Below are 71257 nucleotides of genomic sequence, written 5' to 3' on the forward strand. Positions count from 1 at the left end.
CTCAGCCCCGGAAGACGACGAACTCCGCTTCGCCCGACCCCAGGGCTCGGACTCGGGCTCAGTCCCGGAAGACGACGAACTCCGCTCCGCCCGACCCCAGGGCTCGGACTCGGGCTCAGCCTCGGAAGACGACAGTCTCCGCCTTGTCCGACCCGGGGGCTCGGACTCGACCTCGACCTTGGAAGACAGACTCGACCTCGACCTCGGAGGAGCCTCCACCTCGCCCAACCTAGGGCACGGACCGACCACGTCAACAGGAAGCGCCATCATTGCCCTACCCCGAGCTGACTCAGGCTACGGGGAACAAGACCGGCGTCCCATCTGGCTCGCTCCACTATACGAGTAATGATGGCGCCCCGCATGCCCTGTGACGACGGCGGCTCTCAGCCCCCTTACGAAAGCAAGAGGACGTCAGCAAGGACTCGACAGCCCCGACAGCTGTCCTTCCGCCAGGCTCCAGCGCTCCTCCGACGGCCACGACACCACGCGAACTGGGTGCCAAAACCTCTCCGGCTGCCACGATGGCATGTACTTAGGGCGCTAGCTCTCCCCCGCTAGACACGTTAGCACACTGCTACACCCCCCATTGTACACCTGGATCCTCTCCTTACGCCTATAAAAGGGAGGTTCAGGGCCCTCTTACAGAAGGTTGGTCGCGCGGGGAAGGACGGGACGGCGCTCGCGCAAGGCCGCTCGCTCCCTCCCGCGTGGACGCTTGTAACCCCCTACTGCAAGCGCACCCGACCTGGGCGCGGGGCTAACACGAAGGCCGCGGGTTCCACCTCCCACGCCTGTCTCCCTCCGGCTGCTTTTTCCCCCCTTCGCGTTCCGCCTCGCGCCGACCCATCTGGGCTGGGGCACGCGGCGACAATTCACTCGTCGGTCCAGGGACCCCCCGGGTTTCGAAACACCGACAGAAATAATTTGTAGTTCTTTCCAATATTTGTCTACAAGATATTATACTGTGTAATGCAGCCTAAACAAGGCTCAAACCTAAGATGTTTTGGCTTATGCCTTGCTGTACTGGTGTACATGAATAGCTAATTCATTTTGTATTATAGACTATTTGGGACAAATACACTTGGTGTCAATCTTATTTTCACAGGTACATGACTTCTTCTAGAATAAAACAACACACAAGGACATGTAAACAATAAGATTGACATATATAATGTGACAACACATCATGAAACATGAAAAATAGCAGTTAATTTTAAAGTGGTAGTATGTGCTTGGTTTATGATAAATAAACAGAGCTGAAAGAACCAAACCTTCTTTTTGGTCTGTCATCTTCAACAACTATATGTGTTGCAATATAGACATCAACCTGCCAGTTCATAAATCAAAGAATGCAAGTTCAGGCTTAATAATGAATCAAAGGTCGAAGCACAAGCCAATAGCACAACAGAGTAATTTTTCAGCCTAACTATTTTTAAATTTCCATGTCCTAAAATAGAGATAACTTACATATCGTAGTACTTAAAAAGATGTCCAAATCCAAATAACACGATGCAGCACAACATCTGGACTTTAAAAATGGGAACGCACAAACCAATAGCACCGAGTTTGTGCTTTAATGTAGTTTTTTTTCAAAAAAAAAATGAATTAATCACTCTATCACGGTGGTTCCTCGGTTCTTCGGCGTCATGTGGATGTTTCGTTTAGCACTTTGATTTCCGTTTAAGTTAATGACTATGTGGATGTTTTGAACATCATGATGTAATAAAATAATACTTCTTTACACGATTATTTGAGCATTGTATGATGATGTCCAGGCATGTAATAATTGTGTACGTGAATTTCTGATCCTGACACGTACATGGTTCGTATTTAGTTTGTCTTTCAAAATCGGATATGACAGATATGGAGCTTTGGGCGAAGTAGCATATTAGTTTAAAATTTGTTGTCTTAAAATTTTAAGACCAATTCACTTATTTTGGTGTATTCATTCTGTTTATGAGCTTAGAGCATCTTCAATAGTTCCCTACAAAGTCACTAAAATTAATTTATGGGGTTATTAATTTAAAATAATGCTCCAACAATTTCTTAAATAAGGTCTCCAAATATACCAACTTCCTAAATATTCCTATTTATATTTCATTGATTATTAGTACCATAAAATCTCTTGACTGCCATCGAATTCACGCTCGTGTACAATTAATGCACTTTGAATAATTTGAGCTTCGGAACGGATGATTTTATCATCCTCGTTTGATAAGTCTAAAGATAACCCATCCAAAAAAATATAGAGAAAAACGACCGACCGTGATTCATATAAATGAAAATAGTAATCAAGAGAAGAACAATGATTATTTAACTTTACCATACAAATGAAACTAAATTTAGAGCTGCATGTAATAATTAGAAAAGTTGAGTTACTATAAATAACATAAGAATTGGGAGGCTAGGGTTATTTTGTTTCCGATATATATTTAATAATTTGCTAAATCTGAATTTAGGAAGCATTTTTAGAAATGCTGGAGATGCTCTGGCGATCCTACATAATTGAGAGAAAAGTGACCTCATCATGTGTAAAATCATATTGCATAGGAATACAGCCCTTCCCTGCACGAGGTGTGCGTACGCAGAATTTTACAATCTGAAAAACAAATACTCCCTTTGTTCCATATAATACATATATATTATAGGTCGTTTAACTTTTTTAGACCAAATTTAGCTTTCTCGCCTTATTAAACATTTTTAGAGTTTTCATTTATTTTCACTGTGATTTAGTCTAATATACAATATATTTTAAATATTTGTTGAAATTTTTCATATTTTCACAATTTTTTAATAAGACGAGAAAGTCAACCTTATGTTGGAAAAGTCAAGTGATCTATAATCGAGGACGAATGGAGTAGCTAAATGATATAGGCATTTGCAGGACAAGAATTTATGGTGGGCCAAAATACCACGTGACAAAATCAAGCAAGATCGAAAAACTAGTATTACATAGAATCCAAGTTTTGTATCAATATACGATAAAGTTAAAAGAAGAAAACTATATAAAGAAAAAAAATTAAACATGTCGCTAAGTTCTTGCTAATAGAATCGAAGCCGTACTTACCTGTCGAATGTCTATCTCCTTGAATGGCATAGGCACCAAGAAGGGGCGATGTCAAGTGGCCTTTCCAACACGAAGCTAGGGCTTGCTGGTTTACCAAGCTCACCGACCATCAAGGATGGGTCACATCATCGCGACGAGTGAGATCGAGTCTACCAGATGTGTTGGTGTCATGAATATGATAAGTGGGGTGGAGGTGTTGGGAGGGTTTAGGGTCGGACGACGTCGCGCGTCGGGAAGGAAGCAGTGGCGAGCGGCATCGGAACGGACTGGCTCAAATGATGTCATATAGAATAAGGCCATGCGAGGATTGGACCAAAGAGAGAACGAAAGTTGGGAGAACTAGACTGATCTGACGAGAAGATTAGAAAATGGCTGATTTAATCCACCTAAAATTTTATTTTTTGTCTATACTTAATATTAAATGAACATTAGGTGTAGAAGGTTTTATAAAAGTTGAGTTAGTCATGGCCACCTTTGCCTCCTCTATGGATCCGCTCCTGATGTTAATTGTTATTCTAGATGTCCACTCCTAACATGATCACCTTTTGTTCGTTCAGACTAAGGGATGTTTGATTCATCGGGCTTAATCTTAGTCTTTGTCACACTGAATTTTTTATACTAGTTAGAAATATTAAATATATTCTAATTATAAAACTCATTACATAGACAAAGACTAAACAATAAGGTAGATCTATTAAACTTAATTAGTTCATGTGATGCTACAGTAAACATTTACCAATTATGAACTAATTAGGCTAATAAATTTGTCTCGTCATTTTGTCTTTAATTGTGTAATTAATTCTATAACTAGTGTGTCGTGGGTCGTGATGGCACATAATCATATTTGATGATCAACACGCAAGGGTCGAGTAAACCAGTGTGGTGACCCTCCCTACAAAAAAATATCCATAAAAATAAATTTAATATCAAAGTGAACTTATAGTGCAAAAGTCAAAAGGCTGGAAAGATATGAGTTGAAAAGAAGCCCGACCTATTTTTTATAGCTCGCTCAATTTCTCATCCTCCTTCATCAAGCGAAGGTACTATGTGAGAGCGTTACGCTGCGTGCGACTTTGTATCGTGTTCCGTGAGTGAAAGGATCACGATGCCCAAGAGGGGGGGTGAATTGGGCTTTTCTAAAAATCAACAATAATTAAACCCTAAGCAAGAGCCCAACTTCACACCAACAACTAGCAATAAGAGAATACTACTAGAAATACAACAATACTAAGACAATGCTTCAACTACTTGCTAAACAAATACACAAGGTAAAATGCTTGAATTAAGTACGGAATGTAAAGCAAAGTTTAGAAGACTCCTCCAATTTTTCCTGAGGTATCGAAGAGTCGGCACTCTCCCCTAGTCCTCGTTGGAGCACCCGCGCAAGGGTATCGCTCCCCCTTGGTCCTCGCAAGAACCAAGTGTTCACTATGAGATGATCCTTTGCCACTCCAGCGCGGTGGATCTCTCACGACCGCTTACAATCTCGAGCCGGGTCACCAACAAGTCCTCCAAGGTGATCACCGAGCGCCCAACACCACCAAGCCGTCTAGGTGATGCCGATCACTAAGAGTAACAAGCCATAGACTTTCACTTCACTGAGAAAAGCCTAATGCATGTGGTGTGTGCTCTAGGTGGCTCTCACTAGCACTAATGAGGTCCAAATGCGGATTAAGATTTTATAATCACCTCACTATGCTTTGTGGTGCTTGCAATGCTCTAGCAATGTATAGGAGTAAATGTGGGCAGGAAGACATTCAATATGGTGGGTGGAAGGGGTATAAATAGCCCTCACCCACCAACTAGCCGTTACCAACCCTGGCTGCACATGGGCGCACCGGACAGTCCGATGCGCCATCGGTGCGCTACCGGTTACTTCCAACGGCTAGTTCTGACAGCTAGCCATTGGGCAGTTAGCACACCGGACAATGAACAAGCACTATCCGGTGCACACCGGACAGTCTGGTGTGCCGACTACAATTCAATTATCCAACTCGATGCTCTCGGGTTTCTGCGTAGGGGAATAGGTCTTCCCCGGGCCAGGCTGGCTCCACTGACAGAGGGCGCACCGGACAGTCCGGTGCACACCTGACAGCCTGATGCCCCTAGGCCAGAAACCCTAAGTCTTGTTTTCTTCTGATTTTCAAATCGCTTTTTGTTCTAATTCGTGAGTGTGTTCTAGAGTGACACTTAGCACTATATGTGAGTGTGAATATGCACCAACACTATCTCTTGGTCAAACTACTCATCGACAACCCCTCTTTATAGTACGGCTAAAACAAAATAAAAGACCTAACTCTATACCGAGTGTCCGCAACTGCTTGACACTCGGAATATGAAGACCTTAATCTTTTGTTTCGTCATTTCAGTCGTTGCTTCAAGTTCCTATCTTAGGGATTGTTTTCACCGTTGTAGTACATCTTCTTGTAATGCGACCTAACTTACCATTTGTATCTGCAAAACACACGTTAGTCACATATAATATTACGTCGTCATTAATCACTAAAACCAACCAGGGGCCTAGATGCTTTCAATCTCCCCCTTTTTGGTGATTGATGACAACCCTACAATAGTGTGAGAGTAGTTTGTTTGAAATTTCTGTCAATAGAGAAGATGGTTAGTTATACTCAATAATTTTTGACAGAAAGAGCATGTAAAATAATAATAAGTATAGGCGCATACACGACGTAAGTTTCTTGTTCATATAAGAATGAAATGAAATCGATGAACAATAACTAAAAGACTGGTGATAACATATTAGGTGAAAAACACAAAACACACACAGTCAAAGTAAGCATCGAGAGCATATTATAGAGTTTGTGAGTAAAATCGGCATACAAAAGTGGAGCTAGTACAGAGAGCATCAAGCACATATATTACATCAAAATACACAAGACACTCTCAACTAACTCCCTAACTCCCCCTAGCTCTCACAACTCTCATATCTCTCCCCCTTTGGTGTCAAACACCAAAAGGATAACCTGAACCTACAGACTAGAAGAGGAAGGAGGAGGGGGGCGCATCCGGTCGCGGTCGTGGCAGAAGTGCAAACGCAAGCTGGGGGTCAGAGTCAGTCTCGGATCCAGGATCTGCCGTAGAAGCTGGAGCTAGTACTGACTCGGACTGAGGCTGCGCTGCAGGATCTACCGGAGCTAAAGTGGTCATGGTCACCGCCACAGCAGTAGTGGTAACAGTAGGCGTTGGTGGCACTGCAGCTGAGCACTGATGGAGCTGATGACTGGCGACAAGAAATCTAGGGTGACTGGCTGGAGCAGAGAGGGAGAAGGACCGAACGAAGGTAGTGGGTGTCCTGCCTGAATGGCTGGCATAATCGCTGCCTGAAGAGCTGGAGGAGGTGCAGACTAAACAGGAGGAAGCTGAACACCGGTATGCTAAAGAATGTGAACCATGAAGGCCTGGTGCTCAACCCTGTCTGCCAAAAGCTGCTACTGTAGAGTGTCCTTTCTGTCCTGAATAGTCTGAGACATGGAGAGAATCCTCTCAGACATCTGCTGCTGGATCGCTGCCTGTCGAGCCTGCTCGACTGCCAGATGAGCCTGCTGCTGAGTAAGAGACTAGAGTATCGCAGCCAAAGCAGGGTCAATGGCAGGAGGGGCGGCACTAGAACTCCCTGCATCATGATCATGTGAGCGTGGAGACACAGGAGGCAGTGGCAGGATCCCAAAATCATCATCATCATCATCATCATCATCAGTTGTGCCCTGGGTCTCAAAGTGTCTGATTGCCTCATCCTCAGCCTGAGTGTCTGGCACTAGATCTAGTACTGGCACTGGGTCCTCAGGGGCTAGACGATAGGATCCAAACTAGAGGCATGAGGCCTCGAGGGTGCCCTAGAACTGAGGCGGCCAGATCAGCTGTGCGAAGATTTAGCAGAGATAGTGCGCTTATGGCAGTTGTCGGCGAGCACGAAGGCCATCCAACATTGTGTCCTCGATCTCATAGATAAGAAAATCAACCACGTCAAATTCTGAGTGCGAGATCAAGGCACCAAGGAGCCAAAGCTGAATGTGAGTGGTGGCCTCTCTATAACCCATCCGAGGCAGTAGCGTCCGTCTCATCACCTGATACAAGTACTTGGTTGCAGAGGTGAAATCAGCTAGTGAGCGCCGCGACCCATCTATGAAAGGAGGTCTGAACAGGGCCGCGACGTGAGCAATGGCTGGAGCGACTCCGTCGTGAGGGCATCGAGGAGGATTAGAAGTACCATAGCACAGGCTGTGAAGGCAAGTCGATGACTCAGGAAATCCAAACAGCTACCATACCTGGCTAGCATGAATAGTGACATCCTCTCGCTCAAAACGGAATCTCATCCACTGATGGTCCGGGTCTATCCACACTAAAGCATAAAACACTCAGACCCACTCCTCAACATATCTGCCACTCGTAGTCAGTAGAGTGAGAAGTCCAGGCAGATAGGAGAGGTGCACCTCAGAATCTGCACCGGCTGCTAGCAGAAAAGCAGGGAGATCCAATACCCGGTGTGCTCGCGGAGTGATCTGTGCTGACAACTGATCTCGAAAGAATGATTCCTAAATTCTAGTGCTGAACAAATCTGCCGCTGCAGGGTCCCTCTGAGCAGGTAGCTAAGACTCCATGGGTACATGTCTGAACCGACGTACCCGGGCTATAGTAGCACGCTAAAGATCAAGCAGACGAGGATCGGCAGCTAACGGTCGCACCTCGGTCTCGTCTCGCTCCCGGAAGCGGGCTGGTGGAATGGGTGGAGTAGAAACGGGGGCAGGAGGAGGAACAGTGGAAGCGGGAGTGTCAGAGGTGGTGGGTATGGCGGAAAAGGTGGAAGGCTCTAGAGCGACTGGAGCTAGCGAAGTGGGAGGTGGAGTGGTAGCTGTGGCAGGTGTAGAGGGAGCGGAGGGGTGAGGTCGAGACACGAGGCGACAAACCCTGTAGGCAATCTAATCTGACGATATCTGCAACTAGCCGCCTCGCTCTGCCTACTCTACTGCTGTTGTCGCTGCAAGAGCTGCTTAGGCTACTCTATCCAAACGTCGCTTCTTGCGGCCTTCCTGCTGCTCTAAGTACACGGTCTTGCCCTTGACCTGCCTGAAGGGGCGAGGAGGGTCCTCGTCGTCTCCTCCCCTGGCGCTGACACATTCTTCGTGCACACCATCCTGACCCGAGGGGTTCATAGGAGAGTGAAGAACTAAGCACAAGAGATAGCAGCGGATAAGAATATAAAATAACGGATAACTACCTGGAAACCTCACGAGAGAGAGAGAATCCAGGTAGGACAAGAGACGGGCTCACAGGCAGGCGAGATCACTGAAATGACAGAAAAGGTGAGCACGTATTAGTCACATAGTCATAGGTATATGAAATGTGAATAAATACAAACATAGAGAATTATGACACAGAAACTGAATGATTTGGCGATATAGAGGTCAAACGACGCGAAAAAACGACGTTTGAGCGAGGAATAGTGCCAAAGGAGGTTTGAAATTGGAATCGAGGCATGAAATGACTTGGAATTGAGCCGATACTTCACGAGTAGGTTTGTATGAGTAAATATGAGTGAAGTGTGCACTTGGTTTGAATTTAGGTGAAGAAAGTGGATTTGTGGCACTCGGCTCAGAAACGATCGCTAGAAATGGGAATTTGTGGAAAACTAGTGTCTAGGATATCGGATTGGCGTGAAAATTGATGTATATGTTACTTGAGGTGTTATGAAGGTGTTGGAAAATCTAGGATCGATTTGAGCAAGTTTGACTGGTTTGGGCATTTCACCGAGCAGTTGGTGCGCGAGGTTTTGGAATTCAGGTGAAATGGCTATTTGAGGTGATGAAACCCTCCCAAGGGCGCTAGGAACCTGCACGAGGACACAATGAACACATAGGGACACAGACACATGCTTGGATTCATAGATATTTGCACAGATTTGGATAGAAGTTTGAATTGGATTCCAAAGGTGGTTGAGAGGAGCACTTCACTGGTAAAGAGAAAAGTGATAGAAACAGAGAAGAGGGGAAGAACCAGTGCCGCTCACCAGAGGAGGGCCTAGGGCTGGAGGAAGTCACCGGAGCACGACCGCTGGCGAGGGAGATCGTCGCCGGTGAGAGGTTGAGATCGCCCAGAGCGCAGGAATAGAGAGCTCGGCTGGAGAGAAAAAGGCCTAGGCACTAGCTTGGGCGAGGAAGAGATTTTTAAAAACCGTTTATGGGTGCACCGGACAGTCTACAATGCCTATCCGGTGTGCACCGAACAGCGCACAGTAGCTGTCCGGTGAACCACCGGACAACGCAGTGCAGAAAAGGGATCTGCGCGCCAGCCGGTGCACCGGACAGTGCACAGTGCAGTGTCCGGTGCACACCGGACTGTCCGGTGAGCCTAGACAGAGGGGGTTTTTGAAATTTTCTATCTAATTTTGAACTAAACCAAATCCCAACTTATAAGCACATAAAAGAACACCTGTTGGGACAGGTATTGGTACCCTCATATATTTTCTCATAATTTTCAAAATATTTTGCCATAGACTAGATAATTTTTAGAGAAAATAGTCAAATGGTGAAATTTGCATTTTGGCTTTGCACTAGGGGTTTTCATGAACGATTTGAGTTTTGAATACTCCCCCTAAGTGCAGTGCCACATGCATATCTCAAGAACCAACAATTGCATAGTAAATAAAATTTTAAGTACTAAAAAGCTTAAAAACTAAGACTTGTCAAGTTTAAGCCCGAGTTAAGCTTTTTCACTCGCTTTGTTGGCGGTTATCTTAACTAGGTTAGACAAGCCCTAGATACAATATAAGAAATTTAAATATGCAATGTAGGCTTGACAACACCATTTTGAAATTTTAAATGAAATTTCTGAGATCAAGAATGTTTAACTCATTCCTCAACATACAAAAGCGGGTTTTATCTAGTGGCTTTGTGAAAATGTCCGCTAATTGATCTTCTGATCTTACTCCTTCTAAAATAATGTCTCCTTTTGCAACATGATCTCTAAGGAAGTGATGACGGATATCAATGTGCTTGGTGCGAGAGTGTTGTACATGATTATTAGCAATTTTAACAGCACTCTCATTATCACACAACAAAGGTACCTTTTCTAGAACTACACCATAGTCTAGAAGAGTTTGTTTCATATATAAAATCTATGTGCAACAAGCACCCACGACAATGTATTCCGCTTCGGCGGTTGACAAGGCAACACTATTTTGCTTCTTGGATGTCCATGATACTAGTGATCTGCCAAGTAAATGGCATCCCCCAGATGTACTTTTTCTATCAATTTTGCAGCCGGCATAATCCGAATCGGAATAGCCAATTAGATCAAAAGTAGCCCCTTTGGGATACCAAAGGCCAACGCTTGGGGTGTGCTTAAGATACCTAAGAATTCTTTTAACAGCACGAAGGTGAGCTTTCTTAGGATTTGATTGAAATCTAGCACACATACAGACACTAAACATGATATCAGGCCTAGATGCGGTAAGGTACAATAAACTACCAATCATGGAACAGTAGATAGTTTGATCAACAGGGTTACCTCCCTCATCTATGTCGATATGTCCATTAGTTGGCGTGGTTGTCTTGATTGGTTTGCACTTCTCCATGTTGAATCTTTTCAACAAGTCTTTGGTATACTTCTCTTGTGAGAGGAAGTTACCATCTTTCATTTGCTTGACTTGAAAGCTGAGGAAGTACATTAGCTCACCAATCATTGACATCTCAAACTCCTTCGACATCAACTCACCAAATTCCTTGCAATGATAATCATTTGTCGAGCCAAAGATTATATCATCAACATAAACTTGACAAATGAAAATATCACTGTTATGTTTCTTTGTAAATAAGGTTGTGTCGACGGTCCCGATCTTGAAGCCCTTTTCGATGAGGAAGTCATGAAGACGCTCATACCAAGCCCTTGGAGCTTGCTTTAACCCATATAGCGCCTTGGACAACCTGTAAGCATGGTTAGGATATCTAGGGTCTTCAAATCCGGGTGGTTGCTCAACATATACAAGTTCATTTATAAAGCCATTTAAAAATGCACTTTTTACATCCATTTGATAAAGCTTTATATCATAGCATGATGCATATGCAAGTAGCATATGGATGGCTTCAAGTCGAGCAATCGGTGCAAAGGTCTCTCCAAAATCTGAGCCTTCAACTTGAGAGAAGCCCTTTGCAACAAGTCTTGCCTTGTTCTGCACAATCATGCCTTGATCATCTTGTTTGTTTATGAACACCCATTTTGTTCCAATGATCCTTGCATCTTGTGGAGGCTTCTCCAGGGTCCAAACTTGGTTGCGGGCAGGGGCAGACCCAGGCCATGGCTGCCTGGGCCACGGCCCGGGGCGCAGGCCCAATATTTTTTTAGAAGAGCCATGAGCCAGCATAGGCGCACAGGCACAGCCACACAGCCCAGCTCGTGAAGTCATGAACGTGAACCCTAGGCGTGGATTCGCCGCGCCGCCACCTCTACTATCGCGCCGGCGCCGCCTCTGCATCTGCTGCCGCCTACCGTCGCGCTCGCGGCTCGCGCCATCTGGGCCTCTGGCACCTAGGCGGCTCTTGCAGTCTCGCAGACTGCCGCGCCACCCTGACCCAGTCCGCCGCGCCGCCCAGCAGTGGCCTGCTGTGGGGGACAAATATCCCCCGGGTCCACTAGAAGGCTAGAATGCCTCACGAACGGCTTTGGGCCTATTGTCTCGCAAGGTCATCCCTTCGTGGGCTAGAGGAGAACTGCTGGTAGAATGGGCCGTGAAAGTCGCCTAGAGGGGGGGGGTGAATAGGCGGAATCTGAAATTTATAAACTTTAAGCACAACTACAAGCCGGGGTTAATGTTAGAAATAAAATCGAGTCTGAAAGAGAGGGCGAAAACAAATCACAAGCAAATGAAGAGTGTGACACGGTGATTTGTTTTACCGAGGTTCGGTTCTTGTAAACCTACTCCCCGTTGAGGTGGTCACAAAGACCGGGTCTCTTTCAACCCTTTCCCTCTCTCAAACGGTCACCTAGACCGAGTGAGCTTCTCTTCTCAATCAATTGGGACACTTAGTCCCCACAAGGACCACCACACAATTGGTGTCTCTTGCCTTGATTACAAATGTTTTGGGAACAAGAATGGGGAAGAAGAAAAGCGATCCAAGCGCAAGAGCTCAAATGAACACGGCAAAATTCTCTCTTCTAGTCACTATTGCTTTGAGTGGAATTGGGACTTGGAGAGATTTTGATTCACTCTAATTGTGTCTTATATTGAATGCTATAGCTCTTGTATTGAATGTGTTGGCTGAAAACTTGGATGCCTTGAAGTGTGGTGGTTGGGGGGTATTTATAGCCCCAACCACCAAAGTGGCCATTGGGAGGGGCTGCTGTCGTATTGCGCACCGGACAGTCTGGTGCGCCAGCCACGTCATCCAACCGTTAGGGTTCGACCGTTGGAGCTCTGACTTGTGGGGCCACCAGATAGGTCCTGTTCACTGTCCGGTGCGCCTTCTGGCGTCTGCTCTGACTTCTGCGCGCGTAGTTGCACTGTTCACTGTTCACTGTAGACTTTTGTAGATGACCATTGGCGCAGTTAGCCGTTGCTCCACTGGCACACCGGACAGTCCGGTGAATTATAGCGGAGTGGCTCCCCAATTTCCCGAAGCTAGCAAGTTTGAGTTGATCCACCCTAGTGCACCGGACACTGTCCGGTGGCACACCGGACAGTCCGGTGCGCCAGACCAGGGCAGCCTTCGGTTGTATTTTGCTCTTTTTATTTGAACCCTTTCTTGGACTTTTTATTGGTTTATGTTGAACCTTTGGCACCTATAGAACTCATAATCTAGAGCAAACTAGTTAGTCCAATAATTTGTGTTGGGCAATTCAACCACCAAAATCATTTAGGAAAAAGGTTTGACCCTATTTCCCTTTCAATCTCCCCCTTTTTGGTGATTGATGCCAACACAAACCAAAGCAAATATAAAAGTGCAGAATTGAACTAGTTTGCATAAGTTAAGTGCAAAGGTTGCTTGGAATGAAACCAATAATTATTTCTACTAGATATGCATGGATGGTTTTCTTCTTATTTAAAATTTTGGACCACGCTTGAAACCAATAATTATTTCTACTAGATATGCATGGATGGTTTTCTTCTTATTTAAAATTTTGGACCACGCTTGCACCACAAGTTTTGTTTTGCAAATTCTTTGTAAAATTCTTTTCAAAACTTTTTGCAAATAGCCAAAGGTATATGAATGAGATTAAAAGAAGCATTTTTAAGATTTGAAATTTTCTCCCCATGTTTCAAATGCTTTTCCTTTGACTTAAACAAAACTCCCACTCAATGAAATTCTCCTCTTAGTGTTCAAGAGGGTTTTACAAATTTTTGAAGATACTAGAACTTTCTTCCCTTTTGAAAACACATTAAGATACCAATTTGAAAACTTCATTTTTAAAATTTGGTGGTGGTGCGGTCCTTTTGCTTTGGGCTAATACTTTCTCCCCCTTTGGCATGAATCGCCAAAAACTGATACTTGTGAGTGAAATATAAGCCCTTTTACTTTCTCTCCAATGGCAAACAAATAAATATGAGTGAAGATTATACCAATGTGGAGAGATGTCGGAATACCGGCAAAGAGTAGATAATACCGATGGAGTTGAGTGGAAGCGTCGTCTTTGCCGAATACTCCATTTCCCTTTCAATTCTATGACTAAGCATAATAATACACTTGAAAACACATTAGTCATAGACATAAAAGAGATACGATCAAAGGTATATAAATGAGCTATGTGTGCAAAGAATTAATCAAAATTCCAAGAATCAAGAATGTTTAGCTCATTCCTAAGTTTGGTAAAGGTTTTCTCATCTAGTGGTTTGGTAAAGATATCTGCTAATTGATCTTTGGTGTTAATATAAGCTATCTCGATATCCCCCTTTGTTGATGATCTCTCAAAAAGTGATACTGAATGGCTATGTGCTTAGTGCGGCTGTGTTCAACGGGATTATCCGCCATGCGGATTGCACTCTCATTATCACATAGGAGAGGGACTTTGCTAAATTTGTAGCCATAGTCCCTAAGGGTTTGCCTCATCCAAAGCAATTGCGCGCAACAATGGCCTGCGGCAATGTACTCGGCTTCGGCGGTAGAAAGAGCTACTGAGTTTTGTTTCTTTGAAGCCCAAGACACCAGCGATCTCCCCAGAAACTGACAAGTCCTTGATGTGCTCTTCCTATCAATTTTACACTCTGTCCAATCAGCATCGGAATATCCTAATAAATCAAACGAGGATCCCTTGGGGTACCAAAGACCAAACTTAGGTGTATGAACTAAATATCTCAAGATTCTTTTCACGGCCCTAAGGTGAACTTCCTTAGGATCGGCTTGGAACCTTGCACACATGCATATAGAAAGCATAATATCTGGTCGAGATGCACATAAATAGAGTAAAGATCCTATCATCGACCGATATACATCTTGATCTACGGATTTCGAGATGCCCATTGGTTCCCATGGGTGTCTTGATGGGCTTGGCATCCTTCATTCCAAACTTGGTGAGTATGTCTTGAATGTACTTTGTTTGGCTGATAAAGGTGCCCTCTTGGAGTTGCTTGACTTGAAATCCTAGAAAATACTTCAACTCCCCCATCATAGACATCTCAAATTTTTGTACCATGATCCTACTAAACTCTTCACATGTAGATTTGTTAGTAGATCCAAATATAATATCATCAACATAAATTTGGCATACAAACAAATCTTTTTCAATAGTTTTAGTAAAGAGAGTAGGATCGGCCTTGCCGACTTTGAAGCCATTAGTGATAAGAAAATCTCTTAGGCATTCATACCATGCTCTTGGGGCTTGCTTGAGCCCATAAAGCGCCTTAGAGAGTATATACACATGGTTAGGATAATCACTATCTTCAAAGCCTGGAGGTTGCTCAACATAGACCTCTTCCTTGATTGGTCCATTGAGGAAGGCACTCTTCACGTCTATTTGGTAAAGCTTAAAGCCATGGTAAGTAGCATAGGCAAGTAATATACAAATTGACTCAAGCCTAGCTACGGGTGCATAGGTTTCACCAAAATCCAAACCTTCGACTTGTGAATAACCCTTGGCCACAAGTCGTGCTTTGTTCCTTGTCACCACACCATGCTCATCTTGCTTGTTGCGGAATACCCACTTGGTTTCTACAACATTTTGGTTAGGACGTGGAACTAAATGTCATACCTCATTCCTCGTGAAGTTGTTGAGCTCCTCTTGCATCGCCAGCACCCAATCCGAATCTTTAAGTGCATCCTCTATCCTGTGTGACTCAATAGAGGAAACAAACGAGTAATGTTCACAAAAATGAGCGACTCGAGATCAAGTGGTTACCCCCTTATGAATATCGCCGAGGATGGTGTTCACGGGGTGATCTCTTTGAATCGCCTTGTGGACTCTTGGGTGTGGCGGCCTTTGATCTTGTTCATCTTCCTTGTCTTGATCATTGTCATCTCCCCCTTGATCATTGCCCTCCTCTTAAGGTGGCTCATCCTCTTGATCTTCATTTTCATCATCTTGAGCTTGATCCTCATCTTGAGTTGGTGGAGATGCTTGTGTGGAAGATGATGGTTGTTGATCTTGTGCTTGTGGAGGCTCTTCGGATTCCTTAGGACACACATCCCCAATGAACATGTTCCTTAGCGCGACGCATGGAGCCTCTTCATCATCTAGCTCATCAAGATCAACTTGCTCTACTTGAGAGCCATTAGTCTCATCAAACACAATGTCACAAGAAACTTCAACTAGTCCAGTGGACTTGTTAAAGACTCTATATGCTCTTGTGTTTGAATCATAACCAAGTAAAAATCCTTCTACAGCCTTAGGAGCAAATTTAGATTTTCTACCTCTTTTAACAAGAATAAAACATTTGCTACCAAAGACTCTAAAATATGAAACATTGGGCTTTTTACCGGTGAGGAGTTCATATGATGTCTTCTTGAGGATTCGGTGTAGATATAACCGCGGTTATATCTAAACTGAATCCTCAAGAAGACATCATATGAACTCCTCAAGAAGGCTTTTTACTTGGTTATCGTAAAGAACGTGGGTGAAAAACCGTCGAACTTAATGTAATAAGCCGTCGAACTTACCATAAGAACGTGGGTTTACCGACGAATATAGCCGATGGCGATTTTTGGACGAACTTAGAGAAGTAAGTTCGACGGCCTCGTCGAACTTAACATTAAACATTAAGAACGTGGGTACCGTCGAACTTAACATTAAGAACGTGCGTTTTTAAGTTCGACGGGGGCCGTCGAAATTTTTCCCATAAGTTCGACAACACCCACGTTCTTAGGGTTAAGTTCGACGGGGCCATGTGGTCGTCGAACTTATATGTCCTGCGTGGGTCTGCGAGGACTGCACAATAAGTTCGACGGTACCCATGTTCTTAACTTTAAGAACGTGGGTACCCACGTTCTTAACCCTTTTCCAGAAAAAAAATAAAAAATACAGAAATGAAAAATTAGACACACATAATATCACATGCAACACAGAATATCACATACAATACAGATTTCAAACACATTGATATATGTTCATATCACAAATTCACACAAGTCCAAATATATAAGTTCACAAATTCACATAAGTTCACAAATTCACACAAGTTCACATCCATAGTTCACAAGTTCAAACACACAAGTTCAAACATTAGCTCCATCGCTCTCGATCAGGACATCGGATTGTTGTTCGTAGCTCCACCTCTAGAATTGAGACATATGTCTGCAAAGTCATCGTGAGGGGGAGGAGTCACTTGATGAGAGCCGGAATCCTACAAAATAAACCAAAATTCTCATAAATACAATAAGTTTGAGTTTTATTTTAAACTAATTTATATATAGAGTTTATACTAAACAACTGAATTCTGAATCCGATGAAAAACATAAAGTGCATTGGAACGTGTAGGATTAGAGTGGTTGATAGACACAGAAGAAAGACAGCTAAAAAGCACTCGCGCCACCATAGTATGTATGTTCAGATCACAAGACTTCATTAATGAAGACAAGAACTAACCAAATATAGTTACCCACACAAAAGAGACTCCAAGCAATCAATTTAATATTTGCTGATTTTTGGACAGCAGGACAACAACTACTTGTTTAGCTCATAACTCACAAGATATGCATCCAAAAATAGTAAACTAGGACTTTCTAGAAAGCTTATAAAGTCCTCTATAACTTTTGTTTTATCATCATAACAAGATTCGATCTTTAGAAAGGTCAAACAGTGCTAAACGTAAATTCTGTCCAGATTTGGACAGAATTCGACTACTCACTTCAAAAATCTATAACTGGAGTCTCAGGCATCCAAATCAAGTGATCCTAGACTTTTTAGAAAGCTAATAAAATTGTTTACAACTCATTTATAATAATCTCAAGGTGATTTAATGTGTATCAAAGTCAGTTAATACAAACAAACATTGTTGTCCAGACACATATAAGTTTACCAGAAGCAAGTGATTACCTTAAAGAACTTGATGCTGGTGGTTGGTTGTTACATACATAAAAGAATGCAATCAATTAGAGTTTCAATGTTTCAGACAAATCAATAAGAGAACTAAGTACCATTCAAATATCAAAAACCTTTCAAGGGGGTTATCTTTTCCACGAGTAAGATCTATCTTAACATTGCTTACTGCAACATCCTCTTCCTTCAGCAGCACCTCAGAAGATTTCTGAAGACAGTTGAGTCAACATTAAAAAAGGGTGTGAATTTTTCTGAGAGGCCAGATTATTTATTTCAGCCAACCTTAATAAAATGTGAAAAAGCGCAAACCTGCGAACAAACTATGTCCTGTGCAGTAATATTTTTGAAATGCTCCAGTTTGTCCTTTGGTGAACAGAATACTGGTTGCAAAACTGGAACTCAAAGAAACAGAACAGTTCAATACTTCCACAAAAAGGAAGAGTAACTTAAGCAATAAGTACACCATTACATTACTGATGCTACATTATGCATCTATTGAACAGAAACATAGATCAAGCATAAATTCTAGTAAGAGTGGAATAGTTGTACTGCATCCTACAAGATGCATAATAAGGTTACTTCAGTTGTTTTTTTCTTTTTTTCATATAGGCATTATTATACACACATCTCCAACGACCAAACAACATTTCCTCCTGAGTATAGAGCATCTGATAAAATAGGTTACTCTTTAGGACATGTAACCTGTATTTGGAAGAAATTTTGGTTTGTTCAAACAAGCCAGAATTACTATATCTACAACAAAAGCATACTACTCTCATGAAGCTGTAATATAATAGGTTACAAGATTTCGATGTATAAGATTGAGAAGAGTAAATTAATTCACATGAATTCATGGCATGGGACAACTGTGTTAAAAACAGAATATCCTATGCATACTAAGCATGCGAAATGGCATGACAAAACAGCACTTGTATATGAGCATCATACTACCTTGTTAAGTTCTCTTCGGCGAATACGTTGAATGATTTCTTTTGCTTTTTTCAGTTCATTGTTGGGAGCAGTCTCAATGGTTTTGATGATTGTGTCATCCAACTGTAATTTTACGGGATGTAAGATAGGCTGGAAAATTATGGTTGTAATAACAATGACAGAAACCAAACCTTCCAAAAATCTTCTGGGTCGTGTGCATGCAATGATATCCCCAAGTAGTCATTAGCCTCAATGAGTGCATCGACAAGCATGAGTTCAACAGCCTAAGGATTGATGAGTGTCAGATAATGAACCAGATAATACCATAACAGGAATGACTTGGGGGCATAAAAAGTTTGGAAAGAAACATGTTCATTCACAGAGATAGAAAAAGAATTACTAGAGGTTCTATGAGTTACTGGTTCACAACAGTAATAGCGTGAACCATGAATAATCTGACATGAATTTACTTTAAAACAGGGATGCATCAGTCCATCATCTGTTACAACCTCATACAATGGATGTGAAAGCTGGAAAAATTCTGGCTTCCTTGTAGAGACTATAACCTATAGTAAAAAGAATCAATGGATATTAATGAAGTTTCCAGTGTGTTGTAAGCAATGACTGCCAAACAGACACTTCTACAAAACTGGTATAAGGGAGAGATAAAAACTTACCATTTCAAACAGATCTCTCCATCCCACATCATTAGGAAGAAAGCGACTGAATGCATGATTCATCATTTTGTTTGTATAATGAAAATCTGAATTAGTAATGAGAAGCAACTTTTTTCCAGCCTGATAGTTTGTTGGAGGAAAAGCCAGCATATCAGCACAATGGTTCTATTACACTGAATTGATCATACAACACCATAAATGTAGAAGATTAAGAGAACACCTCACACTCGTTATAGAAAGGGTGACTTTCATGTGTATAGTCAAAATACACCTTGAAGTACAAGTACATACATATCTCTAGACTATACATATCTCTAATACCCGTCCCGCATTCACAGCTGGAGAGAATTGGACGCATAGACTGGACTGAAAGTCACTAAACAACTATACAGACAGTCCATAAGTCATGATGTCCATGGACTGATGTCCAGAAGGGACATGTAGCACTCGAAGGTGCGACAAAGCAACCTTTTTACGGCTGAAGTGGATTTCAATCTCAATGTGCTTCGCCTTTGTGCGATGATGAATATCCTATGCACCTTGAAGTAAATTAATTCACATGAATTCATGGCATGGGACAACTGTGTTAAAAAACAGAATATCCTATGCATACTAAGCATGCGAAATGGCATGACAAAACAGCACTTGTATATGAGCATCATACTACCTTGTAAAGTTCTCTTCGGCGAATACGTTGAATGATTTCTTTTGCTTTTTTCAGTTCATTGTTGGGAGCAGTCTCAATGGTTTTGATGATTGTGTCATCCAACTGTAATTTCAGGGGATGTAAGATAGGCTAGAAAATTATGGTTGTAATAACAATGACAGAAACCAGGATATGATCTTTACCTGCCTCAATAGCCTCATCGCTAAATTTAGCTGCATAGCCTTCCTCGCCAATCAAATGAGCACGTCTCCTATGCTCTTCCAGTTCTGTCTTCTTTTTTAGAACAAGGTCTTTCATCTTGCTCGCTTTATGTTGCTCGAGTCTTAAAACTTCAGATTCCACCTATATTTTAGATCAATATACAATCTCAGAACATTCCAAGCTCAAACATAGAAAAACATAGCAACAGTGGCATGAGCAATATCTAAAGAACAATGAACTCACGTAGCTGAGGAAGTCAATAGAGAGGGTGTTAGGCTCAGTTATTTCATGTTCAGAAGCAGCAATATTGCACGTTACATTCTGGAACATCTGTTGTTCTTCAAGTGGTGTATCCATGAGATTCCAAAGTTCAAGCATGCTAGAGGCCAAATCTTGAAGCTGTGACATTCAGAATTTCATATTAACAATGTTAAAGACACTAAATAATTGAAAATTGTTGAGGGTTGCCTGTGCTGAAGAATCAAATTTGACACTAGTGAATGCACTTAATAATCAAAAAGATTGACGGTTGACTGCGCTGAATCATTGAAATTTCTTAAGTGATACAAAGAGTGCTAACCTTTTGCATCCTCTAGACTTTCAATTCACGTAGTCTGCTTGCAGCTGATGCAAGGCTTTCAATTGTACAGTTGCTTAGGTTCTTTGATCCATCAGCCTCACCCAGGCTAGGGTGCACCTCATTTACTATTTGTTTGAAGTCTACACCAAGCACCTCGCATAACGAATGCAAAGTGTTAAGATGTTCCATGACTTGCTTCAGCCGATCACTCTGTTAAAAACAGGCACAAACAATAAGATTTATAGACTTGTATGAGTATTGAAGGAAAATAATAGACATGGGGAGTAATATTCATTAGACAGATAAAGAGGATTTGAACAAGTGATGCTGACCTTCTCCTTCTGAAGGGATTGCAGCTCTTTCGTTAGCTCCTCCAGCTTTCTTAAAGATAGATCAGACTGATCCATAGGAATTCTAAAGGGTACAAAATCTGCAGGCCTGATTTCAGATGCAACCTTCTTAATTTGCTCTATGACATCAACAAATTGGTCCCATCTTTCAACTTTCTTCTTTCTCATCTCCTCCAAGTATGGGACAATCGCATTCATTTCTTCCCTTAAACCTTGTAACTTCTGATTTGACTGCCATTTAAAAGAAAATAAATTACTGATGGAGTCACTACTAAAACATTCAGTCTTCATACCAGAATGCATGCAGTTCCTGACTTCAATACCGGACAATTTTGTTCGGTTACTCCCTTAAACCATTCATGTTCTTACTCTACTAACATTTTTCACTACAAAGGGTAAGAATTACCAGTAGATCACACTACAGTTATTTTTGTAAGCCTTCAATATAGCAAAGTACAAATAACCTGCATATCTAGACAATAGCTATCACACTATCACAGCCCTAAAGTTGCAATGACAAAAAAGATCGTGAGAGAATATTCTGTAGAATATCTTTCTGCAGTACAACAGTAGTACTCAAATGTTACTTGTTTCTTTCATGGTATATGGTACTTCAAAGCGCAGAAACTAGAGGGTCCAGCTGCGGCTACTGCTGACCTTGAGGAGCCACGGAGAGGTTGAGGGGCTCAGTTGTCTCCCTCTCCGGTTGCGGCTACTGCTGGGCCATAGAAGCCTTGAGCGGCAACACCAGAGGGTCCAGCGGTCCCTGGGGAGCCTAGATGTGGCCATGCTGACAGGGGCAGGGGCGGGTGAGGACGAGCTCCAGGAGGCGCTGGAGCGAAGGGAGGCGGCGGGAAGCCGCGAGGCGGGCGGCGACAAGGGACGTGAGGCTGTGGTCAGGTCGGAAAGCGGAGGACGCATCTGCAGCGGCCAGCAGGATGTGGAGGTCGAGCGCCGCGAGTCGGGGTGGTGGCAGGCTCGGCGGAGGAGACGAAAGAGAGAGGCGGGGGAGGAAGCGTGAGCGGAGGGGAGCACCGGGAGCAGAGACCGGCGGCGCGCGGGGGAGGAGCGGGGACTGGCGGCGCGCGCGTAGGCGGGATAGAAGAGAGACGCGCGGGTCGCTAGGGATTTAGTTTGGGTTAAGTTTGATGGTATCGATGTGGCCCACGAACTTAAATTAGGAACGTGGGTACCCATGTTCCTAATAGGTTAAGTTCGACGGTTTTAGCTAGGGCCCACGAACTTAATTTCAGAACATGGGTACCCATGTTTTTAAAAAACCCATGAACTTAACTAATGTAAGAACGTCGGTACCCACGTTCTTAACAAAACCCACGAACTTTTATTAGTTTCTTGTAGTTGATGGCGTAGCAAGCGGTGTTGATTGCTTACGCCCAAAACCGATCCGAAGTCTTGTACTCATCAAGCATGGTCCTCGCCATGTCAAGTAGAGTTCTATTCTTCCTCTCCACTACACCATTTTGTTGTGGCGTGTAGGGAGAAGAGAACTCATGCTTGATGCCCTCCTCCTCAAGGAAGCCTTCAATTTGAGAGTTCTTGAACTCTGTCCCATTGTTGCTTCTAATCTTTTTGATCCTTAAGCCGAACTCATTTTGAGCCCATCTCAAGAATCCCTTTAAGGTCTCTTGGGTTTGTGATTTTTTCTGCAAAAAGAATACTCAAGTGAAGCGATAATAATCATCCACAACAACTAGACAATACTTACTCCCTCTGATGCTTATGTAAGCTATCGGGCCAAATAAATCCATGTGGAGTAGCTCAAGCGGCCTATCGATCGTCATGATGTTCTTGTGTGGATGATGAACGCCAACTTGCTTCCCTGCTTGACATGCGCTACAAATCCTGTCTTTCTCAAAATAAATATTTGTTAGTCCCAAAATGTGCTCTCCCTTTAGAAGCTTATGAAGATTCTTCATTCCAACGTGGGCTAGTCGGCGATGCCAGAGCCAACCCATGTTAGTCTTAGCAATTAAGCAAGTGTCGAGTTCAGCTCTATTAAAATCAACTAAGTATAGCTGACCCTCTAACACTCCCTTAAATGCTACTGAATCATCACTTCTTCTAAAGACAGTAACACCTATATCTGTAAAAAGACAATTGTAGCCCATTTTGCATAATTGAGAAACTGAAAGCAAGTTGTAATCTAAAGAATCTACAAGAAAAACATTGGAAATAGAATGGTCAGGTGATATAGCAATTTTACCAAGTCCTTTGACCAAACCTTGATTTCCATCCCCGAATGTGATAGCTCTTTGGGGATCTTGGTTTTTCTCATAGGAGGAGAACATCTTTTTCTCCCTAGTCATGTGGTTTGTGCACCCGCTGTCAATAATCCAACTTGAGCCCCCGAATGCATAAACCTACAAAACAAATTTAGGCCTTGTTCTTAGGTACCCAAACGGTTTTGGGTCCTTTGACATTAGAAACAAGCACCTTGGGTACCCAAACACAAGTCTTTGACCCCTTGTTTTTGCCCCCAACATATTTGACAACTACTTTGCCTGATTTGTTAGTGAGCACATAAGAAGCATCAAAAGTCTTAAATAAAATATTAGGTTCATTTGATGCAATAGGAGATTTCTTTTTAGGCATTTTAACATGGTTAGAACGCCTAGAGCTAGAAGCCTCATTCTTATAAATAAAAGCATGGTGAGAAACAGAATGAGTCTTCTTAGCATGAATTCTCCTAATCTTATCCTCAGGATAACCAGCAGGATATAAAATATAGCCCTCGTTATCCTGAGGCATGGGAGCCTTGCCCTTAACAAAATTAGACAATCTTTTAGGGGCATTAAGCTTGACATTGCCTTCCTGTTGGAAGCCAATGCCATCCTTAATGCCTGGGCGTCTCCCACTATAAAGCATACTACGAGCAAATTTAAATTTTTCATTCTCTAATTCATGCTCGGCAATTTTAGCATCTAGTTTAGCTATATGATCATTTTGTTGTTTAATCATAGCAAGGTGATCATGAATAGCATCAACATTAATATCTCTACATCTAGTACAAATAGTAACATGATCAACACTAGATGTAGAGGGTTTGCAAACATTTAATTCATCAATCTTAGCATGTAACATGGCATTTTCATTTCTAAGATTGGAAATAGCATCATTGCAAACATTTAAATCCTTAGCCTTAGCAATTAATTTTTCATTCTCAATCTTAAGGCTAGCAAGAGGGGCATTCAATTTATCAATCTTAGCAATTAAACTAGCATTATCATTTCTAAGATTGGTAATTGAATCATCACAAATATTTGACTTCTCAACCTTAGCAATCAAATTAGCATTCTCAATTCTAAGGTTGGAGATAGTGTCATGGCAAATGCTAAGCTCACTAGTTAATTTTCACATTTTTCTACTTCCTGAGCATAAGCATTTTTAACCTTAACATGCTTCTTATTTTCTTTAATTAGGAAGTCCTCTTGGCTATCCAAGAGTTCATCCTTCTCATGAATAGCACTAATCAATTCATTCAATTTTTCTTTTTGTTGCATGTTTAGGTTGGCACAAAGAGTGAGCAAGTTATCCTCATCATCACTAGAATTATCCTCATCACTAGAAGTTGCATACTTAGTGGAGGATCTAGATTTTACCTTCTTCTTCTCGCCGTCCTTTGCCATGAGGCACTTGTGGTCGACGTTGGGGAAGAGAAGACCCTTGTTGACGGTGATGTTTGCGGCGTCCTCGTCGGAGGAGGAGTCGGTGGAGCTCTCGTCGGAGTCCCACTCCCGGTAAACATGGGCACCGCCGCCCTTCTTCTTGTAGTATCTCTTCTTCTCCTTCTTCTTCCCCCTCTTGTCGTCGCCCCTGTCACTGTCACTAGAAATAGGACACTTTGCTATGAAGTGATCGGGCTTACCACACTTGTAGCGAACTTTCTTGGAGCGGGGCTTGTAGTCTTTCCCCCTCCTTTGCTTGAGGATTTGGCGGAAGCTCTTGATGATGAGCGCCATCTCCTCGTTGTTGAGCTTGGAGGCGTTGATGGGGAGTCTACTTGATGTAGACTCTTCTTTCTTCTCCTCCGCCGCCTTGAATGCGACGGGTTGTACCTCGGGTACGGAGGAGGCGCCTTGCTCGATGATTTTCTTGGAGCCTTTGATCATCAATTCAAAGCTCACAAATTTTCCTATCACTTCCTCGGGAGACATTAGCTTATATCTAGGATCACCACGAATTAATTGAACTTGAGTAGGATTAAGAAATACGAGTGATCTAAGAATAACCTTGACCATTTCATGGTCATCCCATTTGGTGCTCCCGAGGTTGCGCACTTGGTTCACCAAGGTCTTGAGCCGGTTGTACATAGCTTGTGGCTCCTCTCCTTGGTTGAGCATGAAGCGACTGAGCTCCCCCTTGATCGTTTCCCTCTTGGTGATCTTGGTCACCTCGTCTCCTTCGTGTGCGGTCTTGAGCACGTCCCAAATCTCTTTGGCGCTCTTCAACCCTTGCACTTTATTATACTCCTCTCGACTTAGAGAGGCGAGGAGTATAGTAGTGGCTTGGGAGTTGAAGTGCCGGATTTGGGCAACCTCGTCCGAATCATAATCTTCATCCCCTACGGATGGTACCTGTACTCCAAACTCAACAACATCCCAAATGCTAGTGTGTAGTGAGGTTAGATGGTGCCTCATTTTGTCACTCCACATATTATAATCTTCACCATAAAAAACGGGTGGTTTGCCTAATGGGACTGAAAGTAAAGGAGTACGTTTGGAAATGCGAGGATAGCGTAGGGGGATCTTACTAAACTTCTTGCGCTCATGGCGCTTAGAAGTAATGGACGGCGTGTCGGAGCCGGATGTAGATGGCGATGAAGAGTCGGTCTCGTAGTAGACCACCTTCTTCATCTTCTTTTTCTTGTCGCCGCTCCGATGCGACTTGCTTTGAGTGGAATTGGGACTTGGAGAGATTTTGATTCACTCTAATTGTGTCTTGTATTGAATGCTATAGCTCTTGTATTGAATGTGTTGGCTGAAAACTTGGATGCCTTGAAGTGTGGTGGTTGGGGGTATTTATAGCCCCAACCACCAAAGTAGCCGTTGGGAGGGGCTGCTGTCGTATGGCGCACCGGACAGTCCGGTGCGCCAGCCACGTCACCCAACCGTTAGGGTTCGACCGTTGGAGCTCTGACTTGTGGGGCCACTGGACAATCCGGTGGTGCACCGGACAGGTCCTGTTCACTGTCCGGTGCGCCTTCTGGCGCCTGCTCTGACTTCTGCGCGTGCAGTTGCACTGTTCACTGTAGACTTTTGTAGACGACCGTTGGCGCACTTAGCCGTTGCTCCACTGGCACACTGGACAGTCCGGTGCTACACCGGACAGTCCGATGAATTATAGCGGAGTGGCTCCCCAAATTCCCAAAGCTAGCAAGTTTGAGTTGATCCACCCTGGCACACCGGACACTGTCCGGTGGCACACCGGACAGTCCGGTGCGCTAGACCAAGGTAGCCTTCAATTGTCTTTTGCTCTTTTTATTTGAACCCTTTCTTGGACTTTTTATTGGTTTATGTTGAACCTTTGGCACCTGTAAAACTCATAATCTAGAGCAAACTAGTTAGTCCAATAATTTGTGTTGGGCAATTCAACCACCAAAATCATTTAGGAAAAAGGTTTGACCCTATTTCCCTTTCAGGCCGACATAGGGAATGAGCAAACGTGGGCCAAGGCGGCTTATGGGGTTGTGAACGTTATCCACAGCTCTGATCCGATTCTCCCACACGACTACCTTGGACATTGGAACTAAGTGAGAATAAGTCAGCAAGATTGTAGGGAGATAAGTTCGGTCGGTTCACTATTACTTAGGCATACATCGTTATCGTACACGCATGTAAGTGCCCCACGGTCGGATATATAAGGCCTAGGGGGCACCCCATCAAAGACAGGTCTTTCATCAATCATCTACTCGGTTCTCTAGCATCCTTCATACTAGAGAATTCCCCTGTAACCCACCACATAAAGATCCATACCAAGAAGTAGGGTATTACGCCTCTCCAAGCTGCCCGAACCTGTAGAAAATTGTCTATCGTCTCTCGTGCGTCTTGCACGAACCATCGAGCTACAATCATCAACACCGTCCTACCCAAAAGCACCTCGAGGAGTAACCCCGGGTGCGCGGTCGGGTCCCAAACACCGACAGCTGGCACGGCAGGTAGGGGGTGTGTTGTTGATCCAAGCTAGCTCAATGGCTGTCACCTTCCAATGCAAGATTGCTCTCTGCCCTGGATCCGCGTTCTGCTTCGGGACCATCTCGTCCATGGCTGACGAAGAAGGAATTCTGCATCGTGTAGCGGATCCACTGGAGAAGAAGCCTTCCCCGAAAATCTTTAAGAAAGCCGGAACGAGGCAGCAAATAGCGCAACCTCTAGCGCCCTAGGCGAAGACTACCTCCTGCAAGTCAGGAGTCAGGAATTCATTTACCCGAAGGACCCCGTTGTCCACCTCGTCCACAGAAGAGTGGACACGGATTACAAGGAAAAACAAAGCAAGCGGAATAGAGGCCCGTCAAGCTGCTCTTCTGACACCTTCGCCCTCAAAGAAGGATAGAAAGAAGCTCGTCACTGCAACAACTCCTTTCTACCTCGACGTCCTCTTCATCGGGGGGAGGGTAGAATCATCTCCCATCTCCGATGACGAGCCAACCATGCCTGGGGAAGAACCTCCTCAGTGAGAAGCTCGCCGACGGAGGAACCGACGCCGAAATATTCGGCGACATCACGAAGCTGGGAACGGGACCTGGCGCAGCTTGTGTCCCGAGATGAAGTCTTGGAGGTAGGAGAAACTCCTGACGAGCGAGTCTTTAAAGAAAGGAGGAACTCTCACCGACGTGATCGCCGGCAAGCTCAAGAGCAAGCTGAGCAGGATGCGAGGTTACGCCGAGAGAACCCTCTTTTCCCGCGAAACATGAACCCTGACTTCGCCCGTGCAATGAACACACCAAGTGAGGTCGGAGGAGTATTGGCTCGGATAGCCAATGGCCTCCCCCGGACTCCAGATGCTGAAGGATATCGGCGACTGCTCACTCGGCCGGCTAATCATCTTCTACCCCTCGCTCATCCTCCCAGCGATCTGCGGCATGCCATCAACAGTCGGTGGGATGCACGGAGCTCCATCAACGCTTTGCGCGAACGACGACATGAGAATGAGATATGGTGCCGAGAGGAGTATGATCGGGACCATGGCGTTCCGGCACAAAGTCAGGCCACCAGAGTTGATTCGGTAATGGCTTCAACTGGTGGCACTACCCAGGGACGGTCGAGGCAGCACATCAGCAACTCCCCTCCCCGGGACCAACACTACAGTCGTCGACAGGAGGACACATGTGAAGTATCTACGCTTACCCCGTGTCTCAGGGCCATTTAGTGGCCCCCAAACTTCAAGGTCTCCAACATCGACAAATACGAGCCTAAGCAAGACCCGGGAGGCTGGTTGGCCGTCTATACAACCGCTGCCCGGACCGCTGGGGCAACTGAGGACGTAATGACCGCGTACTTGCCCATCGTCCTATGGCAAGATGCATTGCAATGGCTACGACACCTACCGCGACACTGCATCGACGATTGGAGCAACTTCAGTCGGCGCTTTATCGCCAACTTCCAATCCCTCTTCGACAAACCGGCGCAGCCATGGGACCTCAAATCCATCAGGCGCCGGGGGGATGAAACACTCCGGTCATACCTCAAGAGGTTTCAGACCATGAGGAATCGCATCCCCAAGGTCGCTGAGGCAACGATGATTGAGGACTTCTACCGGGGATCTAATGACTTGGCCTTCGTCCGAGCCATACTGCAAAAGGCGTCGACCACCTCCGAGCAGCTGTTCTGGGAAGCGGACCTCTACATCACCACTGACGAACGGGCTCAGGACCTCATCGGAGGAGCGAAGCCTGCTCCATCTGCACCGTGGCGTGACGCGAACCTGCAACCCGACAAGCGTTGGGAGAAGAGGCCCCGTGAAGAGGTTCATGCTGCTGGACCACCCGTCTCTCGTGCCCGAGGTGCACCCCGCGGAGGCGAGCGGACACTAGACGACATCCTTGATGCCCAGTGCCCGTATCACAAGGATATGCGCCACACCTTGCGGAACTGCAGAGACTTCAAGCATACCGTCGGGAATGGTCGACCGTTCCAACCTCTACCACCTCCCCCACCGCGAGGAGGGCCTGGCGAGCCTCGGCGACCTCAACAACAGGAAGTAGGGTATTATGCCTCTCCAAGCGGCCCAAACCTGTAGAAAATTGTCTATCGTCTCTCGTGCGTCTTGCACGAACCATCGAGCTACAATCAGCAACACCGTTCTACCCAAAAGCACCTCGAGGAGTAACCCTGGCTGCGCGGTCGGGTCCCAAACACCGACACCTACCGCCCAGTCCGCCGCACTGCCTTGGCGAGAGGCACTGGGCGCCTCTCGGTGAGTCGGCGGCGCCCGCACAGACACCCAGCCCAGCCCAGTCCGTCGTGCCATCTCCTCCGCAGCTTCGCCCATACGCAGGTACAAGACTTCTCAAGTGTTTAATCCTTTTTAACTTTTAAGGCTTTAATTAGATGTTTTATAGAGATTTGTTGTGTTTGTAAAATGTTTCAGATACAATACAAGGAGCCAGTAATAATCAAAATGAAGAAGAGGCATGAGAACCCGCAGGGTGAATCTACCTCGTACTAGTGGTATGCACCAATTACTAATATTATTAAATTTATTCAACATTACCTTTCAAATCGCATTCTTAATATGATTTCCTTCAAGGTTCTGGGGCAAGAAGCACTAATGTTGAAAATTTTTTATATGCTAGAAGCCTACTATTAGAGTTTATGGTCGCTTCGGCCCGGGCCTTGGCTAATTTCTGGGTCCGCCACTGGTTGCGGGTGAAGTTGTTTAGTTCTTCATGCATGGCATTCACCTAGTCCGGATCCTGTAGCGCCTCATCTATACATGTAGGCTCAACATAAGAAACAAAAGAGTGATGTTCAATAAATGAAGCATGTTTATGAGAACGAGTGATAACCGCTTGTGAAGGACTCCCAATGATTTGATCTTGTGGGTGTGCTTGAAGTAGTGATGAGTTTCTCCTATCAACCACTTGGGAAGAAGGTCTTGGAGCATCAACATCTTCGGCTTGTACCCTTGCTTGTTCATGAGAGACAAATGTATCTTCATTTGCATGTCTCTCATCTTTATCATCATCTTGTGGTACATTTGATGAAGAAGGTCTATCAATAATTTGCACCGCTTCTTTATCTTCTTTTGGTTTGATGGCTCCAATTGGCATGTTCTTCATGGCTTCCCTAAGTGGCTCATCACCTACATCATCAAGATTTTCAAGTGCTCCTTGGGAGCCATTAGTCTCATCAAACTCCACATCATATGTTTCTTCTACCACGCTAGTGGCATGATTGAATACTCGATATGCTTTGGATTTTGATGAATAACCAAGTAGAAAACCAATATCACAACACCTTTAAAACTTCCCTAGGTGATGGTGCTTCTTGTAGATGTAGCATTTGCATCTAAACACCCGAAAGAAGGAAACGTCTGGCTTTTCCCATTTAGCAGTTCATAGGGAGTCTTCTCAAGTAGCCGGTGAGGAAATAGCTTGTTTGATGCATAACATGCAGTGTTGACATCTTCAGTCCAAAACCTCTCCGGTGTGTTATACTCATCAATCATTGTCCTTGCAAGTGTGATCAAGGTCCTATTCTTCCTCTCAACAACTCCATTTTGTTTGAGATGTGTATATTGCTGATACTTCATGCTTGATCCCAATCTCATCACAATATTCATGTATGTTGGTGTTATCAAATTCTTTACCGTTGTCACTTCTAATCGTCTTGATCTTGCAATCGAATTCATTTTGAGCCTTCTTGGCAAACTTCTTGAATATAGATGCAACTTTAGATTTATCATGGAGAAAGAACACCCAAGTGTATCTTGAAAAGTCATCAACTATAACCAGACAGTAGAGGTTGCCACCAGCACTTGCATAAGTTGTTGGTCCAAATAGATCCATGTGAAATAGTTCCAGTGGCCTTGATGTTGACATGAAAGCTTTTGTAGGATGTGTGTTAGCAACTTGCTTTCCAGCTTGACATGCACTACAAGGCTTGTCCTTTTCAAATATAACATCCTTTAGCCCTCTAACCATGTCCTTCTTTAGTACTTTCTTGAGTGTGCTCATTCCAACATGTGCAAGCCTTCTATGCCATAGCCATCCAAGTGATGCTTTGGTTAAGAGGCAAGTTATTAAGTCTGCATCTTCAGAGGTGAAATCCACTAAGTAGATATTGTTGTATCTAAATCCTTTGAATACCATTGACTCATCATCTATTTTTGACACAACAACCTTTGTAGGAGTGAATAAGCATTGAAGGCCAAGATCACAAAGTTGGCCCACTGATAGTAAGTTGAAGCTCAAAGGTACAACAAAGAGAACATTTGAAATTGAGAGATCATTTGAAATAGCCACCTTGCCAAGTCCTTGAACTTTTCCCTTGGAATTGTCCCCAAAAGTGATTTTATCTTGTCCATCAACATTCTCATCAAGTGAGGTGAACATCCGTGGGTTGCTAGTCATATGTTGAGTGCATCCACTGTCAATAACCCAATGACTCCCACCGGTCTTGTAGTTCACCTACATCAATAGACAAATCAAGCTTGAATTTTGAGGGGCCCATTTTGCATAGGACCAGTGACTTTCTCAATCAAAGACTTTGCAACCCAACTTAATCTAGGTCTACTCTTTCTTGGTGGACCTAGGAATGTAACTTTGACTTTTCCATTTGCTACTTTTCTTAGAACATAATGGGCATTGAAGGCAAATGGTCTTGAGTGCTTTGGCAAGGGAGTTGGTGGTTTGGCTTTGTAGTTGTGGGCAAAATGACCTTCTTTTCCACACTCAAAGCATTTGATAGGCTTATGAGTCTGCTTTGGCTTATATTGATTTGTAGCCTTTTTTGTACAAAAGAATTATATCCAATACCACTCTTGTTTTTTTTTCATGACAGTGTTCATGAGCAATTCATTTTGGAGGTATTGGCCTTTGTTGAACTTTTGCACACTTGTTGCAAGATGTTCATTTTCACCCTTAAGTTTCTTGACCTCATTTCTAAGCCTTTCATTATCCACTGCCAACTCATTGTTGAAGTCATTGTTCTCAATGGCAACCTTTCCTCTAGTAGTTGCATCAGTCAAATATCTCTTCAATTTTTGGTTGTCTAATGTCAAGACTTCAACTTTTTCAGTCAGTTCATCATGAAGACTAGTTTGATCATCTTGGCTCAAATCATCACATGAGGTTGCTACATCAATCTTAACAACAGGGTTAATACCCTCATGTGTATTGCAAGATAAAAGCTCATTTGCAACAAGAAGATTATCATGATCAATTTTAATCTTTGTATAGTCTTCCTTAATTTTAACAAGTCTATCTTTCAACTCCCTATTTGCTTCATTTAATTTGTCACACTTATCCTTAGCACCTTTTAGGGAGGATTTAAGCTCACTTACAGTGGATGCCATAGTTTGTTTTCTTCTTTCATCTCATCACTAGCTTTGACAACTATGTCATATTTGGCAGTTAAAAATTCATTTTCATCTTTCAACTTATCACATTTAGCCTTTGACTTCCTAATGATTTGAGTGTATTCCTTAAGCAAGTTAGCTAGTTCATCATAGGAAGGTGAAGCAAATTCATCATCACTATCACTATCATCAATAATATCATTATCAATTTGTACCTTCCGTTCACCTTTAGCCATGAGGCATAGGTGAGAAGTCGATGAGGGTGATGGTGGTGGTGAAGAGAAGTCCCCAGCGATAGTGGCAACTTTTTCATCATTTTCTTCTTCACTTGAAGAAGACCCACTTGATGACTCAATGTCAGTGAGCCAGTCACCAACAATGTATGTCTTTCCATTTTTCTTTTTGTGGAACCTTTTGTGCTTCCCATCCTTCCTCTTGAAGAATTTGTTTTCCTTTTTCTCGTCATCACTGTCATCATCTTTCTTGCCCTTGAATTTGTTCTTCTTGGGCTTATTGCACTGATGAGCAAGATGACCAAGCTCTCCACAGTTGTAGCAGTCAATTTCAGAGATGGGCTTTCTTTTACTGGAGAAGAATTTCTTCTTTCTTGAGTCAAACATAATGCCTTCTCTGTTGAGCTTCTTTAACATCTTGGTGGTCTTCCTCACCATTAAAGCAATGTTAGCATAAAGATCATCATCACTTGAGGATTCCTCCTCAATTTGCACTTTAGCTTTTCCTTTCTTTTCTTGATTGGCTTTGAGAGCCAAATCTTTTCTCTTGGAAGATGACTCATCCTTGTCATTTATGTGCATGTACATCTCATGAGCATTGATCTTTCCCAATATTTGTGTAGGAGTAGCAACTGAAAGATCCATATGATGTAGCACTGTGACAATGTGTCCATATTTGTCAATTGGAAGGACAATGAGAATCTTTCTCATAACATTCGGTTGTGAAATTTGTGTAAGCCCCAAGCCATTTACTTCCTCTACAAGAATATTGAGACGTGAGTACATAGCATTGGCATTTTCATTTGCAAGCATCTCAAAAGATTTATTTTTCTCATAGCAATATGATATCTCTCCTCACGCTCACTTCTAGTCCCTTCATGTACAGCACATATATCCATCCACAAATCATGAGCATTTCTATGGTTTCTAACTCTATTAAAGACATCTTTGCAAAGGCCTCTAAAAAGAGTGTTTTTGGCCTTAGCATTCCATTTCTCATAGTTAAACTCTTCTCCTACAAGATTTGTGGGATCTCTAGGTTCAGGGAACCCTTTTGTGGCGACTTTGTAGACAGCAATGTCTATAGCCTCTAAATAAGCTTCCATACAAATTTTCTAATATGGAAAATCGTCACCATAAAAAACGAGAGGAGGTCCATCCCCGTCGGACATCGCTACTCTAGCGGTTAAGCTAAACTAAGAGCAACAAGGCTCTGATACCAATTGAAAGGACCACGATGCCTAAGAGGGGGGGTGAATTAGGCTTTTCTAAAAATCAACAATAATTAAACCTAAACAAGAGCCCAACCTCACCCCAACAACTAGCAATAAGAGAATACTACTAGAAATACAATAATAGTAAGACAATGCTTTAACTACTTGCTAAATAAATACACAAGGTAAAATGCTTGATTTAAGTATGGAATGTAAAGCAAAGTTTAGAAGACTCCTCCAATTTTTCACGAGGTATCGAAGAGTCGGCACTGTCCCCTAGTCCTCGTTGGAGCACCCGCGCAAGGGTATCGCTCCCCCTTGGTCCTCGCAAGAACCAAGTGCTCACTATGAGATGATCCTTTGCCACTCTAGCGCGGTGGATCTCTCACGACCGCTTACAATCTCGAGTCGGGTCACCAACAAGTCCTCCAAGGTGATCACCGAGCTCCTAACGCCACCAAGCCGTCTAGGTGATGCCGATCACCAAGAGTAACAAGCAGTAGACTTTCACTTGACCAAGAGAAGCCTAATGCATGCAGTGTGTGCTCTAGGTGGCTCTCGCTAGCACTAATGAGGTCCAAATGCGGATTAAGATTTTCTAATCACCTCACTATGCTTTGTGGTGCTTGCAATGCTCTAGTAATGTATAGGAGCAAATGTGGGCAGCAAGACATTCAATATGGTGGGTAGGGGGGGTATAAATAGCCCTCACCCTCCAACTAGCCGTTACCAACCCTGGTTGTGTATGTGCGCATCGGACAGTCTGGTGCGCCACCGGTGCGCCAACGGTTACTTCCAATGGCTAGTTCTGACAGCTAGCCGTTGGGCAGTTGGCACACCGGACAGTCCGGTGTGCCAGCTATAATTCAATTATCCTACTCGATGTGCTCGGGTTTCTGCGTAGGGGAATAGGTCTTCCCCGGGCCAGGCTGGCCCCACTGACAGAGGGCGCACCGGACAGTCCGGTGCACACCGGACAGTCTGGTGCCCCTAGGCCAGAAACCCTAAGTCTTGTTTTCTTCTGATTTTCAAATCGGTTTTCGTTATAATTCGTGTGTTCTAGAGTGACACTTAGCACTATATGTGAGTGTGAATATGTACTAACACTATACTAGAACTCTCTTAGTCAAACTACTCATTGACAACCCCTCTTTATAGTACAACTAAAACAAAATAAAAGACCTAACTCTATACTGAGTGTACGCAACTCTTTGACACTCGGGATACGAAGACCTTCATCTTTTGTTTCATCGTTTCAGTCGTTGCTTCAAGTTCCTATCTTAGGGATTGTTTTCACCGTTGTAGTACATCTTCTTGTAATGCGACCTAACTTACCATTTGTCTCAGCAAAACACACGTTAGTCACATATAATATTACGTTGTCATTAATCACTAAAACCAACCAGGGGCCTAGATGCTTTCAGGGAGCGAGATCCAGGCACCACCGGCGAACTCTGCCACCCCCGCGCACGCGCGGACCGTCTGGCCTATAGGCGCGGACCGTCCGGCCCGTCAGGCAGGGGAACCCTAGCTTTGCTCCAGGTCGCGGACCGTCCGGCCTCTGGCCATGGACCGTCCGCGCCTGTGCAGAGAGCACCGCCGTTGGTTCTCAACACAGTGATTGGCGCCCGGATCGGTGCTAACACACCCATATGTGAAGTAACAGCTTAATGTTAAGTGACAAGCGAGAAGATGAATAGATCTACACGCCGTCCTGTTGGACTTGGATGGTTTCTCGTGTGATATGTGGAGTCGGGCGGGCGCGAGCCTGGCCAGCCGCGTATGCGAGTTTTGGGCGTACCGGCGGATGCAGAAAAATAGTTGTAAAATGAAATATTTTGCATCCACTCGTGCAGTCCATGTCTGCCATATACAGGTAACCAAATAGATGTTTGCATAAAGTCAATGCATACAATAGTTCAGGATCAAATGGTGCGGGTAACCGATCACATGGTTAGTAGACGAGAAGCGGGGGTGATAAACAGACCTACACGCTTCGTGCATGATAGAACACGTACGACTCATAGAGTTGATGGTTTATAAAAATCTCTACTAACTATTAAGGGGATAGTGTAGACTGCCCCCACCTCGAGCAGCCCGCACGTCTGCCATGAATCCCACCGCACGACCACCCGCCCGCCGCGAATCCCCTCCCGCATCCCGCAATGCCTCATGGGGTTGTCGTATTGTTGTAGCGCTTTCTAACTTACTCATAATAACAACTTTATATATCATTTACATTGATGACTTGAATGAAATGCTTCTACATGAACTGTCAAGTGCAGTTTTGTCTCCTACATAAATCTACACAATACAACAAAACACTACTTGTAATTTTCCCTACATTTTTGCGATTTCATATTTGTGTGAAGCAACAAAAGATGCATTCTGTGTAGCACACTTTACATTTGTATATATGCTGGGCGAAAAGCAAAAGATTGTGAGAAATTATGATATAATTCCCTCTGAACCCTGAATGATGACAACTTGCTGATAGGTTTGAGCCAAGTTAATTTACCTAAGCAATAGAGCAGCGTTTTTTCTGTGTTCAACTCCTTAAAGCAAAAACAACAACCGACTCAACTCATCCACGCACACACACACTTCCGATCATGCCATCGCACGACCTACGAGTGATTTGCGGATCAAACTAACACACTGCATGAACACCATAATTAAATCCATGTAGATGGCATCCCTGATCGACATCTTATCAAACATAGCATGTGTTGACACCAGGTCTCAACCCTTGTGAATGTTTCTTCTTTTACTAGGTATATACCCGTGCGTTGCTACGAAATTAATATGATAAAATGCATCATGGGTGTGTGCATGGTAGGGCGACCATGCGGTTGCTATGGCCGAGACGTGGGGCAGCAAGCTGCTGCGCTCTTGGGAGAGCAGCTCGTCTACCACGCCGTGCAACATACCATTGGCTAAGGGGCCGCCATACCCCCAGTGGCGCTGCTCGACAAGGAGGCTGAGTATTTGGGGGAGTATCGGCGAAGCATCATGGCTCCCGATGAAGCAGGGCCCGCGACCAGCGCGCTGGACGTTGCTGGGGGCCGCCTGATGCTGGTGGCGGCTGCTACCTGGGGGCAGCGGCAGAGCTCATGATCGTCGAGACCTTTATACCAAATTGGTAGGAGCTGCGTTCCGTATGCTGACGATATGTTTCCGTTGCAACGCACGGGCACCCACCTATAAAGATTTAACTATATTTAATATTTATAATAATAACCATCCAAATATTCGACGTCACATGAACTAAAATTTATTCTTTGCAATCAAACACTTCTAATAACACGTAGGGTTCCTCCTGGAAAGATATAAATTTATCGTGCCGCAATCTACGACAGCAGAGGAAAGAATTCCTTAAAGATATGTACATCTCTTTTCTCTGTGTGTAGAGATGGCAATGGGTACCCGCGATCCGATACCCAATGGGTATTTACTCCATTAGGGTATGTATGTGGGTTAAATATTCTACCCATGGGTCTGTTATTGGGCAAAAATCTTCACCCAATGGGTAAACAGGTATTAGAACGTTTCGCCTTCACCCATACCCGTTAACCTATGGGTATAAAATACCCAATATAAACTTAGCCCAAGTATGAACTTTGACTTTAGTCATCCATCTTTTTTACTATTTAACAACCTTTTAGGCTATAATGTCATAGAAGGCTTAACGACAATTTAATGATCATGTAATGTGCTATGTATTACTATCCTAGTATTACTACTTTATCCAATTATCTTTGGTGTGTTGAATGGATGGTTAAATGATGCTAGAAATTTTGTAATGTTATTTAGATATGTTGAATGGATGGTTAAATGATGCTAGAAATTTTGTAATGTTATTTAGATGGATATACTTGACATTTGTATCATATAATATTTTGATAGATGTTTAGCTTTTGTGGGTACGGGTGACCCGATGGGTGACCCATACCCATATGGGTATGGGTATGAGGGTAAATCCATACCCGCCAGTGTATATAGGTGACCCGATAGGGTTATTTTTATGTCATGGATATGGGTATAGGTTAGTAATACTCGGTGGGTATTTACTCATTGTCATCTCTATCTGTGTGTCTAGAGAAAATGTACGAAAATATGAATAAGGACACCAGGACTCTGATCCGAAGGAAATAGAGTTTCTAGATTCCTGAATGAACAATTTCATGCGCCAATTACTATATAATAAAGCGGGACGCAAAAGTGCTCTCCTATGCGTCCACGTCGGCAGAAAAAAGCCCATGCACACGATGCTTCATCAACGGACGCGAATGCTTCTCAGTTTGCCAGTGCTGTACATGCGTCTGGAGAGTTCAAGCTAGATGTAATATGTACACTATACGGCGAGCGAGGAAGACACCAGGTATTTCTTTTCTAGAGCCACGGTTCGATCTTTTTCTTAGGATGAGGATTTCGCTTGGATTCTTTTTTACCGACATGCAAGGTACTCATCAGCGCTTTCTAGAACCAGCAGTACAAAAATATATTGGACGAGGTGTCCGCCCGCACGAGTGAGGTATCCACCGAGCTCGCGGCCGACCTGCGCGTTGCCGAAACCCGTTGTCAACGTCGACGTCTCTACAGACGCATTCCTCTTCTTCGAGGCGCATTCCTCTTCTTCGCCGATATATATTAGGCAGCGTCGACGCATCGCGTGTTGCTCGCAACAGCACAGCCAGGGCTCGACATGGGCGACGCATTCTCTTCATTCACTTGCACACAACAGGTATTGAATATTGATGGATATGAAGATCTATTTTCTTATTGGAGCCGGGAGATAGCACATGTCTGGACTTATGGTATAGGTTTTAGATAGTTTGGTTTGCTCTAGAACCAACTATTGATCTATCTTTTTGTAATACATACGAATAGTTTGCTGAATTATCACTTATATTATAAAATATTTATGTACATTTTATTTAAAATAATATAATATTATTATCACTTAAATTACGAATTCTTTTTACGCGCGTAAGACGCGCGCTAATTACTAGTAAGGCATTATTGTTGGGCACAGGAAACCTCCCTTAACTTAGGGTCTATTTGGGCCCTGTTTGAATCCACCAAGAAGCTAGTCTCCAGGTTCCAGCCGAGGAACCGACCGGAGTTAGTTTATTACACGATGCAGTTACACAGCTATTCCACTCTGAAAGAATCGCTGAAGGCTAGTCCAGCACGACATTTCATTTCTTAGTTGTCCGCAGTGACCGACGCATCAGCCTTGCGCATTCGCCGCTGCGGGTTCGACCTCCACCTGTTGAAGCACGGACATCAGCTCCGGGTCCTGAAAATCCTTGACCAGCAAGCTGGCCCCTGCGTCTTTCAGCACCTTCCCGGGGTTCCTCGTCGTCAGGCCAACCACGGGCACTCCGGCAGCCACACCGGCCCGGACCCCCGATGCAGAGTCCTGCGGCAGAACGAGATGCACGAACACGCACAGACAGCATTACCGTTGGTCACTGACTGTTTCGACTAGCGACGATGAAACAAACAACAAAGCTTCTTCACAGAATTACGATGAGAGAGAGAGAGCTTCATCCGTACTTCAAATATGAAGGTGTGTTGAGGCGATGCGCCGATGAGCTGGAGCGCCTTGAGGTACGGGTCAGGGAACGGCTTGGCCCGGTCGCACTCGCTCCCGATGACGAGCACCGGGAAGAAGTCGGTGAGGCCCAACAGCGACAGCATCAGCTCGGCGTTCGCCCTCGGGGCGTTCGTCACCGCCGCGCGCTTCAGGTCGCGGCCTTCCATCCATCCGCACAGCTCCTGCAGCCCATCCACGGGCTTCAGCTGCCCAGGCGCCAACCTGCGTAATAGGTTTCAGCTTCAGGTTATTCCACTGCGGGTTCAGATTTTACACACCCAGATTTCAAGCTAGACCTGAAAGAGAGAACCAGCAGATTTAGATTCTGAACATAATAACTGAACCTGCAGACAAATTTGGATACGTAACTGCCGGAATTGTATAGCTCTATATTGGCCAAATTGAAATTTAAGTGTTGATATATGCTGCGAAAGAAGTGCCAAGGCTATCGTGCAAAGTAGCAGTGCAAATAAGATGAGCGGCCTACTTTCTGAACATAGCTTCTTTGTCATCCATGAACCGCATCGCCTTCTGGTGATCCATGCCCGGGAACAGCGACCTGGCGAGGTCGTCGTTGTGGCCCCCGCTGATGTTGGCGCTGTAGAACTCCTCCGTGATGGGGACACCGCCGTTGAAGCCGGCCTGCGGGCGGGCAGAGCGGAGACGCTTGGGTAAGTTGGGTCAGAATCAGATACACCGAGCTACAGCTACAGCATAGCATAGCAGGTGACAGAAGCACAGAGCCGTTGCAGAGGAAGACTTCACTTCACTCCTGCACAAACCTGCTGCAGGAGCTCTCGGAAGGCGCAGAAGTGGATGGGGTCGGAGTCGCAGAGCGTGCCGTCGATGTCGAACAGGATGGCTTCCAGCGGCGCCAGCTTCGCCAGGGCACTGCCGCTTTCAGAGTTCAGAAGGCAAGAGCGGAGCAGATGAGCGGTGTCCCGTGTTTCCGGTGGCGAACAAGAGAGGACGCGGGCGGGTCTCGGTGGTGCACCTGTTGGTCGCCATGTCCGCCGGAGTAGCCGCGCTCACCGTCCAAGAAACGCAGCTGCGCTTCTTCCTGGCCCTTCTTGTGCTGAAACCACAGCTGTTGCTGTTGCTGGCGCTGGTGCTGGTACTGCGTGAAGGGATCGCTGGAGATGATATAGTAGAGAGGAGGCGGCGAGCTAGGGAGGCCGACGGCATGCCAGCCTTGCCAGGCCCGAATTGGATTCGTCCACCCAGCGGCGACGGCATGAGGACGAGAGACTGACGAGTGACGAGTCGCTTTCTCCCGCTCTCCTTTCGTTCAATTCAACGATAGGTGCCCGTGCCTGTGGCTCGCCGCTCGCCACGACCGCCTCCTCTGCTCCCGGCCTCTGGCTGTCCTGTCCTGTGCTGCTCCGCCTGCCACCGTACTGAATTGGGAACCTCATTCCAAAGATGACGCCAGGGTATATGCTCTCGTGGCAGTCAAATGATCGTGCTTCCAAGCAATTTCGCTCTCTGTGGGCTCAACTTTCTCGACATCAGATGTTATTCTAGAGAAGCCACTTGAGCAAAGACTATAAATAAACGTTTTGTCATCAAAGAGTCCTCAGGCCATTTTGAATACATTAGAGCTAGCAATTAGCAGCTAAAATTAGTTGAAAACATTCAAACAGTCTAACTAATAGTTCAACTATTAGCTATTTCTAGCAAATTAGCTAATAATTATATAGATATTTGTTAGCTAGCACTTTCGAGCATAGACCTTTTACAATATTTCTAGCACTTTCGTTTGCTCGCTAACTTAGTTTCTGAAAAAAATGTGTTTTGGGACTTAATTTGAGTCAGAACTGAAAATCTGGAGAAAGAATGAGAAATAAGTGAGTTTTCTCGACTTAGTTCAATTGATTATTCTCTAACAATGTTTTTCTACATCGTATGAAGGCCCCCAAGAAAAGCCAAGTCAAATGGAGCAAGATTTACCAAAAATGCACTTTTTTGTGAAGACTAGGACTCACCAGACTCGTTCGGATCGAGTTCACAGTGAAGTCCCAGTACAGTGTAGTTTGTGGAGGCCTGGTGCTCCAGATTATCTACAATACTGGTCTAGAGGTGCACCAGACCTAATCCGTACGAACTCTATTGTCTCGGGGAACTTTATTTATAAAATTCACCGGACCGTCTATAGTAGTAGTCCGGTGGTGCACCAGATCGAGTGGTAACGGCTACTTCAATGGGAGGCGGACATGTGGAGGTCCAGTGCTTGCCCGTTTTGGAAGTGCCCAGTCAGGATCCTGAAGGACTCGTCCCTGTTCCCGGTCGAGTGCGCTAGGCGAGAGCAGAAATTATGTAGCTTTTTGGAGGCAAGTCCAATGGTCATTTGGTCACTTGGATCTATAAAAGAACCTCTTTTTCGACCTCTACAGAATACTAATTCACTCAAGAGCACACACATCAGTCCTGTGCATCTAAGAGCCACATCGAAGCGATTCAAGTGCCTATTCTAATAGATATTGTTGTGATGTTGTTGCGTTCTTGTATTTGTGTTGTTTCAGTGTTCCTGTGTTTTTGCTCTTGTGTGTGTTCTTCTCCTCTATATCGATGTCACTCTAGAGTTATAACTCACATCAATATGTGTACGGCTGCAAGAGACTCCAACCTATGGAGATCCTTGCGAGGAGACTGATATTAAGATAAGGAAGATCGTGGCACTCAAGTTGATCATTGGATCACTTAAGAGGGGTTGAGTGCAATCCTTGTCGGTCGGGACACCACAACGTGGAATATGCAAGCATTTGAGGCTTGACCAAACCACGAGAAAAAAATCGTCGTGTCTTGTGTGCTTGATTCTTTGCGATTGATTCTTCCTAGTTCTTCACTTGTGATATTGCTTAAGTTAACCCACAATCTTGTGAGAGCTATCAAGTGAAAGAACCTATTCTCCTTCTCACTCTAACTTGATTTAGTTCTGTACAATACTTAATTTGGATCACATTTTGTTTGTGTTGTTTTTTTTCAAGCATCACTTATTTATCTCTCTCTAGATGACTATCAGAAACTTCACCAGTAGCATCAACACATGAAGCTTGGTTCACTTGCGAAGTGTGCACAAAGCGAAGCCTCTCTAAGTCAAGACGTGAAGTTTAATTCGAAACATGGAGTTAAGGATGGAAAAGACGAATTTGCTGTTATGAAAGCTCTAGCTCATGGCCGTTTTGGGTTTTTTCTTTCGTGTACACGAAGGTGGAGGTCATTAGACCAGCTCCAATAGAGCCCCCTACTCTCCCTCCATCCCACGTGTAGGGTGTGATTTAGGGTTGATTTAGTGACCAGGGATCACAGGGGGATTAGAGAGGATTGAGGAGGAAATTAGTTCATTTCTCCCTCAATCCCCTTCAATCCCCCCGTGATCCCCTTATCACCAAATCAACCTAGGGTGAGAAACCCTTCCAACCATTCCCTCCACAACCCACCCCATGTAGGGGAGAAAAGATGCCCCCTATATATAGGGGACCTCTAATCTCCTCCATACTTTAATTACTCATTTTTAGGATATTAACTCTTTTTAAGTAATGTAATCTGATAATAATGTGTATTATGATAGTACGAATAATCTATGGTTTTTTAAAACTTTAAAAATTGATAAAAATATATCAAATAACTGATTATAGTATATAGGATAGAACTAGATAGAGTGAAATGTTGAGAATGATGTAGAAGACAAAGATAGACCACTAATCTAGGGTGTAGTATGTTTAGGCCACTTCATGGTGTGCTCTATATTTTTTATATAAAAAATTATAAAATAGAGCACTTTTGGAGCTGTTTTTATGAGTTAAGCATATATTTTAAGTAGGGATGTTTCTAAAACATCCGAGTTACATTATAAATCTAATTAGGGATCAAAACGGACGGAAACGGACGGAAATACCCCTCTCCCATTTTCGTATCCGTATTTTATCATCGAAAACGGGATCGGGTCCGGAATAGTCGGGAACGGGAGCGGGAGCGGAATAAACGGAATTGCGAAAACGAACGAAAACGGAAGTACTAACGGAAACTCATAATTTAATATAAATAGAAATGCTATTGATGTTTGACTAGTGATTGATTGGCAGAACAATAACATAAAACAAATAGATATAAAGAGACAACATTCTATTGTTGTTTGGTTTCTAAATGTGTACATTTAGCTATATCCGATGTTGTTTTAAGACTTTAGATCACTTGTCATTTGAAAAGAGCCGGTGGTTACAATGGCCAATTGTGCTATAATTTGTCACCTAAATACACAAGGATTTACTTTATATACTAATGCATATTAGGCTCGTCCCATATTTGTCAAATATGAAATAAATACGGGTTCAATCCGGAAAAAAACGGGATCCCGCAAAAACGGACGGAATACGCCCTCTCCCGTTTCCGTCCCGTTTCCATATTTTTCCGTAAATACGGAAACAGTCGGGTCAAATAAAGAAAACGGTACGGGTCAGAACGGGATTTTTTCCGTCCATTTTCAACCCTAAATCTAATATTTTAACATAGATATATCTAGAATTCGTTGCTATTTTTAGTCATATTATTAAAAATATTATAAAGGACTTTTTGTGTGCATTGTTTTCTTCCTACAATGAAAAAATTGAAAAGACATAGAACAAATTTGAGGTTTACTTTTTATGAATATTAATAACTCAATGCTAAAAACAAGAATATAAATTTATATAGCAAATTCTATGTGCTATTTGTTCACAATCAAAAAAAGAAGACTTATAATTTAACATCTGAATAAGTATCTGAATCTATCTCTAATTTTAAGAAAGGTCACTAATATAAGGTATTGTTAGAGCATCTCCAACAATGCCTCAAACTAGTGCCTCAAATTGAAATATAGGGCTCTACACAGTAAAAACTACTCCAACAGTGACCTATTTCATAAATTTTTATCAAAAAACTATAGGGCACCCTCTCAAGTGACTCAAATATACTACACCTTAGTGGGCTGCCCTATAATCTAGATTTAGGGCTTTACTGTTGGAGCGGAGTGTTTTGTTGGTGCCCTAAATTCTATAAAATATACTTATTTTCAAATTATAAGGCATTTTTATAGGTCACGTTGTTGGAGATGCTCTTAGGATGCTCTTGGCCATTGATGCAAAATAGGATCTAAATGAGAGCATTTTCATGCACGATTTTAAACCTTTAATTTGAAATTTTCAGGAGAAATAAGGCTCCGTTTGGTTCCATTGATACTAGGACTAAAGTTTAGCCTAGTCTAGGGACTAAACTTTAGTCCCTATCATGTTTGGTCCTATCATGTTTGGTTATATGGACTAAATTGATTCTAAATATATTTATTGTAACACATAAAGAGACTAAAGATTAGTAGTCCCTCTAATCAAATAGGGCCTAAAAAGAAGAACACAAAATACAATTTTGGTAGATTTGGCGAGAAAATTTGGGATGCACCAGACGCCTGAAAGCCCAGATTGGTTCGGCCAGATCCGACCAAACAATTAGATGATACTGGAAGAAAAAAGCCCAACCAGTGTCCCTCGCACAGCCCATGAAGCGAGCAACCCCATCCGCAAGAAAATATCGCGATTTCCCCTCGCAGTCTCTCGCACGCGCCGGCATGGCGACGCTCGCGCGGTGGCATCTACAACCTCCTACTGCCCGCCCCCTCGCTCACCGGCGGAGGATCCCGCGTCGGGCTGCGACCGTGGTTTCCCCGCGCGCGTTCAGCCGCGCGGACTTCGATGGCTTCGTGCGGCGCGCGTGGCAGGGCGCCAACGCGGGGGCCGAGCGCTTCGCCTTCGAGGCACGGCAGGCCGCGCAGCGGCTGGACAGCAGGTTCTCGATCTCCCGGAGGCTCGCGGACGCTTCCCGTGCCGCCCGCGCCCGCGCCGTTGAGATCGACGCCGAGTTCGGCATCGGGCGGCGGTGGCGCTCCTTCTCTGTCGACTTCTCCCGCAATTGGCCCAGGGTTTGGTCTATACGCTCCCTCGCTATTTCAAGCTATGTAGTACTTGTTCTCTTTCTAATATATGGTTAATTTTATTTCTCGCGTACAGTATCGGAGGGACATCAATGACTTCATGGGAACTCCCATCGGGAGAGCATTAGCTGTAAGTGGATTGATAGCTCAAATTGGGTGCTTATAATTGATCGTAGATAACTAGATATCATAGCTTGGATTTTGTGGCATTTTGGCAATGTACCACTAACTAACTAACTAGTTCATTTCATGTTTCCCATCTGCGGCTGCATACTGCTATTGCTTTGTGCCATATCGGTAGGTTTCATCCAGTCTAATGAATAACAGGCAATGACATGTGGACAACGAAATTAGAGCCTAATAATTATCATCTGACTGAGGGTCACTGCTATCCATCATTAGGAACCTTAAATTGCTCTGTATATTTAGATGCATAGGTAAATTGCAATGTGATCTTAAGACCTCGAGGATTCTATGAGTTTGAATCTGACACAAGGGATAGGTACTGATGGGCTTCTGATGTTGAATTTGTAATTTTGTGCTTTGTAAGGGAAAACTTCATTCTTGTTAAAAAAAAGTTTTGAAATATTTTCCTTAACAGTGATGTCAGCCCTTCTGAGCTCATATGTTCCTCCAGGCTCCAGCTGTCCAGGAAATTAAACCATGTACTTTGGTACTTCTAGTTGAATTATGCTTTAGCTAAGACATTTTGGTTTTTCTAGATACATTACTTTTGCTAAGTGGATAACAAAAACTATGTATCTAGAAAGTCAACATTTTATATTTTGAAATGGAAGAAGTACTTATACTACCCTTAGAATATCCAGTTTGGCGTTTTTTTTAACAAAATATTATGTTTAATAGTTAAACATTTGATGGTTCTGCTGGAAACAGTTGGAGATCCTTTTTCATATCTGATCTGTTTTAATTATCCCTTTTATGCAGACAATATTTTTCCTGTGGTTAGCACTGTCAGGGTGGTTGTTCAGAATTTTCATTTTTGGCACGTTTGTGCTGCCATTTGCTGCCCCTCTTCTCCTTGGGACCTTTGCTAACAGGGTTGCCATTGAGGTAAGAGTGCATCTGTCTTAACTTTAATCTGTTATTGTACACTTCTTTACTCACTTCAAAGGAGTCATCAGCTCTCATTGCAGAATGTTGCGTGAGTGATCGTGCTTTATATACTTAGGGAAGAAGTGTTAGTGAAATTCTCAGATCATCTTGCATTTTGGTTTTCACTTTGCTTGTTTTAAACTTCCATTGGCCTGATGGCTAATGGGGCAAGACCGCAAGAGTTTTGTCATACATCCCAGCTTCCCTGGTATGTAAAGAGTGACATCATCCTCTTAGTTTAGGTACGTTTTGTAGTGTTCTCGATAGTTATTCGGTTTGGCTAACTATGACTAGCTAACGGGTGCCCGTAGAGCTGTTTTGTAGTATCACTCGCGCAATTGCAGCATGGCTACTCTTCAATCTTCAATCTTCAATCCTCGGTCCTCATATCCTTGTGGTCAACTAGAAGCCAAGTATGCTTTGAACATACTAGTTGTTCTTAGTTACTGATGGAGCAGGTTTCATCTGCAGGGAACATGCCCAGCATGCAAAAGGCGTTTCGTGGGCTACCGCAACCAAGTGATTCGGTGCATGAGCTGCCAAAACATTGTATGGCAGCCAAATAACAGCCCATCTGGTGGTGCTAGAAGTTCACGAAGCTCGGAACCTGATGTGATTGATGTAGAATATGAAGAGAAGTAAGAACATTCTGCCCCACCCTACACCGAAAAGCAAAAATCACGTGGGCGGAAGAAGAGGCAAGGCTTGAGACACAGGCTGCACCCCATGAGCAATTTGTAGATTTGGTTGTTTGTGTTTTTCTGGTGTACATACATTACGTGCTCCTTTCGAAATAAAATGGAAATTCTGGTGTTGTGCACAGCGAGACGATGTGTGGCACCTTTCGATGTTAGGTTCTGGTGTATCCATAGCTTATTGTACTGTTGCATCTGGATACTAGGAAACATCTTGTAAAGCAAGCAGCTTAGGGAAGACTTTGTACAACCACTCACTTCATACGACGCCAATTGCAAAATGTTAATGACAATTAAAATAACCAGTAAATCTATATGCCAGATCATATACTGGATCTTCGTCACTCGTCAGTGAGGCGTCGGCAGTAGCATGGGCGAGTGTCGGTTTCAGCGCCCCTCGTCGGTGCTAGGAGAATGTGATGCCGTGGGTCACCACGGGGCCTGCCGCTGCCACCAGATTGATTCATGACGGCAGCATGCTGGGAGCCTGCTCCGGCACCTCACCTTGCTTCGGTTCTCGTCCATCGGAGTCTGTCTGTCATATGGGGCCGCACCTATGCACGCCAACAGTGGGCCCGTGATGACAGGAGAGCTGAGGCACGGGCGTCCACGGTGGGCGCCAACAGCAGTGCACACAAGGAGGCACGACTAAGGAAAATGGCTAGATTGATGGCTAAATTGGTAGGCCTTAATGGTAGGAGGATTGATTACTAAATAATTAATTGTCTAATTAGTTGTTGCCTAGTTAGTTGGATTGGTTTCTAAATAAGTTAGTCACCTAATTATTTGTTGCTTAGTTGGTCAGGCAGGTGACCTATTTATAGTGGAACCCTAAGACGCTTAGTTGGTCAGGCAGGTGGCCTATTTATAGTGGAACCGTAAGACATCAGGAATAAGAAAAGTACTATCTCTAATCTCCTATTTCCCTGCATTCTCTAAGCCTGCGGCTGAGGAACCCCTCGCCGGAGAAGACGGACAACGGCTACAAACTATGTAGTCGCGGTCCAGCCGCTCGATGGCTCAACGCCCTTGACAACCTAGTATCATGGTCCAGACGATCCTCTGCTCGGTCCACTTCCACAATAGCCGCTGCCACCTCATCACCAACCCCAACTGACATGCCAACCTCCCCTTCACCTCTGTTGCATCGTGCGATCAGCCATGAGTAGTGCCAACGACTTCAAGGCCCTCACTGAGGCCCTGAAGTCACTGCAGGAGTCTGTCGCAGCTAATGCCCTGACCATCGCCATCCTCACAGCCGACGACACGTCCTCCCCAGGCATCAAGATCGGCTCCGGCGAGCACCACAATGACCGGAAGCCAAGGTTCCAGAAGCTGGACTTTCCCCGGTACGATGGTAGACCGATCCCCTCGGTTTCATCATCCGCTGCGAATCATACTTTCATCAGCAGCACATCATGGAGGAGAAGGTCTGGATGGCCTCCTACAACTTGGAGGGCGAGGCGTAGATGTGGTATATCCAGGTCCAGACGAATGAGGGTACTCCATCGTGGCGCCATTTTAAGGAGTTGCTCAACCTGCGCTACGGCCCCCCTCTCCGCACCACACCCCTCTTTGAGCTGGCTGATTGTCGTCGCACGGGATCCATCGCAGACTATCAGGACCGCTTCGAGGCGCTCCTCCCTCGTGCAAGACCCCTCGAGGAGGCGCAACGGGTCTAGCTCTTCAGGGGGGTCTCCTTCCTCCGCTCAGCCTCGACGTCCAAGTCCACAACCGGCAGTCCCTCGCGGCTGCCATGAGCCTGGCGCGCCAGCTGGAGCTCCGGGAGCAGTATACACAGAAACCTCCCAAGGTCGCATCCCGTGGCCTACTACTAGCCCCGGCACCGCGAGTCGCCCTACATGCTCCGCCGGTCGACAGGGCAGCCGCACGCGGTCATGATGGATGGCCGCAAGCGCTTGTCCCTGCAGGAGCACCGCCGACAGGGCCTCTGCTTCAACTGCAACGTGCGTTACATGCGGGGACACAACCGTGTCTGTAAGTGGATCTTCTACATCCACGGTGTCGAGTTGGACCTCGCCGACGATGCCACCGATGGGGATGATTAGAACACGGAGACATCGGTGTTCTCCCTGCACGCCGTCGCCGGGGTGGCCGTCTACAACACAATACAACTACAAGTGGTCGTCGGCGCCACTACTTTCATCATGCTCATCGACATGGGCTCGAATCACAGCTTCATTGGGGAGGCGGTTGCGCGGCGCTTGGGCCTCACCATCGAGCCGCGACCATGACTCACATCAACGGCGGCCAATGGTGAGCGTGTGGCCTGCCGGGGAGTCCTTCGTCAGGCCCAGGTCGACATAAGTGGCTTGGTGTTCTGTGTTGACCTCTTCGTAATGCCCCTAGCTGGGTACGACATTGTCCTCGACATGCAATGGATGGCCACAATCGGGCCTATTGTCTGGAACTTCAACGCTCAGACCATGGAGTTCCAGTGGGAGGGACACGACGTCCGATAGAGTGGTGAAAGGGAAATGGTCTCAACATTTCATATAATTGATTTTGGTGTTTGACGACCATCACAAACTTTATGGACTAACTAGTTTGCCTAGTTGATCATTTCTCAGGTGCATAAGTTCATCTACAACTAATCCAAGTCGACTGTCCGGAATATCGTAGATTATTCCGAACAGGAGAAGCTTTTTGGAAAAACACATATGCGCGGACCGTCCGCGTTGAGCCTCAGACAGGAACACTGCAAAAAACATCGTTTACACTGCGGACTGTCCGAAGGAGAAGCAAGCATCGTCCGAGACCAAGCGTGGACTGTCCGGCCTCAAGCGTGGACCGTCCGGTAGTTAAAAAACCAGAAAAACCCGAAGGTGACGGGTTCGATAAAATTCATTTTAGTGTCTGTCAGAGAGAAAATCCTCCGGCCGGGTGGCGGAATGCACCCCCCTAATCCTAAGATGAGGAGGGGCCTCAGCTCTTTGCCTGTTATGTGGATTTGGGACGAACACACGAGGACACGAGGGATTAGAGTGGTTCAGGCCGCCAGAGCGTAATACCCTACCTCCACTGTGTGTATGTAGTATTAAGTATGTGTAAAACCTATGAGCTTGAGGGTCTGAGTGCCTGTCCCCTGTAACGCTGTGTGCCTTCCCTTTTATAGTTTAAGGGAGGCACATACAAGCAAGCTGAGCCCCGACATGTGGGCCCAGGGACATAATGGAAATAATACATTATGTGGATAATTAATACTAATAACACCTAAGTAATCACCGGGCGCCATGATGGCCGCAATCTACGCAGTATTGATAGGCGACGACCGTTTTCTTGGTAACGTGCGCGTAATGATGAGTAATAGCGCAGCCCATGCAACGTGGACCAGGTGCGCCGCCTGCCACTGGAATGGACAGGCACTCGTCTTATCCGCAATAAATGCAGGGGCGGTGTAGCCTAGAGGCTTACGCCAGGCTCCGTCCGTTGGCTTATGTCACGTGCAGTAGGCCACGTGGCAGCATCGGGTCTCCGCCTGGGCAAGGAGTAGAAGTGTATACGATAAGGTCCGGACACGTGTCGTGAAAGGGAAATAGGGTCAAACCTTTTCCTAAATGATTTTGGTGGTTGAATTGCCCAACACAAATAATTGGACTAACAAGTTTGTTCTAGAATATAAGTTCTACAGGTGCCAAAGGTTCAACACAAACCTATAAAAAGATGCGAGTTAGGGTTCAAAGGAAAGGAGCAAAAGAAACCGAAGAGAACCCTGGTTTGGCGCACCGGACTGTCCGGTGCACCAGGGTGAATTGACCTCAAACTCTTCACCTTTGGGTTTCTCCAGGCGCACTCCGCTATAATTCACCGGACTGTCCGGTGCTCCAAGCGGAGCAACGGCTATTCGCGCAACGGTCGACTGCACAGTGCCCTGACAGAGCTATAATTCACGGCAGAAGTCAAAGCAGGCGCGAGAGGCACACCAGATAGTGAACAGTACCAGTCCGGTGTGGCACCGGACTGTCCGATGCACCAAGATGTCAGAGCTCCAACGATCGAAACTGTCAGAACCCTAACGGTTGGGTGACGTGGCTGGCGCACCGGGCAGTGTCCGGTGCGCCCATCGACAGCAGCCCTCCCCAACGGCTGTTTTGGTGGTTGGGGCTATAAATACCCCCAATCACCTCTATTCAAGGCATCCAAGTTTTCAGCCATTACATTCAATACAAGAGCTCTATACTTCACTCCAAGACACAAACAAGAGATCAAATCCTCTCCCAAGTCCAAAATCACTCCAAATAATTAGTGACTAGTGAGAGAGAGATTTTCGTGTTCATTTGAGTTCTTGTCGCTTGGATCACTTTTCTTCTTCCCCATTCTTGTTCTCAACACCTTTGTAATCAAAGAAAGAGACACCAAGTTGTGGCGGTCCTTGTGGGGTCTAAGTGACCCATTTGATTGAGGAGAAAAGCTCACTCGGTCTAGGTGACCGTTTGAGAGAGGGAAAGGGTTGAAAGAGACCCGGTCTTTGTGACCACCTCAACGGGGAGTAGGTTTGCAAGAACTGAACCTCGGTAAAACAAATCACCGTGTGATCCACTCTATTTCTTTGGTTGATTTGTTTTCCCCCTCTCTTTCGGACTCGGTTATATTTCTAACGCTAACCCAGCTTGTAGTTGTGCTTAAAGTTTATAAATTTTAGATTTGCCTATTCACCCCCTAGGCGACTTTCAATTGGTATGAGAGCCCGATGCTTCATTAGAGTCTAACCACTCGAAGTGATGTCAGGAGATCACGCCAAGAGGGAGATCGTGACCGGCGGAGACAAGTCCGCAAGCTCGGAGAGAACCCACTCAAGGGAGTCCGGCCACAAGCACAAGGAGGAATCCTCTTCCTCCATCAAGTCACAACGGAGAGGTGACAAGAAGAAGAAGATGAAGAAAGTGGTCTACTACGAGATCGACTCTTCGTCACCCTCTACCTCCAGCTCCGAATCGACGTCCGTCACTTCTAAGCGCCATGAGCGCAAGAAGTATAGTAAGATGCCCCTCCGCTATCCCCGCATTTCCAAATGCACTCCATTACTTTCCATTCCCCTAGGGAAACCACCATTTTTTGATGGTGAGGATTATTGTATGTGGAGTGATAAAATGAGGCATCACCTAATCTCACTCCACAAAAGCATATGGGATATTGTTGAGTATGGAGCGCATGTACCGAAGGTAGGGGACAAGGACTACGATTCGGAGGAGGTCGACCAAATCCGACACTTCAACTCCCAAGCCACTACTATACTCCTCGCCTCTCTAAGTCAAGAGGAGTATAATAAGGTGCAAGGGTTGAAGAGTACCAAAGAGATTTGTGATGTGCTCAAAACCGCGCACGAAGGGGATGAGGTGACAAAGATCACCAAGCGGGAGACGATCGAGGGGGAGCTCGGTCGGTTCGTCCTCAACCAAGGAGAGGAGCCACAAGCCATGTACAACCGGCTCAAGACCTTGGTGAACCAAGTGCGCAACCTCGGGAGCACAAAATGCGATGACCATGAAATGGTCAAGGCTATTCTAAGATCACTCGTTTTTCTTAATCCTACACAAGTTCAATTAATTCGTGGTGATTCTAGATACAAGCTAATGTCTCCCGAGGAGGTTATAGGAAAGTTTGTGAGCTTTGAATTGATGATCAAAGGCTCCAAACAAATCATCGAGCGAGGCGCCACCTCCAAACCCGAGGTGCAACCCGTCGCATTCAAAGCGACAGAGGAGAAGAAAGAAGAGTCTACATCAAGTAGGCTCCCCATCGACGCCTCCAAGCTCGACAACGAGGAAATGGCGCTCATTATCAAGAGCTTTCGCCAAATCCTCAAGCAAAGGAAGGGGAGAGACTACAAATCTTGTTCCAAGAAGGTTTGCTACAAGTGTGGTAAGCCCGGTCACTTTATTGCTAAATGTCCATTATCAAGTGACAGTGACAGGGGCGACGACAAGAAGGGAAGGAGGAAGGAAAAGAAGAAGTACTATAAGAAGAAGGGCGGCAATGCCCACGTGTGTCGGGAATGGGACTTTGACGAGAGCTCCACCGACTCCTCCTCCGACGAGGATGCCGGCAACATCACCGTCACCAAAGGCTTTCTCTTCCCCAACGTCGGCCACAAGTGCCTCATGGCAAAGGACGACAAAAAGAAGGTAAAATCTAGAGCCTCCACTAAATATGCAACATCTAGTGATGAGGATAGCTCTAGTGATGATGAAGATAATTTGCTTGCTCTTTTTGCCAACCTAAACATGCAACAAAAAGAAAAATTAAATGAATTGATAGGTGCTATTCATGAGAAGGATGAACTCTTGGATAGCCAAGAGGAATTCCTTATTAAGGAAAACAAAAAACATGTTAAAGTTAAAATGCTTATGCTCAGGAAATAGAGAAATGTGAAAAATTAACTAGTGAGCTTAGCATTTGCCATGACACTATCTCCAACCTTAGAATTGAAAATGCAAATTTGATAACTAAGGTTGAAAAGAGAAATGTTTGCGATGATTCAATTACCAATCTTAAGAATGATAATGCTAGTTTAATTGCTAAGATTGACAAATTGAATGAATCAATTTCTAGCCTTAAGATTGAGAATGACATTAATTTCTAAGGCTGAGGATTTAAATGTTTGCAATGTTTCTATTTCCTGTCTTAGAGATGAAAATGCTATGCTAAAATCTAAGATAGATGAATTAAAATCTTGCAAACCCTCTATATCCACTGTTGATCATGTTTCTATTTGCATGAGATGTAGAGATATTAATGTTGATGCTATTCATGATCACCTAGCTTTAATTAAAGAACAGAATGATCACATAGCTCAACTAACTGCTAAAATTAATGAGCATGAGATAGAGAATGAAAAATTTAAATTTGCTAGAAGCATGCTATATAATGGGAGACGTCCTAGCATTAAGGATGGCATTGGCTTCCAACAGGGAGACAATGTCAAGCTTAATGCCCCTAAGAGATTGTCAAATTTTGTTAAGGGCAAGGCACCCATGGCACTGAATAACGAGGGTTACATTTTATATCCTGCTGGTTATCCTGAGCATAAAATTAGGAGAATTCATTCTAGGAAGTCTCATTCTGGTTCTCATCATGCTTTTATGTATAAGAATGAGACATCTAGTTCTCGGCATTCTAACCATGTTAAATTGCCTAAAAAGAAATCTTCTGTTGCATCAAATGAACCTAATGTTTCATTTAAGACTTTTGATGCTTCTTATGTGCTTACTAACAAATCAGGCAAAGTAGTTGCCAAATATGTTGGGGGCAAACACAAGGGTTCAAAGACTTGTGTTTGGGTACCCAAGGTGCTTGTTTCTAATGTCAAAGGACCCAAGATCGTTTGGGTACCTAAGAACAAGACCTAAACTTGTTTTGTAGGTTTATGCATCCGGGGGCTCAAGTTGGATCATTGATAGCGGGTGCACAAACCACATGACTGGGGAGAAAAGGATGTTCTCCTCCTATGAGAAAAACAATGATCCCCAAAGAGCTATCACATTTGGGGATAGAAATCAAGGTTTGGTCAAACGACTTGGAAAAATTGCTATATCACCTGACCATTCTATTTCCAATTTTTTTCTTGTAGATTCTTTAGATTATAACTTGCTTTCAGTTTCTCAATTATGCAAAATGGGCTACAACTGTCTTTTTATGGATATAGGTGTTACTGTCTTTAGAAGAAGTGATGATTCAATAGCATTTAAGGGAGTATTACAGGGTCAGCTATACTTAGTTGATTTTAACAGAGCTGAACTCGATACTTGCTTAATTGCTAAGACTAATATGGGTTGGCTCTGGCATCGCCGACTAGCCCATGTTGGGATGAAGAATCTTCACAAACTTCTAAAGGGAGAACACATTTTGGGACTAACAAATGTTCATTTTGAGAAAGACAGGGTTTGTAGCGCATGTCAAGCAGGGAAGCAAGTTGGTGCCCATCATCCATACAAAAACATCATGACAACCGACAGGCCACTTAAGCTACTCCACATGGATCTATTCGGCCCGATAGCTTACATAAGCATCGGCGGGAGTAAGTATTGTCTTGTAATTGTGGATGACTATTCTCGCTTCACTTGGGTATTCTTTTTGCAGGAAAAAGCTCAAACCCAAGAGACCTTAAAGGGATTCTTAAGACGAGCTCAAAACGAGTTTGGATTAAGGATCAAGAAGATAAGAAGCGATAACTGGACGGAGTTCAAGAACTCTCAAATTGAAGGCTTTCTTGAGGATGAGGGCTTCAAGCATGAGTTCTCTTCTCCCTACACACCTCAACAAAATGGTGTAGTGGAGAGGAAGAATAGAACTCTACTTGACATGGCGAGGACCATGCTTGATGAGTACAAGACTTCAGACCAGTTTTGGGCAGAAGCAACCAACACCGCTTGCTACGCCATCAACCGTCTCTACCTTCACCGAATCCTCAAGAAGACATCCTATGAACTCCTAACCGGTAAAAAGCCCAATGTTTCATACTTTAGAGTATTTGGTAGCAAATGTTTTATTCTTGTTAAAAGAGGTAGAAAATCTAAATTTGCTCCTAAGGCTGTAGAAGACTTTTTACCTGGTTATGACTCAAACACAAGGGCATATAGAGTCTTTAACAAGTCCACTGGGCTAGTTGAAGTCTCTTGTGACATTGTGTTTGATGAGACTAATGGCTCTCAAGTAGAGCAAGTTGATCTTGATGAGCTAGATGATGAAGAGGCTCCATGCGTCGCGCTAAGGAATATGTCCATTAGGGATGTGTGTCCTAAGGAATTCGAAGAGCCCAAACAAGCACAAGATCAACCATCATCTTCCATGAAGCATCTCCACCAACCCAAGATGAGGATCAAGCTCAAGATGATGAAAATGAAGATAAAGAGGATGAGCCACCTCAACAGGAGGACAATGATCAAGGGGGAGATGCCAATAATCAAGACAAGGAAGATGATCAGGGTCAAAGACCGCCACACCCAAGAGTCCACCAAGTGATACAACGAGATCACCCCGTGAACTCCATCCTCGGCGATATTCATAAGGGGGTAATAACTCGATCTCGTGTTGCTCATTTTTGTGAACATTACTCTTTTGTGTCTTCTATTGAGCCATACAGGGTGGAAGATGCACTAAGAGATTCAGATTGGGTGTTGGCAATGCAAGAGGAACTCAACAACTTCACGAGGAATGAGGTATGGCATCTTAGTCCACGTCCTAATCAAAATGTTGTAGGAACCAAGTGGATCTTCCGCAACAAGCAAGATGAGCATGGTGTGGTGACAAGGAACAAAGCCCGACTTGTGGCCAAGGGATATTCACAAGTCGAAGGTTTGGATTTCGGTGAAACCTATGCACCCGTAGCTAGGCTTGAGTCAATTCGCATATTACTTGTCTATGTTACTTACCATGGATTTAAGCTTTACCAAATGGATGTGAAAAGTGCCTTCCTCAATGGACCAATCAAGGAAGAGGTCTATGTTGAGCAACCTCCCGATTTTGAAGATGGTGAGTACCCTAATCATGTTTACAAACTCACTAAGGCGCTTTATGGGCTCAAACAAGCCCCAAGAGCATGGTATGAATGCCTAAGAGATTTTCTTATCACTAATGGCTTCAAAGTCGGCAAAACCGATCCTACTTTCTTTACTAAAACTATTGCAAATGATTTGTTTGTATGCCAAATTTATGTTGATGATATCATATTTGGGTCTACTAACAAATCTACTTGTGAAGAGTTTAGTAGGATAATGATTCAAAAATTCGAGATGTCTATGATGGGGGAGTTGAAGTATTTTCTAGGATTTCAAGTGAAGCAACTCCAAGAGGGCACCTTCATCAGCCAAACCAAGTATATTCAAGACATACTTACCAAGTTTGGAATGAAGGATGCCAAGCCCATCAAGACACCCATGGGAACCAATGGGCATCTCGACCTCGACACGGGAGGTAAATCCATAGATCAAAAGGTATATCGGTCGATGATAGGAGCTTTACTCTATTTATGTGCATCTCAACCTGATATTATGCTTTCCGTATGCATGTGTGCAAGATTTCAAGCCGATCCTAAGGAAGTTCACCTTAGGGCCGTGAAAAGAATCTTGAGATATTTAGTTCATACACCTAAGATTGGTCTTTGGTACCCCAAGGGATCCACTTTTGATTTAATAGGTTATTCAGATGCTGATTGGGCAGGGTGTAAAATTGATAGAAAGAGCACATCAGGGACTTGTCAGTTCTTGGGAAGATTCCTGGTGTCGTGGGCTTCAAAGAAACAAAATTCAGTAGCTCTTTCTACCACCGAAGCCGAGTATATTGCCGCAGGCCATTGTTGCACACAATTGCTTTGGATGAGGCAAACCCTTAGGGACTATGGCCACAAATTTAGCAAAGTCCCTCTCCTATGTGATAATGAGAGTGCAATCCGCATGGCGGATAATCCCGTTGAACACAGCCGCATTAAGCACATAGACATTCGATATCACTTTTTGAGGGATCACCAACAAAGGGGGGATATCGAGATTGCTTATGTTAGCACCAAAGAACAACTAGCCAATATCTTTACCAAACCATTAGATGAGACAACCTTTACCAAACTTAGGAATGAGCTAAACATTCTTGATTCTTGGAATTTCGATTGATACTTTGCACACATAGCTCATTTATATACCTTTGATCATATTTCCTTCATGTGCTATGAATAATGTATTTTCAAGTAAATTCTTATGCTAAGTCATAGATTGAAAGGGAAATAGAGTCTTCGGCGAAGACAAGGCTTCCACTCCACTCTATCGGTATCATTTACCCTTCGCCTTCACTCCGCATCGCTCTCCACTTTGGTATAATCTTCACTCATATTCATTACTCATACCATTGGGGAGAAAGTTAAAGGGCTTTAAAGACTCCGTTTTTGGCGATTAATGCCAAAGGGGGAGAGAGTATTAGCCCAAAGCAAAATGACCGCACCACCGCGCCAATTTCAAAAAAAATTCGAGATAAAGTTTTTAATGTTTTCAATTGGTATTCCTCTAAGAAATTCTATCTCAATTGGTATCTATATTTTAAGGAGGAGTTTTTCAAAAATTGGTATCTAAAATAATTGATCTTCCTTCAACTAGTAAAACCCTCTTGAACACTAAGAGGAGAATTTCATTTAGGGGGAGTTTTGTTTAGTCAAAGGAAAAACATTTGAAACAGGGGGAGAAAATTTCAAATCTTGAAAATGCTTCTCGAAATCTTATTCATATACCTTTGACTATTTGCAAAAAGACTTTGAAAAGAATTTCCAAAAGAATTTGCAAAGACAAAACAAGTGGTGCAAATGTGGTCCAAAATATTAAAAGAAAGAAAGCAATCCATGCATATCTTATGAAAATATAAATTGGTTTAATTTCAAGCAACCTTTGCACTTATCTTATGCAAACTAGTTCAATTCTGCACTTATATATTTGCTTTGGTTTGTGTTGGCATCAATCACCAAAAAGGGGGAGATTGAAAGGGAAATAGGGTCAAATCTTTTCTAAATGATTTTGGTGGTTGAATTGCCCAACACAAATAATTAGACTAACAAGTTTGCTCTAGAATATAAGTTCTACAGGTGCCAAAGGTTCAACACAAACCTATAAAAAGATCCGAGTTAGGGTTCAAAAGAAAGGAGCAAAAGAAACCGAAGAGAACCCTGGTCTAGCGCACCAGACTATTCGTTGTGCCACCGGACAGTGTCCGGTGCACCAGGGTGAATCGACCTTAAACTCTTCACCTTTGGGCATCTTCAGGTGCACTCCGCTATAATTCACCGGACTGTCCGGTGTGGCACCAGACTGTCCGGTGCACCAAGCGAAGCAACGACTATTCGCGCAACGGTCGACTGCATAGTGCCCTGACAGAGCTACAGTTCACAGTAGAAGTCAGAGCAGGCGCCAGAGGCGCACCGGACAGTGAACAGTACCAGTCCGTTGTAGCACCGGACTGTCCTGTGCACCAAGATGTCAGAGCTCCAACGGTCTAAACCATCAGAACCCTAACGGTTGGGTGACATGGCTGGCGCACCGGACTATCCGGTGCGCCCATCGACAGCAGCCCTCCCCAACGGCTATTTTGGTGGTTAGGGCTATAAATACTCCCAACCGCCTCTATTCAAGGCATCCAAGTTTTCAGCCATTACATTCAATACAAGAGCTCTATACTTCACTCCAAGACACAAACAAGAGATCAAATTGTGGCGGAACTACTCGAATTATTCCAACTTAAGTGCCTAAGCCCCGCCTCAGAGGCTAGACCACACTTAAATGGGAATAACCCGTCAATCCCTCGGATGTAGTCCGACACGGCCACTGACAGGATCAAGTACCACAATCTCACTCGAAGGTGAGTCACAGAGCAAATACAATAAAGCATAAAACCATACATGTCAGAGTATTAAATTATTACATCATCATCATCATCATCGGAGTTTTTGCAAAAGTAACCATCATTGTTCGAAGTGCAGCGGAAATAAACTAACGGTAAATAAATAGAGGGATGGGGAAGCCTGTCCCATCACTCCTCATGCTCCTCCTCAGTCGAGGCAGGGTCCCACTCGACAGTCCAACCCGGTGGCAAGATGGACGGCCAAGTCACTCCAGCAACCATTTCCTCCAGAGAACCTATAAAAATTATGCCACAAGCAAGGCTGAGTATACTAATACTCAGCTAGACTTACCCGGTGTGAGGAGTCTACTCCTCTACCTCTAGACATGCAGCTGTTTGGCTGTGGGGTTTGGTTGCCAAAAGCACTAGCTGAGTTTCTAAATCAAGATTTTAACTTAGTCAAAGTTAAGTGTGACTCTCTTAAGGCTAAAAGTGGACTATCTACTCATACATGGTAGCAAGCATTATTAACAACCAACATCTTATCTCAACTCATCATACTTCCACTTATTACTCAATGCAGTACAATGGATCAAGCAGTCTCATTAGCTGCGAGAAGCAGACGATTCGAATCGAGTTTTTATCCTTGCAAGGTAAACCTAAACACACGACATGCAGGGGCACTCCGTCCCCACACATATCAACCGTCCCCATCGATTCCCTGGCAACAGAAAGGGGCTCACCGCCTTGGCGTACAATGCCTCACTGACCCCGACTGGCCGTCGTGCAGTGACCGCACTTGTACCCACCATAACCGGAATGGGAGACCTCGTCTCAGGTCGCGTGAGGAGGGCAATCTGCGGGCAGGTTCACTCAGGTACTAGGCTTACCGATTTACCATATTTCTCGGTATGTGTTTAGTACGTTCAAACGCTTGACACAGGTATCCGCACGTTAATCCTTATTCCATTTTCCATCTCGTGAACAACCAGTCCCCATGGATGGTTGTCCACCTACTAGTATCATGACAGTGTGAAAGTGGGTACAATCAATTTCCTGATCTCGCACGAGTGCTAAAAAAATCACTCGTCTTCTACCGAGATCCTAATTAAATAAAGCAACTACTCGACCTGTCATACTAGTATTCATCTCAAAAGGATTCCTGAGATCATGCAACTAGGGTTTCAAACAATTCCTACACCTAAGTGCACAATCAATCCTACAATCATTAAGTGAAGTAAAATAGCATAAATAACAGGTTATGCATAAAACCGGTGCTTGCCTTCCAAAGCAGTGGCAGGCAGGTCCTCTGGTGCAGGCTCGGGTGCTGGATCCGGGGCTACCTCCTGAGCAGCTCCTTGCTCCGGCACGAGGATGTACTCTCCGTCAGCAAGATTACAGTCTATCGAAATGCAATGAACATGTATGTCATGATTATGCAAGATTTAAGAACATTAAGCTAAAGAAACTAAGTCAAGAATTAACTTAGGGTTTCCTGATTATGTGGGGCTTCTAGTGGTATATATATATATATACATAGACTTATTACCTTTTAAGCTTAGATTTTCTTTTAGGATAACATAGTGGATGTGTATTGTCTTTATAGATTTCAGTGGACAATTTTATAAAGGTTTTAGGACGACATTAATTTCTATTATTCATTTTCCTTTCTTTAATTTCCATTTAGGGTTTCTAGTGTAGGTTTGAACTACGACAGTGTTTTAATAACTTCCAAAAATTCTGTAAAAATTACAGTGGGTTGTCACTTGCTATTCTAGCTTGTTTTAAGAATTTGAGGCTTAAAGTACAAAAGCTAGGCTTTAAACAAAAATGACAAGAGTTATGCAAAATGGCCCACTTTACACTACATCTCTTAGTTAGGGGTAGGTTCTGTCTTAAAGGTTATTTTTGCTGGCATCCCATAGTAATAATAGGTCTTTGTGCTAAAAATCACAGAAAACTAAAGGGTGGTTATTTAGTTATGATTTTCTTAAGTTTAAGGTCAAAAAGGCTCTTTCTACTACATTATTATTTGAAAAATGTCAAACAACAGATTTCATATTTTTCCCAAATTCTCTCTAATAAAACAATAGTCATCCCAAGGGTGGGGGTGTTTTTACCTTGGGGTTATTTTTGTGGAGTTTTCTTAAGTTTCACTTGTTTCATTAAAACAAAAGGGATTCTACTTATTTTATACTAAAACAGGGTATGATATATTTTTCCAGTGAACTATATTGAATAAGTAACCTAACAAAAATAGAGGTACTCTCTGGTTCTTTGTTTAAATTGTATTTTTTTATTTTTCTTACCCTTAAGCATATTATAAAATAAGGGGTAAAACTAACTTAAATGGAGTAGACAGAGAGGTTTAGCATTTTTATTTGGTTTAGTAGGTAGATACAAACTTCTCAAAATTTTTCTAACTCCAGTCAAATAGTGCAACTAATTTTGGCCCTATTATTAAGCTTTTGGTCAAAACTATAATTAAATCAGAGCTTTAAAGTTTTCTATAGTACATAGGGGGTTTTATATTTTTCTTAAGTAGGTTACATTATTTAGAGTCTGACAAAATTAGTTTGACTAAATTTGGATGATTTAAACAGAAGTTATGCATTTTCAAAGTTTCTGTCCAATTTAAAAACAGATTTAATAAAGGTTTTCTGGAAAAACGGTTTACACCAAGGTCCCTGGGTTTAAACTAAATCCACCTTCGCAAATCTACCCCCACGCCACTATTCCCCTGTGTCTCTGACATCTCACAAAACCCCCTGACCTTCTCTCCCTCTCACCCGCAGTCCTTCCCCTTATGCAAACAGTAACCGCGGGAAAGAAAAGGGTGGCGCGGCTTACCGGCGGCGAGGGAGGTCCGGCGAAGGGTGGGGTTGGCTCGGGGAGACTCTGGCGGTCACGTCGAGGTACGACTTGACGTCGGGGATGGCCGGAATCGCCCGGTCCACGCGTGCAGGCGGGTGTCCTCGTCGACGGCGAGTATACCGGCCAAACCACGGCGAGCTGGTTCAATCCGAGGGCACGGTGAGCTTCACGGGGTAACGTAGCTACTGTGTGCACAAGGAATCGAAGGATGGTGGAGTGGTTTACCCGGTCCACGTACTCCGGCGGGGTTGAGAGCTCCGGCGAGCGTGGACTGGCCTTTCCGGTGAAGCAAACTCCGATTCCTCGCTCGGGGAGCTTCACAGAGGTGTGCACAGTCTTCTCCGAGGGCCGGACGGGGTTGAGAATGGCTCCACTGGCCGGTCTACGGTGGCAGAGGGATTGGGCGGCCGCGGACTCGCTGCGCACGGGCAAACGGCGACGAGCTCGATTCCGGTGTGGGTTGAGGGTGTGTGGAAGGGTACAATCTAAGTCTGGGAGGGTTTTATAAGCGCGGGCGCAGGCCATGGCGCTGGCTTGGCTCGGGCGCGGCGCTGGGCGTGCGAGGGCGCGCGTGAGCGTGCTCTGGCGCGGGCAGAAGGCGTCGAACACGTGGAGGTGTGTTTCTCCCAGTGTTCAAACGTCTCCAGAGATCGCAAACGTGCGAATCTCGCCATGAATCCGGCGCAGGCCTCTTCCTGGCACCTAGGGCTATCTCACATGTGTGAGTTCCAATGGAGGATACGCCCTAGATCAGGAGATAGACGGGCGCCAAATCTGGCTTGTCTCACTGCCCATATTGCGACAAAACTGATGTCAAGAGCTGTCAAACGTCCGAGTCTCGGTCTCCACTTTTTCCAGGGGGTGCCTTAAGTGGTATACCACATTTTTGGTATACAACCCAAGTGGTTTTGGCGCCATCTTCAAAGTGAACACGGCTGGTCTTTGGATTAGGGTTAAAATTTGACTTAGAGGGAAATAGAGAGCTCTAGCTCTCTCTCCACTTGGAGATTTGAATTGGGGTTTCTCCAGGGGTCTTTTTGCAATATTTCCCTCCCCTAATTGATGGTTACAAGGTTAGTTAGGGTTTGGGTAAAAATTACTCATGCTTAGCACACTTGTTCACTCTCTTTCCCCCCTTACCTAGGGTTTTGGAAGATAGGGTTTTAAGAGAGGTTTAGGGTTCTCCTCCCCTCTGATCCAAGGTGGTAAGTGAGTAAGGATTAGGGTAATGCTTCTCATGTCATTGGCAACTTGATTAGCACATGATCTCCAAGTTCTTATGTGTTGCCCTAAGCCTTTACCCCTTGTGATCACAGCTTCTAGTGCCAAGGTGGGCTCTAGCCAAGGTAACACCTGGGGTGTTACAGCCCTCCCCCCTTAAAGGAATCTCGTCCCGAGATTTAGGTAGAGTCCCTTGGAGGGTGCTTGAAGGTGTGCTGGTGTTGTTTTCCCCTTACTTAAATTTCTCTTAATAACTGCTCTTCGAATGTCATCCTCTTTGCAACTTCAGAAGGAAGCCCTTCTTAAGTTAAATCCACAACTTAGACTATCCTTGTTATTTAAGTTTTTCTTATAATTGAATTCAAAGGGCAGGTGGGGGTGGGGTTTTGGGGTTACATACCGACTCCTTTGGGTAGAAAGTCGGGGAAGCGAGAGCGTAGATAATCCTCAGTCTCCCATGTAGCTTCTTCTGCTGAATGGTGACTCCACTGAACCTTATACATTCTGATCGACCTTGTCCGAGTTGATATCTCCTTTTGATCTAATACCTTGACGGGGTACTCTGGGTAGGATAAGTCTGGTTCTATCTCGATGTCTGTTTCTGGTAGCACTTCAGTGGGTAGGCGAACACATTTCCGCAGCTGAGATACATGGAACACATTATGAACTGCTGACATGTGAGGTGGCAATTCCAATTGGTAGGCTACGGGTCCACAACCAGCCTTGATCTCATAGGGTCCAACGTAGCGAGGAGCTAACTTGCCCTTGATCCCGAATCTCTGGACACCCTTGGTGGGTGATACCTTAAGATAGACATGATCTCCCACCTCAAACTGTAGAGGCTTCTGCCTCTTGTCATGATAGCTCTTTTGCCTAGCCTGAGCAGCTTCTAGGTTCTTCTTGATGATCCTGACCTTTGCCTCTGCCTCAAGTACCAAATTTGGCCCAAAGATTTCCCTTTCTCCTGCTTGAGACCAATTTAGTGGGGTCCTACACCTTCTCCCATACAATGCCTCAAAAGGTGCCATCTTCAGACTGGACTGATAGCTGTTATTGTAAGAAAACTCTGCCAAGGACAGACACTTGTCCCAATCCTTTCCATAATGCAGTGCACATGCTCGCAACATGTCTTCCAAAATCTGATTCACCCTTTCTGTTTGGCCATCCGTTTGAGGGTGATATGCTGAGCTTCGGATTACTTGGGTCCCAAGTGATTCTTGCAGTTTCTCCCAAAAGCGTGCCACAAATAGTGCTCCTCTGTCAGATATAATGGTCTTTGGAATACCGTGCAATCTTATTACCTGATCAACATAAATTTCAGCGTACTTCTCTGTCTTGTGGGTGGTGTGCACTGGCAAGAAATGAGCAGTCTTGGTCAACCTGTCCACGATAACCCAAATAGAATCATGGTGCCTGGCGGTATTGGGTAATCCTACTATGAAGTCCATGCAAATGTCCTCCCATTTCCAAGATGGGATGGGAAGGGGTTGCAAAGGGCCTGCTGCCTTCAAGTGACTAGCTTTAATTCTCTGGCAGGTGTCACACTCGGATATGTACTTGGCAATTTCCCTTTTCATTCTAGTCCACCAATATAGAGATCTGAGATCATGGTACATCTTGTTGCTACCAGGGTGCATAGAGAATTTGGAAAGGTGAGCTTCATCCAGTATTTGCTTTCTGAGCTCAGGGTCCTTGGGAACAACCAATCGATCTCCAAACCATAGAATTCCCTTGCCGTCCTGTCGGAAACACTTGTATTTTTCTGCCTTTTGCTTGATCATATCTTTGATAATCTGAACACCCTTATCCTCAACCTGTGCCCTGATGATCTGCTCTTGCAATGTGGGCTCCACCGAGATATAGCTTAGGTCTCCCGAAGAAACAACTTCCAGGTTCAGTCTGCACAACTCATCACACAGGGTGGTAACTCCCACATCCATGCTCATGCAATTGCACTGGGCCTTTCTGCTCAAGGCATCTGCCACAACATTGGCCTTCCCTGGGTGGTAATGCACCTCCAAATCATAGTCCTTGATCAACTCTAACCATCTCCTTTGCCTCATGTTCAGATCTGCCTGAGTGAAGATGTATTTGAGACTCTTGTGATCAGTATAGATGTTACAGTGAGCTCCCATCAAGTAGTGTCTCCATATCTTAAGAGCATGCACCACAGCTGCTAATTCCAGATCATGAGTGGGGTAGTTCTGCTCATGGGGCCTGAGTGCTCGGGAAGCATAAGCAATCACTCGGTTCTCTTGCATCAAGACACATCCCAATCCGGTACCAGAAGCATCACAATAAACTTCAAATGGCTTGGTGTTGTCAGGTTGGGCCAGCACTGGGGCTGTTGTCAAATGCTGCCTCAAGGCATGAAAGGCATCTTCACACTTTTGGATCCACTCAAATTTGACTCCCTTCTTCAACAGTTCAGTCATTGGTTTGGCAATTCTGGAGAAATCCGGAATAAATCGTCGATAATACCCTGCCAATCCCAGAAAACTCCGAATTTGCTTCACTGTAGTCGGGGGTTTCCAGTCCATTACCTCTTGTACCTTCTCAGGATCCACTGATATCCCATCCTGAGAAATTGTGTGACCCAAGAATTTAATCTCCTTTAGCCAGAACTCACACTTACTCAACTTAGCATACAACTGATGATCACGCAGTCTCTGAAGTACAGTATGCAAGTGTTTGGTGTGCTCGGCTTCATTCTTGGAATAAACCAGAATGTCATCAATGAAAACGACCACAAACTTGTCTAACTCTGGCATAAATACTGAGTTCATCAAGTACATGAAATAAGCTGGGGCATTGGTCAGCCCAAAAGACATCACCAGAAACTCATACAGTCCATATCTGGTAGAGAAAGCCGTCTTGGGAATATCGCTGGCACGAATCTTTATTTGATGGTATCCTGAGCGAAGGTCTATCTTGGAGAATACCTTGGCTCCTACCAACTGATCGAACAGAACATCGATGCGGGGCAGTGGGTATTTGTTCTTGATAGTCACCGTATTGAGAGGGCGGTAGTCAACACACATCCTTAAACTCTCATCCTTTTTCTTCACAAATAATGCTGGACATCCCCATGGTGAAGTGCTTGGTCGAATAAACCCCTTGTCCAACAATTCTTGCAATTGTTTCTTCAATTCTGCCAATTCCGCGGGAGGCATCCTATAGGGTCTCTTGGAGATAGGAGCAGTCCCGGGTTGCAATTCGATGGCAAACTCAATATCTCGGTCAGGTGGCATCCCTGGCAATTCGTCTGGGAAAACATCTGGGTAGTCGCAGACCACTGGGATCTTTTCCACCGGGGATTCTATCATAACAAAGGCACAAGATCGGGTACAACCCTGGTCGGGTAGATGCAAAACAGTCTCGCCATAAGCAGGGGAATGAATTTCAATGGCTCTGGCTGCAATGTCCAATACTGCCTGATGCCTGGTCAACCAGTCAGCTCCCAAAATAATATCCACACTATCCAATCCTAAGATGAGAAGGGTGGTTCTAATCACCAGACTACCAAATTTTATAGGCACTTGCCTGTTGATTTGATAAGTGGCAACTCTGCCTCCTGGCGTTGAAATTGTAATGCCCCCATCGGTATGGTGAAAGGGCAACTGGCATTTGGCACTAAACTTGGCACTGATAAAACTATGTGAAGCACCGGAATCAAAAAGAACAATAGCGGGAAAATTTAAAACTGTAAAGATACCAGTCATGACGGGTGCTCCCTCTGGAATATCAGCCAGGGTGGTGAAGTTTATCCTGCCCTGCCTCACTTGCACCTTCTGCCTCTTGCCTTGATTCTGATTAGCATTCTGCCCCTGCCTCTGCTGATTCCTGGGGCAATTCTTGGCATAGTGCCCCATGTTGCCACATGTGAAGCATCTGTTGTCATTTGCCTGGCGGTACTGCTGCTGCTGCTGATTGCCCCTCTGAGCTGGAAATTGGGTGCGGTTGGGTGCCTGCTGCTGCTGCTGCTGCGGTCGGATCACCCATCGCCCTTGCTGCTGCTGCGGTCCCCTGCCCTGGGTGTCGGACACAATCCTGAAGCGCTGTGGCTGAGCCGAGGGTCCTGCCACAGGGGTCTTCCTCTTCTTCTCTGCCTACCTAGCTGTAATGCAGTCCTCTTGGGAGATAGCCATGTTGACCAACTCATTGTAACTGTTGGCCCTGACGGTGTTGAGACGATCACGGAGCTTAGTGCTGAGCCCCCTCCTGAACCTATCCCTCTTTTTCTCATCTGTATCTGCATGATATCCCGCATACTGGCACAAATCATTAAAAGCCTGGGCATACTGCAACACTGTCCTGTTGCCCTGAGTGAGTGCCAAAAACTCATTGAGCTTCCTATCCATGATCCCGGCTGGTATATGGTGTCCTCTAAAAGCTGCCTTGAACTCCCTCCACTCCACCTCTCGGTCCTCTGGCTGCATAGCAAGAAAATGATCCCACCAAGTCCTTGCGGGTCCGCGAAGCTGCTGGGTGGCGAACCTGACTTTGGTGACCTCTGAGCAAACTCCATGGAGCAGTGGGAATTTGGATTCCACCACTCGCAGCCACACATCTGCGTCAAGTGGGTCCTCCGCCCTTGTGAACAATGGAGGCTGGGTGCTAAGGAATTCCTGGTATGTAGCCGCCGCAGGGTGACGCTGATGGTCTCCACCACCATAATGCTGAGGTGGTGGCTGACGTTGAGCCAGCTGCCTCAGGATCTCATTCTGCTGAGCCATGAGCTCCTGCAGAGTGGGAGGTGGTGGCGGCGGTGGAGGAACGCGCTCGTTCTGGCCACGACGCTGCCTCCCGGCCATCTGAAAAACCACATACATACTTAACACCACAGTTCCAAGTTCAAGATTTTATCACGGAGAAAAAGTTAAAACAACATGATAGACTCCGACTTCAACAAAAGGATGTTAAAGAGGCATAAATTCTTCCTTCCAAATTTAAACTGATAACAGCATCCATCAAACAAGCTCCCAAGAGAGTTTAGCACGATTACATCAAATTGTTCCAAAATGACTCCACTCTATCTAGCCTAGTACCCCAAGGGTGCAAAAGCTAAGCTAGCTGCGAGGAGTCCGACTATCCAACTTCTAAGCCTATCCTGAACACCTAGTGAGCGAACGAAGCAACACTCGACTCGGGGGAAGGTGGTCTTCCCGAGCCAGCAGTGTCCACACTAGAGGCAGGCTCATCTCCTCCCTCAATGTCGACGTCCTCGTTGGCCTCTTGGTCCTGGATCTCCTGGTGATGCATGTCCAGGTGCTCGTTAGCCTCAGCGAGCTGCTGCTGAGTGTTAAGGAGCTGATCCTCCAGAACCTCGATGGTGTTCTCCCTGGTGCCTACCAGCTCCTCCAACTCCTGAATATCAGTGGATAGCTGCTCCACCTGCAAGTCCTTCTCCACCATTTCTTGAGACAAGTCAACCACAAGTTCCTCTCTGTTGTCCAATGTAATCTTTGTTGCCTCCAGTAGTGCCATCAGGTGGGACATCGCCTCACCGCGCATCACCTGCAGACGGTACAGCGCATTCATGCACCGTACGGTCAAGTGCGCAGTCTGTCCTGGGTAGATGGCCCAGATGTCCTTGGCATGCTCCACCCGATCTTTCCACATTGGGTCGTCCTCCCTCTCAGCGGGGAACAAGCCAATGGGGTGGGTAGCCAGCTCCAACGGATGGAATCCGCAGAAGGTAGTCAATCCATGCAGAGCGATCGCCTCGATCGTGTCCTCTGCTCGGTATCCGAAAGACTCGGAGTCCAAAGAGCGCCAGCCTGGCTGCAGGGGATGAGGCTCCAAAGTCATCCTCACTCTACAGCGAGGCACTCGGTGCTTCTCGAACTACTGCACCGAGTACTGAGGGGGTGTCGTGTATCCGGCCCCCTGAAGTACCTCCCACAAAATGCGGGGAAAGCCCTCTCGTGCAAGTCCGTCAGTGTGGGTCAGTGCATTTCCATCATCGGAGGATCCGTGGGAAGTCATCTGTGTACGGTTAAGCGTAAGTGAAAGAAAAAAGAATTATAAAAAGAACAAGGAAAAATAAAACTCAGCCTTTCTTTAGTTAAATGAAAAGGCATTGGGGACCTAGTTGGTTGTTATCTTGTTTTTAAGTCATTTACTTAGTTATCCATTTGCTTAATTAAGAATGCATGCATGCTCGTCCTGAACGACCTCACAAGGATAAAAGGAATCGGGAAGGGCTCCCGTCCTGTAAAAGCGGCCTGTAGGGCCTAGTTACTTAGCCACCTAGCTACCCTTCTATTACCCTAAGGCTTCACGTCCTAGATCTATCCTGCTCGTCCTACTATCTATCCAATATTGTTTCTATCAAGTTTTACTTGGAAAAATTTGATGGTATTTACATTTTATTGATTCCTCTGTGGTGGTACAAGCTCCGATACCAGCTGTGGCAGAACTGCCCGAATTATTCCAACTTAAGTGCCTAAGCCCCGCCTCAGAGGCTAGACCACACTTAAATGGGAATAACCCGTCAATCCCTCGGATCTAGTCCGACACGGCCACTGACAGGATCAAGTACCACAATCTCACTCGAAGGTGAGTCACAAAGCAAATACAATAAAGCATAAAACCATACATGTCAGAGTATTAAATTATTACATCATCATCATCATCATCGGAATTTTTGCAAAAGTAACCATCATTGTTCGAAGTGCAGCGGAAATAAACTAACGGTAAATAAATAGAGGGATGGGGAAGCCTGTCCCATCACTCCTCATGCTCCTCCTCAGTCGAGGCAGGGTCCCACTCGACAGTCCAACCCGGTGGCAAGATGGATGGCCAAGTCACTCCAGCAACCATTTCCTCTAGAGAACCTGTAAAAATTATGCCACAAGCAAGGCTGAGTATACTAATACTCAGCTAGACTTACCCGGTGTGAGGAGTCTACTCCTCTACCTCTAGACATGCAACTGTTTGGCTGTGGGGTTTGGTTGCCAAAAGCACTAGCTGAGTTTCTAAATCAAGATTTTAACTTAGTCAAAGTTAAGTGTGACTCTCTTAAGGCTAAAAGTGGACTATCTACTCATACATGGTAGCAAGCATTATTAACAACCAACATCTTATCTCAACTCATCATACTTCCACTTATTACTCAATGCAGTACAATGGATCAAGCAGTCTCATTAGCTGCGAGAAGCAGACGATTCGAATCGAGTTTTTATCCTTGCAAGGTAAACCTAAACACACGACATGCAGGGGCACTCCGTCCCCACACATATCAACCGTCCCCATCGATTCCCTGGCAACAGAAAGGGGCTCACCGCCTTGGCGTACAATGCCTCACTGACCCCGACTGGCCGTCGTGCAGTGACCGCACTTGTACCCACCATAACCGGAATGGGAGAACTCGTCTCAGGTCACGTGAGGAGGGCAATCTGCGGGCAAGTTCACTCAGGTACTAGGCTTACCGATTTACCATATTTCTCGGTATATGTTTAGTACGTTCAAACGCTTGACACAGGTATCCGCACGTTAATCCTTATTCCATTTTCCATCTCGT

General features: G+C 44.7%; 4 protein-coding genes and 1 long non-coding RNA gene across 6 annotated transcripts; 2 read left to right on the forward strand and 3 right to left on the reverse strand.

The window, feature by feature from the left end:
- Positions 1 to 16704: 16704 nt before the first annotated feature.
- Positions 16705 to 21138, reverse strand: LOC103637684 (cytosolic purine 5'-nucleotidase). The gene is made up of 11 exons (XM_020546437.3): positions 20930 to 21138; positions 20598 to 20807; positions 20261 to 20416; positions 19999 to 20158; positions 19817 to 19918; positions 19150 to 19269; positions 18933 to 19038; positions 17852 to 17934; positions 17659 to 17750; positions 17540 to 17555; positions 16705 to 16847 (listed from the first exon to the last, which is right to left on the reverse strand). Exons 4-11 carry the CDS (start codon positions 20032 to 20034, stop codon positions 16746 to 16748), a joined length of 657 nt encoding a protein of 218 aa, XP_020402026.1. The 5' UTR covers positions 20035 to 20158; positions 20261 to 20416; positions 20598 to 20807; positions 20930 to 21138; the 3' UTR covers positions 16705 to 16745.
- On the reverse strand, positions 18539 to 18785 carry LOC103637685 (uncharacterized). Its single transcript, XR_558268.2, has 2 exons — positions 18664 to 18785; positions 18539 to 18595 (listed from the first exon to the last, which is right to left on the reverse strand). It is a non-coding gene; the product is annotated as an uncharacterized lncRNA (long non-coding RNA).
- Positions 21139 to 38825: 17687 nt separating the features above from the next.
- Positions 38826 to 40953, reverse strand: LOC100501636 (uncharacterized). 2 transcript variants are annotated; one of them, NM_001196317.1, is made up of 5 exons: positions 40529 to 40633; positions 40317 to 40431; positions 40022 to 40176; positions 39495 to 39756; positions 38826 to 39357 (listed from the first exon to the last, which is right to left on the reverse strand). In NM_001196317.1, exons 1-5 carry the CDS (start codon positions 40540 to 40542, stop codon positions 39166 to 39168), a joined length of 738 nt encoding a protein of 245 aa, NP_001183246.1. In that variant the 5' UTR covers positions 40543 to 40633; the 3' UTR covers positions 38826 to 39165. The 2 variants fall into 2 exon arrangements, with proteins under 2 accessions (NP_001183246.1, XP_008647261.1); XM_008649039.3 differs by having other exon boundaries at positions 38958 to 39357; positions 40317 to 40425; positions 40529 to 40953.
- Positions 40954 to 45079: 4126 nt separating this feature from the next.
- On the forward strand, positions 45080 to 47429 carry LOC100194183 (uncharacterized). Its single transcript, NM_001367558.1, has 4 exons — positions 45080 to 45484; positions 45573 to 45626; positions 46442 to 46567; positions 47081 to 47429. The coding sequence occupies exons 1-4, from the start codon at positions 45134 to 45136 to the stop codon at positions 47249 to 47251; spliced, it is 702 nt and encodes a 233-aa protein (NP_001354487.1). The 5' UTR covers positions 45080 to 45133; the 3' UTR covers positions 47252 to 47429.
- Positions 47430 to 48172: 743 nt separating this feature from the next.
- On the forward strand, positions 48173 to 49466 carry LOC118476031 (uncharacterized). Its single transcript, XM_035964057.1, has one exon. It carries the CDS (start codon positions 48466 to 48468, stop codon positions 49204 to 49206), a length of 741 nt encoding a protein of 246 aa, XP_035819950.1. The 5' UTR covers positions 48173 to 48465; the 3' UTR covers positions 49207 to 49466.
- Positions 49467 to 71257: the final 21791 nt, after the last annotated feature.

Source organism: Zea mays, chromosome 1 (assembly GCF_902167145.1).
Source record: "Zea mays cultivar B73 chromosome 1, Zm-B73-REFERENCE-NAM-5.0, whole genome shotgun sequence".
Lineage (NCBI taxonomy): Eukaryota > Viridiplantae > Streptophyta > Magnoliopsida > Poales > Poaceae > Zea > Zea mays.

What these genes read in the sequence shown, in the direction of transcription:
- LOC103637684 (XM_020546437.3), bottom strand. Translation starts at nt 20,034, where the DNA reads ATGCAGCTAAATTTAGCGATGAGGCTATTGAGGCAG. An exon ending in GGAGAGATCTGTTTGAAATG is followed by an intron (nt 19,039 to 19,149) that starts GTAAGTTTTTAT and finishes TTTTTACTATAG; the next exon opens with GTTATAGTCTCTACAAGGAA. An exon ending in AGGACATAGTTTGTTCGCAG is followed by an intron (nt 17,751 to 17,851) that starts GTTTGCGCTTTT and finishes AACTGTCTTCAG; the next exon opens with AAATCTTCTGAGGTGCTGCT.
- LOC100501636 (XM_008649039.3), bottom strand. Translation starts at nt 40,770, where the DNA reads ATGCCGTCGCCGCTGGGTGGACGAATCCAATTCGGGCCTGGCAAGGCT. An exon ending in AAAGAAGCTATGTTCAGAAA is followed by an intron (nt 39,757 to 40,021) that starts GTAGGCCGCTCA and finishes CCTATTACGCAG; the next exon opens with GTTGGCGCCTGGGCAGCTGA. An exon ending in AACACACCTTCATATTTGAA is followed by an intron (nt 39,358 to 39,494) that starts GTACGGATGAAG and finishes GTTCTGCCGCAG; the next exon opens with GACTCTGCATCGGGGGTCCG.
- LOC100194183 (NM_001367558.1), top strand. Translation starts at nt 45,134, where the DNA reads ATGGCGACGCTCGCGCGGTGGCATCTACAACCTCCTACTGCCCGCCCC. An exon ending in TCTCCCGCAATTGGCCCAGG is followed by an intron (nt 45,485 to 45,572) that starts GTTTGGTCTATA and finishes TCTCGCGTACAG; the next exon opens with TATCGGAGGGACATCAATGA. An exon ending in CTAACAGGGTTGCCATTGAG is followed by an intron (nt 46,568 to 47,080) that starts GTAAGAGTGCAT and finishes TTTCATCTGCAG; the next exon opens with GGAACATGCCCAGCATGCAA.
- LOC118476031 (XM_035964057.1), top strand. Translation starts at nt 48,466, where the DNA reads ATGAGTAGTGCCAACGACTTCAAGGCCCTCACTGAGGCCCTGAAGTCA.